The following is a 65,208-nucleotide window of genomic DNA, read 5'->3' as shown; positions in this document are numbered from 1 at the left end:
ATATTTTGTACCATTTTCCCAGCAGCCGTTACTGTTATGGAAGAAGTGCTAATTTTCCAGAAATGGTTAGAGCTTGATTATTATGTTGGTTCTTTATTTCACATGGCTTCATTATTTTGTTGGCGCTGCTCTGTCAGAGATGAAGTAGTGCTATTATTTCTACTCCCAACTCCTTTCAGTCTCTTGCAATCATTTAGGCACATGTGTGGTGACATTACTCAGATAAGCAATTCTGTTTGCCTTCAGTGAGACTGGGCATATGAATACACCCTGTAAAACAAGAAAGATGCTCACCTTCAGGAGTGACCACAGTATTTTCTGGCGTATACCTGGGGAGGTGAACAAGAAACAGTAAAAATGACGGTCATATGTCCCACCAAATCTTCTTTGTTTAAGTAAATAGCTTTCATTCATAAGAGAAGTTCTGCTGGCTGGAAGCACTAGAGCCTCTCCCAGTTTCTGGGGAGCCCGAAGTAGCCAGGTAGTTAAAGGAGGGAAAGGTAAGGTATTGAAAATTTCCAAGAAAGGTTGCAGGTGAGTGGAAACCAGAGAGGCCACTTTGGCCTCTAAAAATAGGAAGTCTGTTTCAGTCTGTGGCTGGAATATTAGAAGCTGGTACTCTCAAGTTATCCGACACAGCAGAAGTCCAACTTAGCTTTTTACATCAAATTATTCATGAAAGTCAGCAGGAGCTGGAGATAAACTATTCATTCTGTGCATATCTATGTGAAAGGAACTCTCAGGAGAGATCCTCAAAGTCCTGCCAAGAAAACAACTGGAAGCATTTTAAGAATGAGAGGAAACATTTATAATTGAAATCACCAACAGCATATTTTGATTAGTTAATTCTACCAGAATAAAGATGCCACCTTTCCTTAGATGACTGGGGGGCACAAAGGAGAGCAGAGGAGGGTATGAGGGCTGGAAATGTGACAATCACCCCTACATATTCTGCCAGCTTGCTTTTAAAGATGGCACTGTTGGACCTCTGTGGCCCTGATGCTCAAGACATCCTGACCTGACCAGAGGTACACCTGCCATCTCTCTCCTTCATTTCTTCTCTAGTTGTCAAGATAAGACTACTTTTCTTCATACCACTATCAGCTTCTTGTGGAGATGCACCTAAAACAACACCTCCTACAACCTAATACTCATCCAAAGGGTTTCCAAGACCATGTATTGAGTAGCGTCCGATTCCCTAACAGCACAGCTGCAAATGAAAGGCAGGACTGTAGACAGAAGCTGTCTCTCTTTTGCCTTTCATCACTGGAGAAATAAAAAGTTGAAATGCTGATTGAATGTTGTCTTATTTTTTCCATGGCTACTTGTTGTTGTTGTTCACATTATCATAGCAATTCTGTCCAGTCATGGATCTGAATGTGCTGCACATTGTTCCTGCCCTAAGGAGCTAACAACAACAGGATGAGAGACCACGGATGGGCAGAGCCCAACAGACCACTGGAAAGGAAACAACTAAATAAGCCAGGTTAGCATGTGTTCGGGGAGACTCAGAACACCTGCACTTTCATCTTAGAGAAAATAAGACTACAGTAATATTAAAGACAGTGCCAGTTTCAGGCCATTTAAGCCAACTTTGTTTTTTCCCCACAAAAAGAAATTTAATGCCACATAAAATGTGAATTTTCTTTAAAGCCCCTAGTTTAGCAACAGGGAAAGGGAATAAAGGATGTTTTTAAAATGAACGCTTTTGCTTTAAATACAGCATTCAAAATGAAAAGTATTAACTGTTTTTCATTCTTTATCTATAATAACATGTAAAGGGGTTTCTTAGCAGTACTTGTGACAATGGGAATAAGTCAGGGTTAACTTGGCAGAAACCCCAAACCACACTTAGCTGTTCCCTATTGTAACAGTGAACAAAGGTTTTATTAACATCTTACCCCTTGTCGGGCCCAAGAGTCCCTCTTTTCAACACAACAGGAGCTTTGAGTCTTCAATTTGCAGCTCTGTGGAGGGTGTTTATGCCTCCAGATTCAGCATGTTGTTCAGCATTTGTTTACATTTATTTCCAAATGTCCCCATCAAAAGTTATCTGTGAGAAGCAGAGACAGTTAAAAAAAGAAGTATTTTTAAAATGTATCCAATATGGGCACAAAATCAACACATGAAAAGCCTTCCAAACTCCAAGACTGTGCTGCACATAAAAGACAGGATGGAGGAGGGGCTGTAGTTCATGAAGTCCCCAGTCTGTAATAGCAGCAGAGGAAAATCAGAGCAAAAAAACCTTCATTGAGAAAATCTTGCTCCCCAGGTGCCTACTGGTTCAGGTGCCTCAGAAAATCACAGCTGTCATGCTATCGGGAGGAGAAAAGGTATCACACCGCTCGCTATGACAACCAAGTCGCATTCATCACCCCACCATGTTGGTGGGCCTCGTGGGTGCACAGGCTCTGGGTGCAATTACCTCCATGGCATGCCATAGCTTCTGCTGCTCCCCGGTCTGAACGTAAGTCCGTACCAAGCGCTCTGTGCTCAGCTAGTGTGAAGGGTACATAGGAAACAAAGAGGTTTTGGTCAAATGGACATAGCAGACTTCACAGTGGCTCTTGCTGTTGGGGAACCTGGAAGGGGCAGGAGGTCTGAAAGGACTCAGACTTTAACAAAATACAGCCAGCAATTGGCTCCTGTGCCTGTCCTCCCAAAACCCCCATACCAGCATTGAATGGGATCAGATAGAAACAGCCTGGAGCGACTCGGTAGGATCCTGTGAAAAGGTGACAGCAGAGGCTGCACAGTGAGGTTAAATATATCCTACTCAACTCTGAGGGAAACTAATAAATCAGCATGCACCCATAGCATGCTTGTCTCTCAAACAGGCTGTCCTTGCCCTCAACACTCAGCATCAACCCTATCCCAGTCCAAAACAAAAGTGATTAATTCACTGACTCTTGAGGACCCACCGTATTGCCAATCCTTGCTCCTCGTTGGATTTAAGGTGAGGCATTTTTGGAAAGACAATCTGCTGTCACCTGGAAGAGATATTTCAAGACCAAGCATCTAATGGTCACTTTTAAAGAGAAACCTACAGCTTGCAGTCCTTCACAGTAAGGTGGTGATCCCATCCCAGGCATTTGGCTTCCCCCCAGCCAGGAGGGATAGGCACCTCACGCACAGACCTTCCCCACAAGGACAGTACCCTCTCTCTGACTCGAGCCCTGAGGCCGTCCTTCCTAGTATGTCAAGGTTTCCTAGTTTGCTTTAGTATCCAAACATGTCAGCATTTCCTGATGCATTTTGTGCTAAACTTCAAGGGCACAAGAGCACGTTGTGCGAAATGTGTTCCCTTCCTGCGTGGAAACGGCCGGCCTTTTTAACCTTGCTGGCTCGCACTCCGGGGAAATGCACCTTTGTGGCCTCAGGGCACTGCCAAGAAGCATCCCCCGTGCTTTTCACGTCCTTTCTAGTGGAAAAGCTGGAGGCAAAGGGATTGGCGTGCTTTTCTAAACGGGAATCCAAAAAACATTGCCTTTGCATCGAGTTATAGCAAATTTATTTTGTTTTTCAAAGCAAACAGCAATTTCTCAGCTGCTTCACCAGGGTCAGCGTTTCCAGTTCGCGTTCCAGCCGCCGTAAAATAGCAAATAAAACAGGCTGCTCTCCTACCTCGAGAGGGCACCACGAGACAGTCAAAAAGAAGGAATAGAAGCAAACAAGCTTTACCTCAGGCACCAAATATTCCTGTCATGAGGATGTTCAATTACAGTAATTAGCAATAATCACATAAGCAACAGGAGCTTCCCTTACCTCCCTTCACCCCTCCGAAGAATGGAGTCTGCTTCATTAAAACCTCAGCTTCCTCCTTAATCCCAGCGACCCCGTTCATGGGGGCTTCCTTCAGAGACCTGAGGACCTGGATTCACCACCACGGCTTCCCAGTGCCGCTGCCAAGATGTCGGGTCAACGTGTTAACTGCAAAAGGCAAAACGTATTGCCGTGAATCATCTGACTTCAAAACGGAACTTTTAAAAGGGGGAAAAAAAGTGTTAAATGTTAACAGGACCTATTAAACAAACCAGAGCCTACCGTTAGTGTGACTACCGCTACGTTTTCTCTAACAACTCTGACCTACTTACAAGAGATGAGCTCTGTCTATGAAGCAAGATTTGTTTGCTTTTTTTTTAAAATTATGTTTTCTTCCTACTACCTGGTATCCAACCAACTTAGCCTGACAGTACCTAATTTGCAGGGGGAAAGCTGAAGTTAGCAGATTTACTGAAGCTCAGATGAAACCACATTTGTTTAAAGAAAACAATTTTCCACCTTTTTAGCCTGGAAGCATCTCAATCCAGTAACTTAAACACAAGGCCATTCTTCCACCCTCGGAATGGAAGCGTCCCAGCGGGGAGGTGCAGGGCACTGCACTTGCAGGGCGTGCGGACGGCAAGGCAGCCCCAGGCAAGGCACTGGGCTACACGTCGAGCCACGCAAGGAATGGAGCTGAGGGGTTAATATCTGCAGCCCAGATCTCTGTGAACCCAAAGAGGTTCATACTACTATGCCATGAAGACCCTATGCCCTGACCTGCTCCAACAGTGAAGTTAGGAGCGAGCAGATTAATTGTAAATACCCTAAATGAACTTTAGCAACGTTTCTACTTCCTTTCTTTGCTACATCCACTCTACAATGTTGTTATTCTGGTTGCACACCTTCTTGACAAATATAATTATTGGCGCTACTGATAGATTTGCAGCATAAAACCTGGAGGAAGCCAAAGAAATTTCAAACCAAATAAGTAAATTTTAAAAGTAAGTAAACTATGTTTATCTGTTAAAAATTACTCAGTGAGTTTGGGTAAAGAAAGGTAGCTAGAGGGTTTCGAATGTGCTTAAATTTCTCAGTGTGGGTAAAAGAACAGGCCTAGGTACTCCTGACCTCCAAATAGGATGAAAACAGAGGCTGCCTCCAGCACAAAGGCATATTCATTACTGACTCCCCAGAAACCGGGATTATACTCCTGATGTCCTTAATGCACTGTCTGAGCCATCCATTACAGACCGGAAAGTCTGGATTCAAGGTAAGGCCCAAAGTAACAAATCTTCACAGTTGGGTGTAAATCCATGTCATGATCAATGTCTGTCCAATGTGAATGGCAAAGGTAAAGGAAGAGACCATGAGCTCTATCAGACTGCTCCATGAGGCTCTAGGTCCTTTCTACCCCCAAAATAACAGGCAACACGATAAAGGCAAAAAAAAATACTGGACATATTCAGGACATTTGGCAATCTGATGGCAATTCCAGTCAGTGACATTTCACAGCCAGTATTTCGCTGTATTTTGTATACTCAGGAAACAACATGGACACTCTGCTTCCTCACCATAGGTGAGCTGAGGGCAGAGGCGGTGAGGCCTTGTTGTTGGAAAGAACAACCTTGCAGAAAAAACATAGTATACAGAGGAAACTATGAATTTCAGTTATATAAATATACAGAAAATAAGTGGTTCATTCATAACCAAGAGGATTCCATTCACACACATTTATTTTGGGGCAGAATTGCTGTCATTAAAACAGAAATGCTACAAATACAAAATTTTAGCACTCAAATTACAACATGGAGAATTAAATACCTGCAGTTCCTCTTTTCTGTATAGACTTACAAAGCTAATCATTGTATGGAGTGCTTTTGTCCTTGTTTCAGATTTTTGACAGTCGCCAGAGCTCAGGATGATGACATGGTCTTATAGATGTGAGGGTCGTGAGTTAAAAAATTAGACAACTAACAATGTGTGGATTTTATGGGAACCTCAGATACTTAAACCTCCGTCTCTCCATCTCTATCCCAAGTGGTCCTTTATAGAGACTTACAACAGGCAAACAGCAATCTCATCAAGTTCAACCAAGAGAATTGCAAAGTCCTGCACCCAGAGATGAACAACCCCAAGCACCAGTACGGGCTGAGGCCAACCAGTTGGAAAACAGCTTTGCAAGAAAGGCCCTGGGGATCCTGGTGGACAACAAGCTGACCAGAAGCCAGCAAGGTGACCTTGCAGCAAAGGCGGCCAACAGCCTCCAGGGCTGCACTAGGAAAAGTATCTCCAGCAGGTCAAGGGAAGCGATCCTTCTCCTCTCTTCAGCACTGGTGAGGTCACATCTGCAGTCCTGGGTCCAGTCCTGGGCTCTCCAGTACAAAAGAGACACGGACATACTGGAAGGAGTCTAGCAAAGGTCCACAGTGATGGTTAAGGGACTGGAGAACCTGTCGTATGAGGAGAGATTGAAGGCGCTGGGACTGCTCAGTCTTGAGAAGCTCAGGAGAATCTTATCAATGTATATAAACACCTGATGTGAAGAAGTAAGATAGAGCCAGGCTCTTTTCAGTGTTGTCCAGAGGACAAGAAGCAACGAACACATTGACATACAGGAAACTCCATTTAAACATAAAAAAGTTTTTACTGGGAGGGAGGTCATACACTGGAACAGGTCACCAGGAAGGTTGTGGAGTCTCCATCCTTGGAGATATTCAAAATCTGACAGGACACAGCCCTGAGCAACCTGCTGCAGTTGACCCCGCTCTGAGCAGCACTGGGACTAGACGACCTCCAAAGTTCCCTTCCAACCTCAACGCTTCTGTGACTCTGTGACTGCCTAGCCTGTTTTTTTCTAAGTTATTGATGTGTTTTGCAACAGGAAGAGCAACAAGCTGTATCAACAAACTCTTGCCACTGGAAAACCTGAATTAATTGCTAGAATCACACCAGCCAGCTGGCGTGAATGCGAGTTTCTGTTCGAAGGCCTGCCAACGTAAACATTATTGTTACAGAATCTGAGCTCTAGCCGTGGGCTATATGCCAGATTTCTTAATGTGCCTCAAGAACTTAGACATCGTTAGCCACAGTATCAGCACCCTGATAAGAGCTGCATGTGATAGCAATGGGAGGGGCTGGCTGGAATGGTGATTGAGCCTGTGCCGAAGGCTCCGCTGCACGAAAAGGGCTACGGATGCCTTAGGCCGGCCAGAAAATCATCCAGTGACAAACATGTGCCAGATACAGGAAAGAACTATAAAGGGTTACAGAGCACCCAACAGAGAGGCCTGGGAGAGCTGACCTTCTTGTACCCTGAGGAAAACTGTCAGCAACCCCCAGATTCTCCTGTCCATTTCTAGTCTTCCACCCAGCCCCTGGACGAGAAGCATTTCACGAACATTCATTTAAACAGAAATATTGTGCTATTTCTGTGACTGTAGGTGGAGTGGGAGTAACGGCCAGGCACCAGAGCAGAAAGAGGTAAGGGATAAGCAAAGACTGAACACTGCTGGGAAGGGGTGGGCTGGCAGCCATGTGTATATTTCTGTGGCAGGAGAGGGAGAGGACGAAGGGGGCAGCTGACTCTTGTTATCGCTGTGCGGTGCAAGGGGCAGGGAGGACTGTGTCATGGGGGACAGCCACACGGCCGTGTAGCCGTTCCCCACCACCGTTCAACCCACCACGTCCAGCCCCGCAGGCGGGTACGGGACATTGTCCCAGCCTGAATGCTGCATTCGGCTGAGCCTTGGGGTGGAACCATCCAAACCTCTCCATGCATGGAAACAGGAACGGGAGAGAATGGTCCTTCCCTTCCATTTCCTGGTTAAATGATGAGCTGCTTGGTCGAGATAAGGGAGATTTCATTGCAAACCTTGCCTATTTGGCAGAGGGCTTTTTTAAGCTCCAGTTCCTGGAATACATTTAAGCTTTCATTTTTTCAGGCCTAATGATTTCAGAAAAAGCAATGTAAATATAATTCCTAAAGACACAAAGCTGAGAAGCAATACTCCTCCCATCTCGAAATCGTTCAGCCTAGTTTTTAAGTCCTCCATGTAAGTTAGGGGACGAGGTCTGCCTAATTATTTACTGAGAATCTGCAGATGAAAATACTACTCTAAAGTATATCAATTGTATTCCAAAGCCCAGGCTTAGGCCTAATAGTATGGTCTGTTACATCAATCACAGGAAGTTATTTTAACGTGAATATGGTCGTAGGTTTTACAGACTTAATTGCAATGCTTGCCTGCCCCCTTCTATATAGATGACATGAAATGAAACAAACTGGAGATAGATACTTAGGAATGATTTATTCTGAAAAATGATTGCACATTTTTAATCAAGTTTGACATGGTTATTTAAGTAGACCTGTTCAGGAACAAAATTAATCTTTGGGCTAGCTTTATTTTTCATTTTGTAACATATTATGTCTCTAAATGTTGAACTACAATTTACTTCTAACCACACCGGTGTTTTTCTTGTACACTCAATAAATTACCATCTGAGAAAGGACATCCTCTGCGTTTTGTTAGTGCTCAAGCAATTTTCACTTCAAACCATGTTATTCTTTAATCTTTGCTTTCTTGTCCATTTCTGCACATCAGATGCCTGTAACTGCCATCCTCCAAAAGGCAAATACAGCCTGTTTATTTCTCACATCCAAAACAGGAGCACAAGAATAAGAATAAAGGTTGACTAAGACAAGTGTAATTGTTGTTCACTAGAACAATCCCCCAAGATCTAAACCTAGCAAAGTTGGTAAGCATATATTTAATTTAAAACATGTTCTTCTATTTCTAGTCTTCTGTATTTCCATTGCCTTTGAAATAATACCTTTTATGTTAAGGCTTCTACAGAAATTCTCATACTTCAATCAGGCACAGGCTAAAGAACTTCACTGCGTAGAGGTCTGAGCACCTTGCAAGCTGAGCAGACCTACTACACTAAAACGCAGCCCTCTTTGTCTTTCAGAAACTAAATTCCTTTATTGTCTTTACACTGTAATAGACTCAAACTTCAATTTAAGATTTAAAATGGATAATAGAAATATGACATACATATTAAGTGAAATTTCAGATATAAGGTTTTCTAATTTGCAAAAACAGCTTCACTGGGAAGTGGTTCGTACTTGGCAAATGACATGTCACAAGTCAGAATTTCACTGATAAGCCTCTCAAATACTCCAGCTTCTGTTCAGAGGAGTATCTAAAAACTCATCATGCCCAGTCCTTGACGAAGAACAAGAATTCAATTCAAACTGAAAACAGGCAGTGCTGGGAGAGGTTCTGACATTCAGAAAGGGTAGGAGGATAAAAGAGAGAGAAAAATGACAGACTCAGTCTGCACCATTACTAAAATTAGATCATTTCTTTTGTTCTCCTGAACCTTCTGCTCTATTTGCCAGGAATCATATTAGCAACAGAAACTGTGAGAATCTGTCCAACCTTATTAGAGAAGCTGGACACAAAGAAATTATGAAAATCTTTTTAAAATGTACTTGCACATGAAAAAAGGCAGAGTTTTAGAATTCTGCAAGATTAGATCAAAACCCATGTCAGGAAAACTGGACATCAAACTAACAAAGCTTAATTAACGGTATTGCAGTGTGCTGAGCACCAGCACAGAACAGTACTTTACCATTTGTGTCTATATATATTGTTTTACTACTTAGGACAGGCTTAAACAGAGGCATGCTCACAAGCTCTTCTCAAGAGCAACCAGTTCACCCAAGATGTTCCTCTGTTGTCTAAGCATACTATTCAACACTGCCACTCGAAAGAGGTCTGAAGGGCCAGCTCTGCTCCTGGGAAGCATTTTGATGGCTGGCAGTGAATCTCTTCTCTGTGTGGGAGGTTCATCAGCAGACCTAATAGCCTGTAATGCTGTAGGAGCAAGTGATGATTCTGGTGTATACCAAGACACCATAGCTGAACTCCTCAATATTGTGGGAATTTCACAGGAGAATCTTCACACTGAGATCTTCCCTCGCTGGTCTGCTTTTCTGAAGACATAATTAGAAGCAACAGGTAAGGACTAATTAATATTTTAAGTCAGTCACGAAAGGGAAATGCTCGTCCTTGGGTAATGGGATCAGGCTCCCTCTCTATTCTGATTTTACTAGAATAGCAGATAATGGCTCTTCCATAGTCTTATCTGTAGCCTCTTTTACAGAGTGACACCATGAGTTGGACTCTTTCAGGCTAAGAAGGTCCTTGGCCTCCTTCCTCTTGGGGCAGGCAGCCACTAGCCCAATTCATGGACCATACCACTGCCTTTTACTCCTTCTTAAGCAGGCACCAGCCGTGGCAGGGAGCATCACTGCTCCGAGTGGATCGAGGCACTTTGTGCACAACCACAAATTAGGTGCACTGAGACAGCAGCTCAGACCTGCTCCTGGAGGGATGTTTGCTAATGGCTAACATCAGCAGCTCTCCACTTAGTGAGCATGGAACTATCCTCCAGAGACACCTACTTCACTCTGTTCCCAATCTTGCGCACTCTGTTCCCAATCTTGCACAAAGTCCAAATATCTCACTTAGATCTCTGAATTAATTTTTTGGGTCAAGAATGGATTTTTAAGTCGTTGCAAAGTTGGGTGCTAGATGGCGGCAATCTGAACCTAGTCTTTAACAACTAGCGCATGTGAACGTGACCATTCTTAATTAGGTGAAATGCTTAAGGACATAGGATACACTGCCTTGCATGTAGATGATACAAACATTAATACTGTTATTAAAGTAGTAGGCAGCTACAAACTGTCCTTAAGGTCTAGCAGTAAAAGGTTGTGTGTCACTGGAGTGGAGTGTCTTGCACACGAACTGTCTCCATTTATAACCACAACATCTGTGTGGCCATGGACTGTGGTATAAATGACAACTGTGAAGTCTGCATGGCCACAGGACTGTTGCACCCTGTCAAACTAAAGATGCAGAATATCCCATAGTCAATCCTGGGTTGTCACTTATGATTCTAGTAGTACACAAATTTGCAATTTGTAATTCTTTCTCTGTCCCTTTCTCCTCAGATCAGTGATAGATTCTCGAAACACAGCAATTGAAAGAGACTTCCAAGGCAAGTGAGCCTTTCCCAAAACATAAAATATTTAACTAGATTGCTTCCATAATCAAGACATTTTTGGCATTAAATGCAAGGAGGGAAAAAAAAGGAAAACCTTGCTTTGTTAAACAACAAAAAGAATTCAGCTCACAGCTCCTGATTTCAAGAATATCCTGTACAAACTAAAAGGAAATCTTCAAACTCAGACTGTTTTATCCTTCACTGTGAGCAATATTGGAAGAATACGGTTCTCATACAATCCAAACCACATTATACACAAAACTAAATCAATAAGAAACACTTTCATATTGGTTTAATGTCATAATAAATAGCTAGATATAAATTCTGAAATTACTTGAAGCATATGCTTAGCCACCATACAGGAACGGTAGCTGAAAGGGAGCTGATACTTCAGTTGATAAAACTCATTACATGGATGAGTGTTAGCCTTGAACTCTTAATGGTAGCTCAGAAATGTAATCAAAAGCCCTTGCCTTCAGGAAAACATAGGTATCTTTCACATGTAGGAATGGAGTACTTTTTTGTAAAGTTTATTTCAGAGGGATAAAGTCATCCAGAAAGAAGCGAGCTTCTTAGTATGTTTTCCTGCCAGCCTAAGGCTATTATTGTCGAAAGGCATTACTTCCAAGGGAGCCATAGACAAGTAGTCATGGATAACATACATCCAGCATATGCAGCTTTCCAGAAAGCTACACAGATAAACACAAGATGGGTCTCCTATGGGATGCAGAACAAAAAGACTGAGTAAAATGAGGAGTCAGATTTCACTCTGACATCTTCGATTTGGGAATGCCAGCTTACAGATCTCAATATACCAATGATTAACTTTGGGCATCAGGAAAAAAAAGAATAAATAACTTCTATGATCTGATTTGAAAGTAACCTTTTTTTTTTTTTTTACCTAGCACTAATTCTTTTTAAAAGAATAATTTCCTACAACCTCTGTCTTCCTTAATAGTCAGGAAACGCAAGAAAGCATCTGTTTCTCCTGCCCTTATAGCTGCATATAAAGCTGCATTCCAGAACAAAAAATCACTGTTTTGGCTTATCTTTAAAGATGAGAAAGGTCAATAAGAAAAATATTTGCTACTGCATGCATCATTCTAAACAAAGTAAACATTAAAAATATGGAAATAGGCGAAATTATTATCTGGGGAGTCAGGACTAATAGCCCTTTCACAAACTAAAAAGAAGCACGCCAAATCCCAAGTCTGCAAATAGTTTATGTGTATCTTAATTTTAAGCAGATGAGGAGTCCTATTAATTTCAGTGGGATTCACATGCTTGCAGTTACACATTGTGCGATAATCTGTGCAAAAGACAGCTGGAGGTTGGCAGAATTTACCTAGAACAGTTTACTCTGTTAGCAGGTTTTATCTTATTTTATATGACCATGAAAATTCTTAGAACTCTTAATAGAAATAAATTAGTATGCTCCCTTCTCCAGTAGATAGCTTGGAGTTTGCACTGACTGAAATTCTGATTTATTCTTTTGAGCAATGGAGAAATCACAGGAAATGAGGACAGGCAAGAAGCCTTCTCTGAGTATTGAAACACAAGCAGCAGAGCTTGCAAGGAAATAAATCTAATGTCTGCTTCCCCCCTGCAATTGCTGTTTAAGATTTACATACTCCAGAACAGAATCATCAACTTTACAAAACCATAACTGAATTGGTTAAAGTGGGACAGGATGAACCTGCTACAGACCTTTAGTGAATTGTACAGAGATGCCATTTACCTTGGAATATCTGTAAGACATACAAATACTTAATTTTAATAGGATTGCAACAGATATATTTGAAGGACAGGGTAAATAAATCTTAAGTCAAGGATCCTGAAAAAACAAAACCCCAGGTGGTTGGGGTTTTTTTTTAGATACTTATATTTGTCTTCTAGGAGGCTGGACTCTAGTATAATTTGTACCATTGAACTTCATTTAAAAGAAATTCAGTAAAGGTAAATGAGCATTTTTCTTTGGTAGTGTTTCCAAGGTTTTACACTGGATACCACAATCTAACTGCCTTTTTATTATCTCTGAAGAATAAAGATTAACAGACCTACAAAAAGGTTATGATGCTTCTGATAAGAATTGATTACAGTGAATCCGTTAGTCTACCTAAAATTCTAAGCATATGCCTGTGTGTTAAATTAGGGATTCAGATTAAAACGGATATAACTGTTTGTAAGTATTTATATGGTGATTGTTATAACATAGATATTAAGGTAGACACCCATGCCTTGGTGTTCTAATGAGTACAGTGACTTATACATTTTAGTATTATTAGATATCAATTACGTTAAGCATGCTCACTCTATTAAATATTCTCAATGTTTAATGGGTGTAATTTGAAGTGGTAAGTAGTATTGCAGTATTTGGATTTACATTTCAATTTGCCAGTGAATACTCAAGTTTATTTAACCTAGAAGAAAACTCAGAATGCATTTTCCTCTACCTGAGGCTAGAACCAGTGTTCTCATCTTGAATAAGTTATACATAAACAGAGAAAGACCATTAACATTCAAGATTAAGGAAACTTTTTAAAGAGTATTTTAGTATCACGTCAGTATGCTGTGGATTGAGTATTTGCGCTTAATGTTTTAATATTAGAATGTTACGTGTTGAATGTTGTAATAATTAAAGAAACAGACTAATTTGGTTGGGTTTGCACTCTTGTTAATGTGGGAAGATTACGAAAACGACTAAAAAAGTGATGAAAAAAACAGCCTCTGACATTTCCATGCCAGCTCTGAGAGGGATGGAAAGAACCTTGAGGAAACCGAAGCCGCCTGGGTGACAGATTCATCTGCTAGAGAGGGACCAGCCCCTGCCTGCCTTGCCACAGCTCCTCTGCGGACTGAGGGATTTTGTTCACCTTCCTCTTCGCTTCGGGAAGCTGCTGGCAGGCCACAGCTAGCGAGATGCCTCACGCTTAATTTTACAACAGAAGGACGACGGTTATGTGTGGAAAGAGAGCTGCGAAAACCCGTACTGCTGAGGGAAGCGCGGGCGGGCGGGCGGGGAGGCAGGTAGCCGCCGGGCTCGGGGCACCAGCCCGCCGCGGGGGCAAGCCCCGCCACCGGGGAGCGGGAAGGCGATCAGCCCCCCGCCTTCGCCGTCCCTCGCAGCTCTTGTGCTGACCCCGCCAAGAAGACCCCCGTGAGAAGCCCACCCGGCGGGCCGGGGCCATTTCCCGCAGGCAGCGCGGACCCCCGCGGCGCCTCACCGCCACCGGCTGCCTCAGGCGGGCAAAATGGCGGCGGTGGCCGAGGGGAGGGAAGAGGGGGCGGGAAGGGGAGGGGGCCGCCGCGGCGAGGCCGGGCCTCACCGCCGCCGTTAGCCGCCGCCTCCGCCTTCCTCCTCCCCGCCGTCCTCAGCAGCAGCAGCAGCGGCGGCAGCAGCAACAACAGCAGCACCGCCGGCGGGGAGGAGCGCCCGGCCGCGGCCTGCGCCGTTCGCGCTCCCTCCTTCAGGACAAGCCTTGGGGCGGGAGGTGGGAGCGCTCCGCCATCCTCCCTCCTCCTCCTCCCCCCCTCCGCAAGCTCAGCCCCCGTTCCCCTTCTCCCCCCGCCCCGCAAAGCCCCTGACCTGCTCCGAGTCCGGGCCAGAGGTAGGTGCCCGCCTCGCAGAGGCTCTTTTACCGCGGCTGCCTTTCGCCGGACCCGGCCGTTCGCCGCAGGGGGGTGCAGGCACCCACCTGCCCGCTTTCCCCGGGCGCCGCGGGGCCCTTCACTGGAGCAGGCAGAGGCGCCAGGGCCTCCCCGAAGCGGGGAGGCGGCGGTGCGGGCACAGCCCGGGGGTCGGTCGGGGGAGGCCGCCCGTCCCGTCTGGCTCTGCCTGACCGGCGTTGCCCTCCCCTGGGTTTGCCCACCGGCCATCCCTCGGCGGGCCCGGTGGCTGCGTGGCTTCCTTTCCCCTCCGGAGTTGAAAACAGCAGAGGCTTTATTTTTTGGTCGTTTGGTTATTTTAATTTCCGTTCCTGCGGAAGACTTGAGGGAGAGGGGGCTGGGGAGGAAGCGCGGCGGCTCTGTGGGAGCCCGTCTGGTCAGGTGCAGAGGTGTCTCGGGAAGGAGGGGGTCTGGCCCTTCCCAAAGGTAGTCCCGGGATGCTCTTCCCATGACTGGATGGAGCGTGTTGGCCTAAAACGCTGCGTCCCTGGTCTCGCTGGGGGACGGCGTCGATGCTGTCGAGGAGAGGCCCCCAAGTCTGCTCCCTCTGGCTCCTGGGTTGGAAGCCGGCCTGCAGCACAGCCGGATCTTTAACTGTGGAGTAGAGGTGCAGGTGTCTGGGCACACAGGTGGATTTGCCTGTACAGGGGTTGCCCGGCTCCCCCTGCGCCTCCCACGCTGGCATTCCTCCCTCCTCTGGTGGTAGGGGGTTTAGAACTGTTACTTAGTCTCACATGAAAAGACCTGGAAGACCTCAGAGGTAAGTATTTTTAAGGCTTATGTGCTTCAGTGGCTTAGGTGGCTGAGAGCTGTACACGTGTTCTCCTGTAATCTGCTTGAAATAAAACCAAACCACACTGAGCTGATCCACCATTCAGTGGATGTGAAAGATGATGTTCATTTAGGCAAAAATTCCTGCCCTCCTGTGAATTTCTGCCTGAATTCAAGCAAGATTTACTTTCTTTCCTCTTGTAATAACGCCATAGAGAGGATATTGCAGGAGGAAACTTGTTAAATGACCCTATGGTGTTAAAGTTCTTTTACTATCCTTGTTACAATAATATCAAAGTCGCATGGATCCCTGCTGGTGATGACAAATTGTTGTGGTGCGGATTGTTTGGGTAACCAGGCAAGTTGTCAAAGTCAGGCCAGGCCTGTATGTTAGGAATGTATATTGAAGCCAGGTCCTGTAAACACTCACTTATGTGTGGAGTCTTGTTGCTAGGGCTTTGCACAGAAATAACGAGACACGCATGAGTGCCTCTTTGAAGTCCTAATGTGCTACCTGACTATTTGGAAGCCAGATGGATAGTTGAGGGTATCGTTTCCATAGTTCGTGAGCTTCAGTCTTGGGATTTTCATTTATAAATAAATTCACATCTTTTTATGGCTCACTTTGGAGTATAGCCAAGTAGAACTATATTGTTTATGTGTTCAGATTTTTGTGTCTCACACAAAGATGTCTATTGTTTACGCAGAAACTGTAAGAGGAATGTTTTGTTAACATTTTGTTAGCAATATAAACTGACAAACACAAATGCAGACTAGAATTTGAAACAAAAATAGCCCTTCTTAGAGCAGAAAAACATGCTGCCTGAAAACTGTTTTTCAAGGAAAACTATGCACCTTTTGGTTCTGCATTTCTTTTAAAACTCAGTTTGTATCACTTATGTGGATATAAATCTACTGCATGTAACTTTCACAGCAACTTGGTTTCATGCCTATGTAGCCTTCTAAACAGTGTTTCTTTTCTAAACAAGATTGGCTGAATTGTGATATTTTTTTTTGTTACATTTGAAATTTGTTTTTAGTTGGGTGTGTCCCTGTTACATTTTCAAATTCCTGAGCTGACTGCGATGAATTCCCCTCTCCATAGTCAACATGTGTCTTTCCCATTAAGACCTTCTCCTTTCCTTAAGAAACTTTCTATGGCTTGAAATAGTATGACCAACACCCCTCTATGCTTTCAATATTCCATGTTCAATATTCCAGCCTGGAATTACTACTTTAAAAAAAATAATAATAAAAAAAATCCACAGCCTACATGGAGAGTAGTTACAGAGCCTGTGGGGTCTTGCTTTTCATTGTGGAGTGTATTGACTTAGTGGACCCTGAACGCAAATTTCTAGTTGTGATAATGTGTATGAATGGCCTTTAATCTCTCTGATTTGCACTGTTTCTAACTTAGTCCCATGATGACCAGTATCTGCCTACAGTTAACTGATTGATATCTGTTTAAATGTAAGGAGTAAATAGTTCTTGGAAGCGACTAAAAGCATTTGGTTTGTAGAAAGAAGGGATCACAGTAGTTTGTAAACTCTATGGCAGCCAAGTGTTTCATTTTTAATATATCAGCAATGATGGCTAATGGGTATTCATCAGATTATATAGGTCCAGTAGAAAAAAATCAGAATTTCAGTCCTTGCACATCTCCTAATGCACATCAACATCTCTTTTTAAAGAATTGTTATTAATTAAGTGCTTTAGCACCGCATTTTTGTGCTGTTTTTTCACCCTATTTCTTAGCTTGAATAATCCTGCCTGACATCCATCAATTCTTGCTTTCGTGACTAGTAGCATAAAATTGTATTTGAATATCATAGTTACCATCTTACATTCATTATTTCTACGTTGCCTGATCCTCTCTAAACGAGTATTCATACCTGATTTCTGTCTGATGATTCATTGTAAATGTTACAGGTATCTTTTTTCCTTTTTTCAGCTTTCTCCATTGACATATAGAAGAATATATACTGATTCTGCTACAATTCACAAGTATTGTGTTTATTTTTCTTATTTCATGTTTTAGGAAGCAGAAAGTGAACTGTTTATTTTATGTTTTGTGTAGTGCTTACTGCAGTGAGATCTTGTTCTGCAACTAGGCTGTGTAGGGAGGACAGTAAAAATGCTGATGTGGGAAACAATTTTTAGTGCTTCTACTAATATTTTTTTATAGTTAGTTTATTTCATAAGGCTTTGATTTTTACAGGGACCTCAGTGTGACTGTATCCTTGCACTTATGTGGCTATTCACTGAAATCACTGACTGTTTGTATATGGAGATCCATAACAGGGTTAATTGGAATTAGAGGCCTGTGACAAGATGTGATTGGAATCAGATTGGATGGAAAAAAAAATCCGTTTTAGGAAGGTGTTCTGGTGTGGAGATGAGTTGGTTTTATCATCTCCCAAGAACAGACTATACATTTTATTTGTTGCCTAAGTTTCAGATTAAAGAATATGTTTACGTTTTAAAATAGATAGCTTTTTCCATTTTAGGTGTTTGCTTAGTAGTTGTATTCTAGCACATTCTTTGAGTGCTTTAGGATGATGTCTACTAATACTAACATGTCAGAATTCTGCTATAACTTGGTAAATGAAAACAGGACAAAAGAATTCCCTGGTTAAGTTCTGAGTTCCAGATTCAGTAATGTTTCCTTCTTTTTCTTTCTGTTCTCTTACAGGAAAAATGATATTCATCCAGCATTCCTGAGTAATAAGAATGGGTCCAGATGTACCTCTGCTGAATGATTACAAACAGGAGTTCTTCTTGAAGCGCTTTCCACAGACTCTGCTGGGAGGTCCCCGGTTTAAACTAGGCTATTGTGCTCCTCCTTACGTATATGTGAATCAGATTATTCTTTTCTTGATGCCATGGGTTTTGGGAGGAGTAGGAACACTTTTGTACCAGTTAGGCGTTATGAAAGACTACTATACCGCAGCACTTTCAGGAGGACTGATGTTTGTTACTGCACTTATTCTTCAGATGACAAATCTATATGCAAAGCAGAAAACAGTGACAGTAGAAAGAATGCAAATTCAGAATACCCTAACAGATGAAGATGAGTTTGAATTTTCCAGCTGTGTAGGTTCAGAGACAGTAAAATTTATTATTCCTGGCAAGAAGTATATAATCAACACTGTGTTTCATTCCCTTCTGGCAGGGGTATTGTGTGGGTTGGGAACTTGGTATTTGCTGCCAAACAGAATAACCTTGCTATATAGCAACATTGGAGGAACTGTTATGATCTTTGTATTTGGATGGGTGACTATATGTATAGGAGAGTATTCATTAATCATAAATACAGCTACCGAAACAGCTACTTTCCAAGCACTGGATGCTTACGAAATCACTGCTCTGATGAGACCTTTCTATATTTTTGTCTTTATTGCAGTGGATCTTGCACACAGGTAAACCTAATACAGCATTTAGCTAATTAAAGTAATGGTTATTCTCTGTATTTTTGATGAGAAAGGTGAAATTATTCTTCTGAGGAAATTTTATTTTTATATTTTAATCAACGGTAGGAACTCTAAAGAAAGAAGCTAGAATGGTAAAAACTGAGGCTCTACCCTGTGGATAAAAGGTTGTTCTTAAATTTTTATAGCGTTCCACATAAATTAGGAAGAGTGGTTAGAGCAGTTGCTAAGTAAGGGACAGCTAAAATTATCTTCTACCATGTCAATTTCAGTATTTTTATACAAGAGCATTTGCATCAACATCCTTTTAAAGGATGTGTTTTGAAAACACATGTTCCTGACCTGGAATCATAGATGTAAACACTGCAAACTCCAGGAGTGCTGTATTTATATCCAGATTTCATCCTGGACTATTTTCCAATTTAATGTCTGCAAAGTGATTGCAGCAGGTTTTAAACTACAGGCAAAAAAGGACTATGAATTTGGTTTTAATGAATGGATAAGCAAATGTGAACATTACTATATCTTTATTACATGGATTTTGAACTTGGATTTTTAAATGCTTTTGTAATACAAAAGAACTATGCCAGTCTACAAGTAGAAGACTTTTGTATTTCCACTTTTCAGATGAGTGTCTTAGCTAAAGTATTTGTAGAATCTCTTAAAGCAAGATGGGTTTAGATTTACTCTATGCATTCTTTCTCCCTCTTGGGTGATATTTATATCACTTTGTCACATGTACGTGTTTTATGGTTGGGCTACTTCAAATGCATTAAAAGAAAAGCATGTTTGATTTTACTAGTTTTGCACTTGGAGATGTCTTTGTTAATGATTTACCCTCTTCAGTTATGATATGAGAATTATACACGTGGTATTGGACCCCAAATTCTTCTATGTAATTTCCTGAGGAGAAAATTCAGACATTCTTTAAATTCCTGACAAAATTCCTTTGAGGCTTACTTATTTATTAAGAAGTAAAGAGAAACCAAATAGCTTAGCAGTCCACCTTTAACTTAATTAGCTAACTGGTGAACTATATATGACTTAGAATTTATGCAGATTTCTAATATTGATCTTTGTATTTTTTACAGGAAGATTTTAATACTTTTATGTAGAAAATAACATTTTATATTCCTAAAGAGAGTTTATCTCTTGGTGTACAGGCATTCTTTTGGTGTTAAGGCTTACATCTTGGGTCTTGGACTTGCATAAAGTTTTGCTTTTCTAATTCTGAGAAAATACTTAGCATTTTTTTGTTAAATGGTTGAGGTCTTAGAGCCTGTGGGCCTTTCTTTTTGCACAAGTATTTCTTGAGTGTATTATCACAACAGTATCAAAACAATTAGCATACTTATATCACCTGACTCATCTGTGTAATTTGAAGGCTTCAAATCTTTTGAATGAAAAATTAGCCTGTGTTCTGATATTCTAATTAGTGTGTTTCTGCCCCAAGCATAAATGTATGTCCTTATTTTTCCTTTTAAAAGATACTGGTTGAGGTTTTGTAGATTGAATATGTAATGTTTATACTTCGGGAATTGCTGTAGTAGTTAAACAAAAAGTCTTCCCACATATCAGTTATTTTTTTCCGTCACAGAATTCAAATACATTTCTTCTTTTATCCAGGTTTGCTGTCAACACACCCATTCTAGAACAGACAAACCAGATTTTGCACATCATATTTCTTTTTCTGCCATTCTTGTGGGCAATGGGAATTCTGCCCCCGCTTGACGCACTTTTTCTATGGGGAATGGAACAACTGTTGGAGTTTGGACTAGGAGGTTCACCTATGTCAAGTAACACAAAGTAAATGTTGTTTATATAATTGTAAAATGTATCAATATTGTTTATAACCTTTTTCTTTTCAAGCAAATCTTTTTTATTTTCTCCTTCACAGGTTATTAGTAATGTTTCTCATTTCTGCTGGAACAGCAATAGCATCGTATTTCATTCCCAGCACTCTTGGTGTGATCCTCTTCATGACTGGATTTGGGTTCATACTGAGTCTTAACCTAAGCGAGATTGGTTTTGCCTTCAAACACACCATGATCAGCCATTTAGCCTCCAGCAAATCAAAAAATATGCACAGAGGTCTTAGAATACAATTTGGGTGGAGGGAATTTATTTTTTATTTGACTGTGTTGACATTTGCTCTCATAGAAGCTAGCCTGCTGCATCAATTTGCAGGCTTTTCATCATTTTCCAAGGCCAGTCCACAGGCTATAGTGAGTTACATTCTGATCATATTACTTATAATTATGTGGATTCTTAGAGAGATTCAGAGAGTGTACTTGTTTGGAGTCTTCCGAAACCCCTTTTATCCAAAGGATGTCAGGACTGTGACTGTGTTCATGGAGAAGCAAAGAAGGCTAATGAAAGTTGGTGTTGTCAGGAGGATTTTACTAACACTAGGTAGGAATACGCACTGTCTGTTGTTTGTTAGATGATGCTTGTAGGAAGATTGAAAGAACACTAGAATTACTGTATGTGCAAGATTCCATGAATGAACCAAGAAAAAAGAAGTAGCTGGAAATATTTGTTATATTTTGCTAAACTGTGCATTGAGGTCAAAATTACTGGTTCAGAATAATTGAAAGTGATTAGTGATTTTATTTATTTCTTTTTTAGGGGTAAACCTAAAAAGTTGAGCTTTTTAAAAGTCCAGCTCAGAAAGCAAGGCCTTTTAAAGGATTTTAGTTATAACATCAGTACTCACTTTTGGAAAAAATGGCTCTTGTAGATTTTTTTAAAAGGTACTCAGAAACAAAAGTGAGTTGAGAGTCTTCAAGGTGACTAGATATTTGGTTCTTACAACCTGCTAGTGAAGGGAACAGTCTCCTTTCTGGTAGGTTAGGGACAAATGTATCTACTTTGGGGGAACCAAAATTTGATCTAAATTATTTAATTTTGTAAAGAAGCATCAGTTTGGGGAAGTGGATTGATGAGTGCTATTCCCATGTTTATTTTTTCTTATTTGAGTATTCCCATTCTTTTGGGGAAACAAACAAACAACAAAAAAGTAATAGCAAATAACAACTAAGCATCGACATAAATGTTTGCCATCTTGGGCCATTACTGCAAATACACTGGTTGATATCCTGAAAGTGTAATACAAAGAGGAGTTTGTAATAATGAAGGGAAGAGTTCTCCTTTTACTCCAAAATTTCCATTCTGCAATAAGACTGCTTACCTCTGTAGACTTTAATTATGTTTTTGAAAGGAAATCAATGTTTCTTTTATTTCAATTACAGTGTCTCCGTTTGCTATGATAGCATTCCTGTCACTAGACCGTTCACTACAAAATCTTCCTTCTGTGTCTGTTTGCATTGGATTCACAAGAATATTTAGGATGGTAATTTGAATTTTAAATATGTTAGCCTAAGAAACTATCTTCTACGTGATTTAAGTATTAAGGTGACTTGGAAGAAATATTCCAGGTCATGAAAGCAGAGATGGATAAATACATTTTTAAATGTATGTCTAACATATCTCTATTTTAGGTCTGGCAGAATACAGAAAACGCCCTACTGGACATAGTGGTTGTGTCAATAGCACAAATGTCGGTGTTTAATCCAGACCTCTGGTGGAACAGGAGCCTTGATACAGGGATCAGACTCTTGCTGGTAATTGTCATAATGTAATTTTAAGCAGATAGTTGTCACTTAAAGTCTTTGTTTCCTTGCCCTCCCCTATTAGAGAATTACAGAGTCCAAGGACCTAGCAAATAGAAGCTAAAAAACTGTGTACTAAGATATACACTCTAATACCAGTCAGTAATAATCACTTCATTTTCTTAAAATCCTTGTAGATAAGGCAGCTTTGGCAGTGCTGAATATGATATGATACGATACAGGATACAAATAAACGTGCTTGTTGTATGTATCTTGCAGGTTGGTATCCTACGTGATCGAGTGCTTCAGTTTGTCTCAAAGTTGCAGTTTGCCGTAGCTATTCTTTTGACGTCGTGGACAGAGAAAAAACAACGTCGTAAATCTACCGCCACCTTAATCACACTCAATGTTGTTTTCTTCCCAATCCTGCTGACCTTCATCGCCATCTCTGCGCTCCTTTCTTCTCCCTTGCTGCCGCTTTTCACGCTACCGGTATTTTTGATTGGGTTTCCCAGGCCTGTCCGAAGCTGGCCAGGACCTGTGGGTGCTACAGCGTGTGTTTGCTCCGATACCGTGTACTACCAGCAGATGGTTCCAAGTCTGTCTCTTGCTCTGCAGTCTGCACTAGCAGCCGGTAGCCTAGGTAGGTACGATGAAGGAATGTAGCTAAATGGTTTAGGAAACATGATTTTGCTGGAGAACAGGAGAATCATAGCATCTGATTTAAACCATCTTTCACGACGTAGGTTAAATCTGATATTCAGAGATTGTTCAGTTAAGGGAAAAGTGATTACTTTTATCCTTCTCTTGCATCTCTACTTCTTATGTTCTTGTAAGAAAATAATTCTGGTTTGTTATCTTTAAAATAAGGAGAAAATAAATGGTGATGAAACAGTATCAATCCTAATCTTTTTATACTGAACAAAAAAGGATGGTATGTATTCAGCCCACCTAACTGGAAGCAATAAGTTGAGGAGTTCTCTTGACAGTCAGTGGGGAGAAGGAGGTGTGTCAAACTGCTCTTTGTGGTTGTATATGTATGTGTCTTTCTCTGTATCAATCCCATTACTCAGGATCCAGAAGGTGAGTTTGCTAATTTAGCTATGTTAATTAGGTATGGTGAATATGGACTGGATGTTTGTAAAATACTTGATATAGCCTAACTAGCAGTAAACAGTTGAGAACAGAACCAGCTGATAAGACTTAACGGTATATCTTGTGCAGGTAGTCAGGATAGGGTTGTAACAGGGCTTGTGGTCTTAAAACCTGTGAAAGACATCATGATGGGTATTTCACAGAATTATATAAACAGAGGTGAAGAAATGCCAAGTCTTTTTCCCAGCTGGAGACAGAATAACTTAAAATTGCAAGCTTGTTTTCTTGAGAAGCGGTCTTTGTGTAACCTAAATAATCAAGACTGTCGCCCTTAGACAAGAGGCAAATATTTACATGAGCCTGTTAGAAAATGGCTTATGACTAGAAAAAATGGGCTAATATTTAAAAACAGTGGAAGTTAACCTTAATCACACTTTTCTGAAAACTATATGCAAGTGCTTTACTAGGAAACATTTGCTGCACTTTTAGTACTGGTGTAGAAAGAGGTATTAAAAAAATAAAACTAGGAAGCTTTTTTTCCGCTAAAGGAGAGACACTTCAGTTTGTCTACTGCATTCAGCCTATGTATGTTTTATATATATAATAAACATACATTATATAATATAAATATATCTATCTGATATATATCTATTGTATCTATCTCATGTATAATATGTATAGATATAAAAATGTTTCCCCATTGCCATCATGACTGTGGTGGCATGTATACCTCAGATTAAATAATTTAAAACACTAGCCTTGAGGGGGAGAAAAGTCTCCTCTTTAATGGGAAAATCTGTGAATGAATGTCTTCAAGCAAGAAAAAATGTGATGTTCTCAGATGACTTCAAAATGAAGAGGTACCACTTTGTGTGCCTCTATTTTAATTTAAAACCATACTTTTTTCTGTGTAAAGGAGTTTTAGTAGCTTTAACAGCTAGCAAGAAAAAAATTAAAATCTTTGCAAAATGTTAGCAAGAAAATGCACTTCATTAGCTCAGTGGGATAGAAAAGGTTACTTAAATTTTAACTACAGCTTAATGGTTGGTTTCACTGATTTCATCTTACAACATTCTAAAACTAAAATTCTCTGTGCGAGTAAGTAGTCACTTGGATGTGAGTGACAGCAGAAGCAGGCCATAAACTGGCAGCCAAAGTCATGCTAAAGAACAGCACCATTGTATTGGAGAAGTTGACAGTAGGCTATAACTTCAAAGAAATATAGTATAACCACCAGTTGCTAGGAAGTTTGGCATTGCACTTTTTATTGAAATAGGTAGATAAGAGAAAATGTACCCTTTTTTAGGGGAGGGAACGTGTCATTTAATTTTTACAGTGAGAGCCAGATTGTGTGATTTTTGAGCACTAATTATTTTGATGTGTGATCCGAAGTAGTTTGCGACTTGATTTTCAAATTCCAGTTTATTTTGTGTGGCTTTATTTTTGGTGATGTCAAACTTAATGCAGTGGGATCAGATTTATTCCCCCCTCACAGACACGCAGAGGTATTTCAGGAAGACTACAGATGATTTCTACTGTATCTACTGTTAATGTTTAATGCATATGATACTGATCCACAAATCTTTAAAGATGAGCAGGTGCTCTTGCTTTGCCTCTATTTATGTATCTGTAAAATGGGTGTGATTATGTCATTGGTAAGCTGACACTGGAGCAGAATCATTTACACTCTGGATTTCACATCCTAGAGGGATATTTTCTAACCATTCTGGAATACAGACAAGTCAATTTAGGAACTGGTAGCATAGGTAAAAAATCCTGTTGAGTTACATTTTTATTTCTCCCATAACAAATAAACTTTGTATTCCACAGCAAACAGGGCCATTAAGATACTCATGTGCTACATGATGATTCTTTAATGTATTTGGCAGTCATAAGAATTGTAGATCTCCAGGTGACATCAGTGGGAACTGTGCGGTTGGAAATGCAGCCAAAGATGATCTTCAATAATGAAAGTTGTCTCTACAAAGGAAATTGAGGGTGGGGTTGCTTAACCCTGGTCCAGTATGAATATTGTAGTCCTGCAGTTTTGTGAGGGTTTCCCAGTTTTCCACAATTTTTTCAAAGATAGCACTACAATTTCAATATCTAGATTTGCAGATAGTTTCTTTCAAATTCTAGGGTACTAGTTAGCCAGTTTTAACTGATTTTGATGCCAGTGCAGAAATACTTTATGTTTGCCGTTGAATTCCTCAGTTGGCATATAGAAAATGTTTTCATCAATATAATACTACAGTAATACCATCGGTTTTGGTTTGGGGTTTTTTTCATGTCTAGGTCTCTCTCTACCTGGATCACATTACTTGTGCCGTTTTCAGGACAGACTGATGTGGATATTGGTGCTAGAAAAAGGCTTCACTTACTGTGGTGTTAACATTAAGGTAACTGCATGCTGAGGACTGACATTAATGTTTTGAACTCATGCAAACATTTTGCTATGTAACATTTTGGCAATGTAACTAATTTACCTGATATTACAGTCAATTTTTTAAGATGAGTTTTATTACTATATTAACTGGTCTTGCAACTGACATGTAGCAGGTGTGAAATTTTTTATTATCTAGCTTGTGACACAACATCTTTAATAAGCTGGCTAATAAGATCTGTATGAGGTAAAGATTTTTTTGTTTGTTTGTTTTGTTTAAGACATTGATCTGTGTCTAATGTTGTAGTGTGTGCTTTGCTATTACTATTATCTCCAGTTAGATTTGTAGGTTCAGTTGTGGAATTCTTGACAATGGAACATATCTTTATTTGTTCAGAAAAATTTTGTTGCAAGAAAATAGCTTGCTAGCATTTAAGGATATGTGCTGGGGAAAACTAAACCCAAATTGTTTTCATTTATGCTTTAGGGGCTAGAATTGCAGGAAACATCCTGTCATGCTGCTGAAGCTCACAGAGTTGATGAAATTTTTGAAATGGCCTTCGAACATCAGGAGCACACAAAGATTCTCTCTCCTAATCACCATTTTGGACACATTTTGACTCCTTGTACTGTTCTACCTGTACGGCTGTATTCTGATGCCAGAAACGTGTTATCTGGAATAATTGACTCTCATGAGAATTTAAAGCATCTGAAAGATGATTTCATTAAAGTGCTTGTTTGGATGCTTGTCCAGTATTGTTATAAAAAATCAAAAACTTGGGAAAGCCCAGGCAATGCTGACATGAACAAAAAAAGATCACTTCCAGAAAATCAGCATAGCAGTGCAGTAGAAAGATCCAGGCCTCTGAGGGAAGAAGATAGCTTTAGTGTTGATACAATTGAGGACTGGACTGATGATAGTGACATTTTTGATCTTGAACCCAGTGGCAGAATGAAAGACAGAAAGGAACCTGGGCAGTTGGGAACTACACCAAAAGTACATCTCTCTATTCCAGGATCTGTAGAAACACAGAGCCAAGAAGTCCCACAAGAAATGTCACCAGAAGATAAATTATACAGGGCTGTTGTGCTTGGGCTTCCTGCAGTAGACAAAGGGAAACAGCAAGAAGGTTTACCTCGGGTTGAATTTAGTTGCTCTTACTCAGAGCTATTGAGCATCCCTGAAGAATGGAGAACAGCCCCAGTGCCTTCTTCCAAAGTCAATGAAATGAGGCAGAGGTTTCCAGAAGAATGGTACCACTTCATTTTGAGTCAACTGGACTTTTTTCATCTGAAAGAAAAGCCTTCCAACTTACTTGAAGATCTTATGAAAGATAAAGCTTTGAAAGACTTATACATCCATGGAGTATTGTCGTGTTGTTTTGGTCTTTTTGGACTGGATAACACTGTGCCTGCCCCGAGCCATGTGTTTAGAGCGTACACTGGTGGTATTCCATGGTCTGTTGGTTTGGACTGGCTAACCAGCAAACCGGAGCTATTCCAACTTGCATTAAAAGCATTCAGGTAAAAGAAAAACATTCCCTCAGATTATAAAAATGATATAGAGAGTCCTGTGCTTTGAAAGTAAGTATCACTTCACTAAGAGTAGTTCATGTTAAAACCTTACCAGTTAAATATATTTGTAGCTTCTTCCTACATAAATATTGCCTGTAACCCCAGGCAGTGAAGAGGGTGATATGAAGATTCCTTCCTTCTTCCCTTCTCCACAGCAGCTGCCTCCAGCACGGGCAATCTGCTGTGTTAAGTAGGGAAAAAACAACCCATTTTCGTCGTCCCCATAATCCAAGAGAATTGTGATGGAGTTAGATGTTTGGCACTTTCCATTAGCAGGCAGCACGAACAGTGTTTGAGGTGAATGAAGGATGTTTAAGCTAATGTGTTTTGCATCTGGGTGAGCTAAAAGCATACCTGTACTAACTTCTAGTGGCTCAGCTGACAAGCAGTAACTTACAGAGTTGCTAGTTCTTGGTAACATTTCATGGTGCCTTCCTGCCTTCTGTAGCCTGAAGAAGCTTTCTTCCTCCTGTCTTTCACTGCAGTAGTTACTGTATGGCTTTTTGTACCTTTCAGATACACTTTTAAACTTATGGTTGACAAAGCAAGCCTGGGTCCAGTTGAGAACTTCAAAGAGCTGGTTAACTACCTGGAAGAATATGAAAATGATTGGTACATTGGACTGGTATCAGATCTTGAGTGGCAGCAAGCAGTTCTTCAGGAAAAGCCATACCTTTTTTCCCTGGGGCATGACCCAAACATGGTAAGAAGAAAAATTACTAGTAAGCAAGGTCAAAGTTTGGTTTTCTTTTCCACCGCTTTTTTTTTTTTTCCTTTTAATTGTGTTCCAAAACATGAAGGCTGTGCAAACAAAGTTTACATTTATGCTAGAGAGGAGCTGACATCACTGTTGTTGAAAATCACACTGCTTCATATACAGCAGTATTTCCTAATTATCTTCCTAGAAGGAAGAATTGAACTGAGGAGACTAGTTTATACACTTTGCCATTTTTAAAGGGATGATAGTCATAGTATGTAGCCCCATTTAGTGCTTTGTAACCAAATGCTTGTGTATCTTCTTGGAGAATGTACTGAACATTTTGATCTGTTTGTTCTTAAAGGGGATTTACACTGGGCGAGTCCTCACTCTTCAGGAATTGTTAGTACAAGTGGGAAAGCTTAATGACGAAGCTGTCCGAGGTCAGTGGGCAAATCTGTCCTGGGAGCTGCTGTACGCTACAAATGATGATGAAGAACGCTACAGCATCCAGGCACACCCTGTTCTTCTGCGAAACCTTACTGTGCAAGCTGCGGACCCACCTCTTGGCTACCCTGTTTATTCATCTGAACTTCTGCATCTGCCTTTGTTCTAGAATGTTGGTAGCACTGCTTTTTGGGTTTTTTTTGTACTTTCCATCTGTATGTTTGGAATCAAATGTTCATGCTACATTTATACACTACAAATAAGATTTTACTCTCAAAATGGCATTGGATGGCAGTGCCAAGCCAGCGTACGTCATTTGCACAGAAATGGTGCTAGCCAGAACCTTCAGCAGGCAGGAAGTTTTGAACTGTTTTCTTGCTGCTGGAACATGTGGGACACCATTGCCTGTGTGGCTGATGAGCCAGAGATGCTGAAATTCTCTTCTCCAGTTTAGAGAAGAGCAGCAGAATTCTGATCATTAACTGGTTTTGGTGCATTCTGATTTTTTGGTGTTTTTTTTTTTCTTGGACAGGTGACTTGCACTGACAGTCAGGTTACAGCTCACTGTAGTACCGTCAACCGCAGAGTTGGTAACCAAAGTGTACATATGACTATTTATATGAATTTTTTTTATTCTGGCCATTTTGTATTGGACTGAGTTCGGTTATAGCATTTGTTATAATATATGACTTTCACTGATCTTCCTTAGTTGTAGTAAGTTATCAGCTATGCTTTAACAAAGTAAGTTGTAAGGGATGATTTTTACCAATACTTGTTTTGGGGGCAAAGAGCATTTACATGAAACAGTGTGCATTCTGACACATTAATAACCTGTGTGACCTCCTGGTGAAAGAAGTAAACATGTAATTAGGGGAGAGAAGGAATCTGAGTCCAAATGGATTAATTTTATCTCCTTCTTCCACTATCCATGTATTTTTTTATGTATTTATGTATGTTGTTGTTTGCAACCTATGTCCACATCGCTAACCAGTCTTCCACAAATACAGTGAGAGCCTGATGGGAGGGGGGGCAGAAATCCATCTGTCTGTGCCAGAAGTAATTTTTTTTTTAACCTTACCACAGGTTAGAACAAAATTTGGCAATTGGTTTGTAATATTACGGGTCTCCTTGAAAACAGGTCTGGGTCATCTCTCCAGTGGCTTATCTTGTTCGTTACCACCAGTCATGAGTACATAAACCTGTTTTCTCTGTAGAGCAGTAGTTACAGTGTAGTTACTGCTGGCGTATGCTGAGCAGGGTGTAGGCAGTTGTCTGTCTTTAACCTGCAGAATCAATTTAAATGAGATCTGCTCCGTAACTGAATTAGTACTGGTTTAGAACACCCAGTGCTGTATAAATTGGAGCATGTTTACTACTTTTACTCCTCTAAGGCCTTTTTGTATTAGGTAAAATTTGTCACAGGACTGCGTACTGTGTACTTGGCTATTAACTGTTTCTTTTGATCTGTGACCATAATGATTTTAAAGAAATATGCAAACCTTGTAGTGGAATTTGGAAGTGGTAAGTAAACACCTGTCAAAGTCCATGGTATAACACTCTAACACACAGGATGAAATTAACGCAGAACATTAATGGAAGCACCTTTTAAAAGGGGGTTGTTTGGTGTGCAGGAGCATAAATAACAAAGTGCGGATAACCTAAAATCGCCTTGCTTGGCCATGAACTGCATCTGGAAGTACAGAATCATGGGAACAGATCTGGAAGGGCTTTTAGAGAGCCCCTATTTCAGCTCCCTCTCAAAAGGAACCACTCCTGGCAAATGTTTAATCTGCTTTAAAACTTTCAATACCAGGAGTATCATGAACTCATCAAGTAGTTCGCTCCAGTTCTTTGCTGTTCTTGCAGCAGTTGGAAAGTTGGGGTTTTTCCTAAATCTAATTAAACCTTCCTGCCTCATTGTAAGCCTCTTACTACTTGTCTTCTGTCTACAGAAAACTTAATTACCTTTTTTTGCAGCAGCAGCAGCAGTCTTTTATTTGAAGATGGCTGTAATTTCTGCCCTCATTCTTTGTCTTCCGTAAACTGAATAAACTAGTTGAGAAAAAACAGAAGAGAGCTGTGATCCTTTTCTCTTGCTTTCCTCTGGTTCTCCATCTGGTACCCAGCTGCCTTGAAAAGGGTTGCTGGTAACTGGCCCTGGTGTTCCAGCAGAGATCCCGATTGGTACCAGATGGAGGAACAGAATTAGTGATGTGCAGAATTCCTGTTTGTGCACAGGAATGTGGAGTTGGGCTCTAACACACTGTAACATCCTGTCTCCTGCTATCCCAGGCAGCATGTCCTACACCCTCTTATTCATTCATATACAGAGCCAGTTTGCGCATTCCAGTATGTTTTGCAACAGTTATGACCCCGATTCACATTATGATTTTCTGTAACCCTCTTTAGATTCTTTTTTTGGCAGAAACATGAGTTACAGCCGCTTGTTCTGTATCACAAATTTGTGCAGCCAAGTGCCCCTGTTAAGTGTGTTGTTTTGTTGTGTGCTCTCGAACTGTGCCCTGTTTGTTCCGGAGCATTTCTCTGATTTATCAGGAATTTAGAGCACCTTCCAGCCTGGTCTTGTCTGCAGCTCTCATAAGCATGGAATACATGCTGCTATTTGGATTACTGATCGAGTACTAGTACCAGACTGAGTATCTAGGACTGAGCTTACGACAGGCCATCCCGCCATTTTCCCATGTGACCACTGAGAACAGCTGTTTTCTAACCAGGTATGTGCATCCACTTTACTTAATTCTTACCAACACCCACTTGCTTTACAGATGGCGATGTTCATCACACAAAGGTAAGCATAAGACACCTTCATTGTGGCTTTGGAGAACCTTTATTTAACAAGATCAGTTTTAAAGAGTTTTAAATCCTTACTAGAGGATTTCCATCCCCTTTTTTTGAGCATTTACCAAATATTAAGTCCTGGAGGCTGCCTCTGTCCCATTCATGTACCATACAGGAATTGGTTTAATGCAACGAGGCATTAGGGAAGTGATGTTTTCAAATGGCAAATGCTTTGTCCTTTTTGGAAAGCTTCTGCTTTTGCCATTTTTCTTGAACATCAGCTTCCTCTCTGCAAGAGGCAATTTCATCGCCACCTGGTCCTTGTCTTCTCTACTGTGACTCCTTCCATGCTGTTCCTTCTCATGCTCCCATGAAAGTGGGTCCGCATTTACATGTCTAGCAGCAACTGTCCTTAGCTCAAGCAAGAGCAGTGAACTCCTCTTTGAGCAAAGGCTTACACTTTTTTTGGTAGAGAAAAAGCAGAGAAACCTGTGTGTAAATTGAGAGCAAGCCTTCTGCTGTGTACAATACTGCTAAATCTTCTGTGGATTAGAGGATGGAAGCTAAAGCATCCTGTGAACATCATCTGCACATGTGTTGTATTACGAGTTGCTGCATTTTGTCATGCAGACTTATTGCTGCCTCTTTAGCACGTTTCACAAACCACAGGATGGGAACTGATGCGTTAGCAAGTGAAATGAACCTTTCGTTCTTCCGGGACAGCATGAGAGGAGACACTTGTCATTTGTCTTTTTTTTTTTTTTTTTTTTTGTTTTTTTCCCCCTAGACAGTAGTTTCCATCTTTGTTAAATGCCATGTTAAAAACATCACTCTTCGCAAAGAATAAGCCATGGCTGGTAAGTTTCAATAATTTGTAAATGGGTTGTTACTCTTTTATGATGTAAGATGATATAAGAATTTTTCTTACCTGGATAGTGTGGGGCCTGAAGTACATCCAAACATTTCTGAGGACTTCAGCAGCAGGAAGGTCACCAAGCTTGTAAGTGCAGGTGAGTTACCACTACAGAGGTACTTCTAGCTAACAGCTGAATTGGGTGGCAATGGGATGGTAATTAAGAAGTACAGCCCTCAGTTCCTCACAGCTGTTGCTGTCCAGTACACCACCTGTACTGTGGAGATTGGCCTCTGCTTTGTATGGAAGAGCCTGTTTCTGACAGAGCTGCAACCTCGGCTTCTATTTCATGCTTAAATTACCTATAATGCGATGTCTGCCCTAATTCAGCTCTGACACTAGCACTGGTGTCTTGGCTGTAAGCAATCTGCTGTGAAAAGGATTTCTCATTAATACTGTGCCCCCTCTTGCAGCTAGAGGCTGTTCTGCTACCGGACCTTCCCCTGCTCCTTGCTCCCTGATGCTCTATAAATTTAACATGTGCCAGGTTCAGAGCAAGACTGAGTACCGCCTGTGACAGGGGTTACAATTATACCATCACTCTCACCCTTCTCTGCTACTTCTCTATACGCTGCGCGATCCTTGGACTTCACAGAACAAGCAGAAGACTGAGGACTGCAGACTCTGCAGTGGTGCTAAGAGACCTAAAGATTAAGCGCTTCTAAATGTTGTGCCACACCATCAGGGATTTAGCCCTACATATACATTTTGCTTTCAGACCACCTGTACACCAAAGATGAAATATAATCTCCTTTTCCCAGAGGAACATTTCACAAACGCAAACTATCCATCCTTACCCTTTACATCGCAAGCTTCTACTACTTGTGGGGTTGGGGTTTTTTTGTTCAACATCCATTAGGAAGGAGAGTGAGAGAAACGGGATCCTGTGGGTATACAATTCTTACTTAGCCTGCTCACCAAGTATTTACTACTGCCATAGCAGCAGAAAAACAACATAATGCTGCCTGACCCTCTTCTGTCAATTCTTGTAAGCTTAAAAATTCAGCCTATAGGTGTTTGACATGAAACAGGTATGTTTAGAAAGAGACTTTTATTTAGTCAAGTGTGTATACCTCTTGATAGATTTGTGAAGTTACATGATGACAAAGGTACAACAGATAAAAAACAGCTTTTGTTTGCAGCCATGCAGTATGAAAAAAGTTTCTCAGCCTTAGCACAAGCAGGATTTTGTACACATTTGTCCTTATTTCTTCTTTCTTGAGTAAGAGGCATCAGCGTCCTGGAGTGAGAGTACATTAAATCAGTATTTCCCCCCCTTATTGAAGCCCTTCACCCACACTGTTATTTTGCTTGAAACAGCTTGTGACAGTGGGCAGTTACAGTCTGGAAGTAGGAAGTTTTAAGTTGCATGTGCCAGACTTACTTTTGCATTTCCTGCTTTTGGAGTACTTTGACATGGGTTTTTTTGTACCAAGTTCAACAAAAACACAATAGGAAAAATACCACCTGCCAAGCAGTATTGCAAGAACAGGACACTGCACCGCACAGCTGTCTTCGGGGATGTAACTGTGAGTGAAGAGCCCTGACAGACAGCAGTATTGCTTAAGGTACTCCTGGGAGGAGCTCAGATTATGTGCCTGATATAAAAACTAGACACAACCAAGGGAGAGATTTTCAACAGTCTTAATTCCAAGTTGCATTAAGTAATTTATGCTATTAACTTCTAGTTCAGCTCTGTGTTAATGGTGAGATCTGAATTTGCAGCCCGCGTGACAAAGATCAGAGCAAGACCTTTGGCACTACAAGACACCCTGACTTCACTGTTCTGTGATGTGGCCACACTGCAGTAATTCTAGACTACCAGGCATGCAGCGATGGAGTCTGGCCTGGCATCAGCTGCTAGGGAAGTGAGGAGAGGAAAAAAGAAACAGATCCAAAATGCAATCCCAACATTCCCATGGCTAAAGAGTCTGTCAGCAGAGTAAAAAAAGCAAGCAAGCAAGCAGAGGAGAGAGGAATAAACTTACCACTCCGCTTTTGAAGTTCTGTATCCTCCTCTTGCCCATTCTGTTCATCAGCCACCAAGCCCAAGTGGGTGCATACTGCCAGAGGTAGCAAACGGCCAGATAGGGGTGGTCGCTGATCCAAGCCTCCTTCAGGTCGTTGGCTGTGCTCACCAGGGTGAGCCGGACACAGCGGTCAGTTGGCATCTTGTGGGACTGATCACCGCTGTTCTCTATGGACTGGAAGGGAGAGTGAGCGAGGAGGGATTAGAACTGGATTTCTGTTTGTGAGCGACAGAGGGAGAGAAACGGCCAGGCTCTGTGCAACAGACGTACTCCTCCCGGTTCCTGCACTGTACACACGTAGAACAACCCAGCCAGTACAGCAGCAGCTGGGGCTGGGGAACCCATCCCTCACTATCCTCTAGTTTTCAGTGTAGGAACACTTCCCACCTTCCTTTAGCACACATGCTTAAATAAAGCACCCTTTTAATTAATGCCTTGACTGATGGGTCAAAGGTTAAAAAAGTGGATCTCCAAACTCTGTCCTGCTTCAGCATGGTTTCAGCTTTATCATGAAATAGATCTGTTGGAACAGGTGACCCATTCTGCAGCTGAGGGCTCTGAGAAAGGGGAACCTTCCTGTTCCCAGCTGCCTACCCCATTACATGCTACAAGTTACTCAGTAACCAAGTTAGTAGATGAGGCCACATTCACCATTAACTTAAATGTTCCTGCCAGCCCTGCTCTGTGGGCAGTCATCTCAAACAAGAGAAAAGCCAGAGGCTTCTTCAGTGGCAGGGATGTCTTACTTGAAATCTTGTCCACTTGTATCACTTTGTGAATGTAAGCCACAGCCCTGTGAATTTATATACATTTCACTCCAGCAATAACAGCTCTATCAATCTGTTCTTCTATTTCACAGAGCAAAAGCAATTCTGGTCTAGATTCAATCTTCCTCCTAGGACTTTTGCCATGCTGAAATCTGAGGAATTTGTTTTGCGTGCTTTCCAGATTGCTCAGAAAGTACATCTTTTCTTTCACAAAAGTATGAAGTTTTGCAAGCCAAAAATCCTTTCAGAACTCAATTCAACAACAGGAGATTCTCCACCCCCACCCATCAGTAGGTTATCCTGAGCTTTAAATTGATTGAATTTAGGATAGATTACATTTTGATGTATCATAGCAGCAATTTTTGCCAGCTACTTTGTTAGACAGCCTTTACTAAAAGCAATTGTGCAGTTGGAAGGTTTTGCTTTTTCTCCTTGAACAATCACTAACAGGAAAAGAATGCGGGCCTTGCATCAGCTGACTCTAGTGGCTTTGCCAACAACAGCGTCAACCAAACAGGGAACATCGTGACTAGGACAAACAAAAAGCTACCTGTGCAGAAAGGATAGTATTCTGCATGCAGAATAGTGTCCAGAAAATCCTGGCCTTTCCCCCAAAACTGCATCAGGGTGGCTGTACAGTAAATTTTACTAGACTTGGATTGTATGTGTTTGAACAGAGAAGGCATAACAATTATCAAACTTTATTTTCATTTGATTCGGACTTGATAGCACCAAGAATTACAAGCCTACACATAGTTCTGCACCAATCAAAGCATTTCTTGGTAAGAAGATGTTAGTGTTTGCTAGGAGGACCAAAAAAAAAAAAAAAAAAAAAAAAATCACACCAGAACTGAGTCCTTACCTTTGCAAGATTCTCCGTAAAGACATTTTGTATAATCTTGGACTGTACAGGTCCTGGGCATATGTTGATAATACTTATCTCAGGGTAGTCAGTCAGCTCAGTCCGAAGAGAATTAAAAAAACCCTAGAAGAAAAGACTATGATGTAAACTTCCTTTGCCATGTTTCCGCATGTAGCAAGGTTTAACTGACTATGTATCTTCATACTAATTGTATGTTGTAAAGATAACAGTATTCCACTAAAAGCAATTCCTACTACTTTCTTTGACTTTTCATGTTCAATGGCTAATTTAACATTTTATCTGCAATTATAGACATTAATATATACATCACTGAGGAATCTATCCTTGACTTCTCAAAACCACAGTAATTTCTCTAAACTACAGCCAGATTCTGCTGTCCCTGTACTGAGGATGAGCCTCACTGTTTCGGTAGTGGAAGTGCCACCAATCGTAAGAACTGCAATATTGTGGAAATTGTCTTTTGCAGGTGACTTGCTCTTTGTAGCCTATGCAGCCACCTTCCCTTCTTTGGGCAGTCGTGAGTTATTCCATCAACGCTGAACTGCATGAGCAGGACTAAGCAAGAGCTCTCCCAGCCCACACTCCCTTATCACTGCCTGGCAATTTGGGATGGTGAGGGACAGAATTGACTCCCATTTTGCCTGAAGGAGACAAGCTCAAGATGTACTTCCAAGAGTCAAGGAGGTAGAAGGGTGAGTGCCTATGATAAAAAGGAAGCCAGAAACATTGCTTGGTCACTTGTGACAAAGCACCTACACCTGCTCAAATGCTGGTAGGCTGCTGGGATCCAAGTTCTACCTATAAATGGGCACCTGCCCACAGTCCTGAGTAGCCACAGAGGCACATGGCAGTAGCCACCTCTGTAGGCAAATTCAGACACCTTCCTGCAGAGCGCACCAGCTCTGGCACACTCCACTCAGATTGCTGCTTCTCTCCAAGTATTATTACAAAAGGAGCCTTGCTGACCTGAGCAAGTTGCAAGATACCAAAAGCTGAGCACTGGCCCAGTGAGATTATGTTATCTTTGGAGATCCTGTCCATCCAGTAGCCAAGCGTAGGGCTGCTGAGGCTTTTTTCAGAGTGCTGTGTGAGTAGCACTGTCAACTTCATGCTATTTCATTAATGGGTTGCACAGGCTGTAAACATGAAATGCCTGTAGCCAGAAATCACAGCAAGCTCCTGTTTCTGCTCTGTGGCCACTCTGCTATGCCCCTCCATTTCAAGGGGTTTGTGTGGCCCCTCCTTCCTTTGTACTGCAGTTCCAAGTTTTTACACCATGGAAGAGGCGTAGTCTTCACCAGGAACACAGGATGGCCAGGACACTTACTCAGCTGAAATCCTGGCCAATATACACTCAGCAGAACCTCTTGAAGACCAGAATCTCACTCTCAGTCCCCTCTGGAGGCTCCATCTACAGTATATACAGGTTCTCTAATTCCAGCACTTATCTTAGATATCCAAAGGTAGGTGGCATGAAACTTCCACTTCCTCCCAGAAGAGAAGCTTAAAATTCCTAAATAAGAAAAGAAAGTGCTCTCTTTTCCTTAAATTCAGGCAGGCACAGACCCAGATTTGGGAGCAGTAAGAAACTCAAGTGCAAGAGAAAGAATCTGAGCATCTCCCGCAAGCCCAGACTGAAGCCAGCTCTGACATGGAGACACAGGATCTGGAACAGGAACTGCTTTAAGCCATCTCTGGGCATTTCCAGCTTAGTGACCAAATCCTAGAAGATGCTGAAGAAGGCAAGGCTGAACTGACTTCTACTATGACAGAAACATTTAGAAATTCCCCTAATGACCAGAGACTGCATAAAGAGAATAGCGGTTGCTGCTCAGTGCAGTACATGTGTTTATTAGACAAGTTCCTGATTAAGGAACATTTTGAAGGCCACCATTTCCGATCCACTCCAAATGCCACCGGTTACATGAATTACAACTAGATGAATGGCACATGATTTCCATGAGCCTCACAGCAGGAGAGAAACTGCATCAGTCATATGCAGACTCCCGTGGACTTGACTCATGCTCTTACAGCACTCCCAGAACTGAAATGAAGGGTAATTTCATCAGTAGAACGTTGTTATGAAGAATTCGTTGGCATGAATCAAAGTGTGATTGTTTCAAGAACAAATTTTAATTCTTAGCAGAATTCCTTCCTTCCTTCCTTCCTCCTCCAACTGCCATTTAAAAGAAATGTTAAAAAAAAAAAAAAAATAGCCCCCAACAACAAACCCAAACCAAAACACACACTCAGAACAAAAGGAAGGACTTTTTAAAAAAAGGCCTAATTAAGATTGCAGCATTAACTGTCTCAGCTGTGGTAGACTCCAAGGCATGAATTTTTTTTTAAAAAAAAGCAAACGTAATAAATTCAAGTCAGATAGGCTCACATATTTAATAACTGGTGGTCAATATGCAACCTTCATTTCAAGATCTTAGAATACAGGTCAATACACACTGGGAAAACACAACAGGAAAAGCACCACTTTATGTTCATCTCATTTTTCCCTTACCTTCTCTCTAGCTATTTCTTCTTGCTCATTGTCAGAGATGGGCTACTGGGCTATCTGAAGAGGACTGCCATTCCTACAGACTTCCTTTACCTGAACTGGGCTGGTAAGTTTGATATTTCAAAAAAGCTTTTCTAGTTTTGGGGGCTTTCATGCCCACATCTAGCCATAACTCCAGACTGATAAGAGACTCTCAGACAGAGTCTTTTCAAAATCTATATTGCAAATCTCATTTTAACATCTGCAATTACTATTTGCAGAGTTACTGTGAAAGAAACAAGAAAGGAAGTTTGGAGTCTGGCCTGGTTATTGAGCAGAGGTAGAAGCTAACAAAGATATAAGCAATTCAGCTTATTTTTAATTAATCCAGAAATTTTAGTAAACTATCTCTTTAAAGCTTCTTCCGTGTTCTTGATCTTAACATGAGATTAAGAGTTCTGAATTTTTAAAGCAACACGTGAATTCCTTATGCTCTGCAACTAATTAGCCATGCTTAGACCAACTACACCACACCCAAAAGATAACTCAACTGAAAGAACACTTAATAAAGGAGCATTAAGATTCATGCTTCTGCTCACTGCATTCTTCTGATTTAAATATCTACTAGATTTAAACCAAAAGCTGGCCTCTAATAAGCAATTTCATCACTGCCACTCAAATGAAGAGCTGCAGATGTCTCCCCATCACCAACTGAAAACTTTTTATTAGCAGAGGCCTGTTACCATCTTCTACATCTTCATTCTTTCAAGTGTATAGCAGCTATGCCGTGTCAGCCGCTTGTTACATTTTTGTTGTTGTCAGTCAAATTGTCAAAAAGATACTGATCCCATAGCTTAAACAGAGTTATTTACTCTGTTTATGTGCTTAAATCCAGCAGGTAGTAGGAAGGTGCCAGTTTTGTTTTTTAAATCAGCACTGAGCACAGCTGAAGTTTATTTTACTGAGAGCAAAATGTACATTAGCAGGAAGTCAAACAGTGGTGAAAGACAAATATGTCTAAATAAATTTACTAGTTAAATTATTCCTCAATGATACAGGCTTTCTTTTTACCCCAGATACTTTTCTGAGCTCTTCTTTTATGTTTTTCTACACAAGTAAGACTACTTTCAAAAACTCTTTCCAAGCAATATTGAAAGTTAAGTGTTATGCAGAAGATAACTTCCTAAGACACTATGAGCTGCCAGTTCTTCACACCACAGCAAGATTCAGAACTGTTGGGAAGATTTGTTCAGATGTTCCCAGCTAGAGCGGGAATTCTCATTTCTCCAAGTAGTCTGCTTTACCACTCACTGCTCTCGCTTTACTGTCCTAAAGATTTCCTGTAGTCTTAAAACTCTCACCAGTGACATTTCCTCCCTAACTGAATTAAGATGAGAACATTAGGGCTTCCATATGCAACAGAATAATCCTCTGATTTAGGTATTCTTTCAGATGAAGGCCAGCAGCTAAGGTCTTGTGTTTCACATTGGAATTTAACTACGTAGTGGTTAGGACCAACTAAGATGACATTTGAATTTTAGTCAGGAAAATAAATCTACACTGGGAGCTGAAATATTTCACATTTCAGAGCAAATTCATTCTAAAGGACTTTCAAAACCTGAGAAAGCTACATATGCTGTGTGCAACTTCAGGCAAGACTTGTGTTTTCTGCACAGAATGAAGTCCTCTGCTACAGTACTAACTGATGCTGGTCTACTACACAACAAGACTTAATTAATATCAGAAATTTAGCTTACCTGCAGAGCATGCTTGCTGGCACAGTATCCAGAGGCAAGAGGAGCTCCCATGATACCCATCACACTGCTCACAGTAACAATCTTTCCTTTTTTCCTTTGTATCATGTGATTCAGGACATGTTTTGTTAAAGAGATTGTACCTAGGTAGTTGAGTTCCATTATGGCACTGTAGACATCCAGGTTTGTATCCACAAACAGAGAGCGTTGGGAACGTCCACCATTGTTGACCAAAACATCAATCTCAGGAAAGATACATGATAAATTCATATAACACAAACATTGGCATTTCCTCAGGCAATTGCTAAGTGGCTATTTCCTCCCTCTACTGTCGTCTCTGCCATACACAATTAAGATATACCAGCTGCTGAAGAAGCTCCAGTAGTTGCTCTCACCCACTAGACTTTCCCCTTGAATTGAGGGCTGGCTAATTTTGAGCTGGGTCAACAGAACAGGACTACAGCATCTGATGCCAAACAAGGTTAACTCCTAGTACAGGAACACTGGCAGCTGGAAAGTTGTTTTCCACACAACATTTTTTAACCCTACTGCACTGCAGCAAATAATACTTAATGCTCAGGTCCTGCAACGTGACCTCTGAAAATACGTTTTGTGCAAAACCAGAAAACAACTAGAGTAAAGAACAGAAGAAACAAATCTGTTATCAATAATTTCACTGTGAAAACAAAATACCAATGGACTAAAGGCCTAGCTTGTACTTAACATTAGTTACACCTGACTGCTGTTTTCTTAACTCCATACTCTGGACTAGCAATCTAGAAAACTGCACAAAACAAGAAAAACAACTGGTGTCCAGTTTTGTCCCATATGGCTCTGAACTTGTTACATGCATTACTGAAACTACAAAATAAAGGTTCTGACTTTCATACACAATTTTAAGCCCTAAACATACAGCTGAAGAGTGTTTCAGTTAGTGCAGAAATTCAGTGACATCAAGCAAGGGAAGTTTTAGTTCTTGGTAATGACCACTGATTATTTGTTCATTGCTGCATCTCTGTAAAGCCTGCTGAAACCCAGGAGCAAGCAACAGAAGGGATGAAAATTCAGGTACTTTTGGTCAAGTTTAATATTGAAACTGAAGAAAGATGTAGACACTGATGAATTTACCACACAATAGAAAAGTGAAATACAAACATACATGCAGGGATAGAAGATAGAGAAGAAAAAGAAGTTTAACTCCCGAAGCACACCTTACCTTGCCAAAATGCTTAAGAACACTGTTGGTTGCAGCTTCATGAGAGCTTCTGTCAGTCAAGTCAAGGCGCAGAACAAGGATATCTTTGTCACTCAAGTTGCTAATCTCTAAAACCAACCATAATGTGAATGGGAACCAATAAGATTGCTGACATAACAATCATGGGAAAGGTAATCTGCTTTTAAACACCACATTTTCACTAAAAAGACATGAACAAACCATAACATTAAGTTGGAAATAAAATGCTTGCTTTTTTTCATTTTCAACTCCTCATAGAATCCATTTTTAATCTGTTCCTACCAAGTCTTTCTTTCCTCATCATTATGTTTTTGCTTGTGAAAAGCCTGACTTTAATAAACAGGCTTGTGCAGCACAACATAGACAAGTCACTTCTCCAGATAAATTGCTATAGTTGGGAGTAACATGCAACAAGATTATCTGATGTTGAAACTTTTCATTGAGTCGTTCAGAAGCACGGCATATTGGCAGCCTTGACACTTTGCTTGTATGTTAACTGGTGAAGCATGTTTATTCCTGACAGTAGGACTAGTACAATTAGACCCAAAACAGAACATATATACATGAGTAGCTATGAGGCAAAGTCTAGAGAAGCTAGATTATTGGAGGAGGTAGAAGGAGGTTTTTGTTTAACTGACAGCTTTTAATATATCCATCTCCTGAAATAAAAGTCAGCTGTCATCAAGTTCAAGCCTTCATGTTGAGTGTTTCTACCACTGCCTCTTCAGAACAACTGACCTTTTCCATAGAAAGTATTTTGTGAGCAGTGACTTGTTACCCTGGGGTTTTGGGGCAGATGAATCACAAAAATAAAATCTTCAATGTTAATCTTCCCAGGTTTTTTTAACTACATATTACATGATTTCTTTACTTTATATTAGTTTGATAGTGCTATTTTTGTTTCTACATTGATTCCTAGCCACAACTAAGTGTACCTGCTCCCCTTTAACCAGCTGCGCTCTTTGGAGGGCCTAAGGCTCTGAATTTTTATTTACTACTTTTTGCATATACAGGTAAGGTTGAACTGTCTTTACAGTGACGTACAAATAAGGAGGTTACTTAAAACCATAAGTTGTCTTAGTCCAAAGGTCACTAGCATTTAGGCTACTGGTTAAAATAAACCCATCTGTCTGGTTTAAAGCTACCAGTATTTCCATTTATTGCTCCCTTCATGTACATTTTCCCCTCCATTTCTTCCAGAAACACAGTAGTAAAAGCCATGTAGTTTAAACTACCCTCTTGGAGACACATCTCTAGCTCATGCTCCCTCCTCAAGGAGATTTGCACAGCTGAAACCTACTGGGATGTAGAGTGTTTCTGCTGTGGTTTAACAAGACCACACAGTCAACCCAGCCAAGAAAGCTACACAGCAGGGAAAAAAAAAAAGCAGAGGAAGAAACACAGACTGCTGATAAGAAAGTGCTCTTTTATATGATGTAAGAAACTTCTGACTTCAGGAAACAGCAAACCAGAAGCTTAGCTCTTATTTTGGAGCAACTGATAGTCCAGTCTGATTTTCACCCCCCAAAGCATTCAGACCATACATATCTCTACCAGCTTCCTTACTTCTTTTCTACAGTGAGGGATCCTTGCTCTAGTCACTCCTCACAGACAGCTTTTAGAAAACTTCAAACATTCTTGTTACCCTTTTTCTAAACTTCTTCTACTGTCCACTCCTTCCACTGTTTTTCTGGCAGATTACCAGAACTGTGCATGGTATTGAAGGCATGTACATGTACACGTTCCAGTTTATACACTGTCAGAATGATGTTCTCCATTCCTTTTACCAGTAACACCTAATATTCCACTTCCTTTTTTGCCTACTACCAAACTGATGTTTTTAAGGGAACAATAATGATAACCCAGAAAAACACTTGCTCCCAAGTTGGAGACCTTACTTTAGAGTTCATTGTTTTACACAAATGCTAACATACATTAGTTAACATCCTTTAGTGAAGCGTCTCCAGCTGCAAACTGAACTGCACATGGCCACCAGCTTTCAGATGCAATGTATCTGCTGAGCGCTCAAACGTCAGTCTACACAGAACAAAGGCCACTTTCACACAGCTGTGAAACTGTGCACTTCTAGTGCACAGTATTTTCTGGAGATCCTTTAAAGTCTCCTTACATAGCAGCTTTATGACTACATGGCTTCTGGTTGGGATCAAACTGTCCAACCACTAAGCAGCAGGTCTTCTGACTGACATTTTCCTATCAAGCAATCATGGGCTGCCTCTTCCCTGTTGATGGTTCATTAAGTTCTAGCTACTTTTTAACTAAAACATGGTTAGTCACCCAAAGCCAACTTGTTTTTTGAAAGACAGCAGCATAAGTAATGCTGACTTAGAACAGTATTTTGTTATGATACCATGTCACCACGGACATGGTGTCATATGACACCAAGGAGGTGTACACCTCCTTCCCCTACCATCACCTAGAGGATTTCAGATCAACAATTCTCTTTAATACACGTTAATCCAAGATAGTAGTTTCTCGTAACACAGTTAAGTGCTATTACTCAGCATAGATCCTTTATTTCCCAGCTCTTCAACTCTTCTTCTTCTCCTTTATTTCTATTTTGTATAATGTCCTTTGACAGAACATGAGCTTTTAGCAGAGGCTGAACAACATGACCTCCTGAGGTCCATTTCAACCTCAGTTACTATCTAATTCTATAGTTTATAGATTGCCTGCCATTCATTTGGCCTATCTATATTTCAATCGTGTTTGAGCTTTGTCAAACCAAGAAACACACCCCCATCTACTTTTTTTTTCTTCTCCCCCTCTTTAGGGCTTTTGAGAGAAACAGCCTCCAAAATTACTGGTGAAATTCAACTCATGTTTCAGAGAGTGGCTGGAGGAAATACAGAAGCCACTTGCAGGAACCATGCAAGTTATACAAGTTGCTTTCCCTCCCTCCTGCAGAGAAATGTTGAGTGGCATATGCATGACTCAACAGGTATTACCATAGCTTTTACGGTACTTTCCTTCTCTCTCTCTCCTTCAGCCTTTAAGCAGTGCAGAATGCATAAACGTGTATCACAGGGTGGTGTCTCTGAATTTTGAACAAGATTAAGTGTGCTTGCTTCTGACATTAATATGAAAATTATCTAGTTAGGTTGCTGCTGTGTATAGCATCTACACCTGGCATGTTAAAGCCTATTAGCTCCAATTATGCCATATAAGTCAGTCAAATTCAAGCTGCTGTTACATGTTGCAGCTCAATCTTAATCCATCCCACGCTACTCAAACCTCACAGAATACTCCTGAACTCAATTACAAAAGAAAACATGCAAAACAAGCTACCCAGGAAGCACATGGACCCACTGCCCAAGCATGCAAGGATGGAATCAGGAAGATCAACGCTCAGACGGATTTGAAACTGGTGAGGAATGTGAAAGGCAACAAGGGCTTCACGGGTACAGCACCAACAAAAGGAAGACCAAAGACAGAGTGAGCTCACTGCTGAATAGGGATGGCGACGAAGTACACAGAAAAACATGAGGTACTCATTGCCTTCTTTGCCTTAGTCTTCACTGGCAAGATCTCCTCTCAGGTCTCCCGCACTCCTTAGGCTAGAGTCTAGGGGGAAAGAAATACTACCAACATCAGAGGAAGACCAAGTTAGGGACAAACTGCACATTTAAGCAGGGCAATATATACATCCAAGATTTACAAGAGCTGACCAATGGCACTCATCTTTGGAAGGTACTTGGTTAAGTGGAGTAGCTCCACAGTGACTGCAGAAAACCAAATGCCACACAACCTAACCTCAGTCCTTGGGAAAATTACGTGGCAATTTCTCCTGAAAGCAATTTCCAAGTACATGAAGGACAAGAAAGTGACTGGGAAAAGCCAGCATAGATTTAGCATGGACATATACTGCTTGACCAACTTAATTGCTTTTTGTGATGAGATGACTGGCTCTGTGGACAAGGGAAGAGCAGTGGATGTTGTTTACCTTGACTATGTAGCTTTCTATATTGTCTTCCATAGCATCCTTGAAGTTATATTGGGGAAATATGAGGGGTCTAGATGAGTGGATTACAATGCAAGTGAAAAACAGGCTGGATCACCGGGCCCGAAGAATAGCAACCAACCGTTCAAAGTCTAACTGGTGGCCAGTTAGAAGTGGTATCCTTCCATGATCAGTATCTTTTAATATCTTCATTAATGACTCAGATGATGGGACAAAACATAGGTTTTCAGCAGTTCAGTTAACATCAAGTTCAAAGGACCAGCTGCTATGCTGGAGGGGCGGACTGCCATTCAGAGGCATCTTAACAAGCTGCAAGAATGGTCTGACAAACCTCATTAAGCTCAACAAAGTCAAATGCAGAATTTCACACCTGGGACAGAATAATGCCATAGAGTACTGCCAGCGAATGTCCAAATGGCTATGTACCAGCTCTCCAAACAAGAGCTGAGGTCCTGATGGAAGGACAATACCAAGTTGAACATAAGTCAGCAATGAGCTCTGGCAATAACAAATGCTAGTGGACTGCACTAGCAAGAACAGACTGAGGGAAGTGACTTTTAAGTGCCTACACTTAACAACTGCATCTAGAGTACTGCGTCCAATTTTGGACGCCCTTAGTTCAAGACAAATGCTGATAAACTAGAGATAGCATAGCATAGGGCCACTAAGATGGTTAGGGGGTCTAGCACACATGATTATCAAGGAAAGGGGTGGAAAGCTGGGTTTATATAGCCTTGAGAAAAGAAGAGTAAGAGGGGAAGGGGGCCCAGTTACTTCTTACACTACTTCAAGGCTGACAACAGAAAATATGGAGTAACTATACTCCTGAAGAGTTTCCAATATTCCTACTAATCTGACCTATAGTTAAAATAAAGTTCAGCAGTGTATATTTGCAAAACACATGGCTACATAAGTATATACCACAGCTAAGACATTCACAGGGTTACCTCAAGTTGGCAGAGGCAGAAATTCTTACATAAATCTATACTCTTGGTTCACGCCAATTGAAATAATCTTTCTGAATACTCCTTAGCACATCACACTCTCATGCAAGTGTTGCCTGAAAATGGACATCCAGGATTATGGCCCCTGCCAGCCTACCTAGTGTTATCAGTTTTGCAATAACAACAAACAGCCACAGACGCAAATACAGTTGCATAGTTTTACTGACTGCTAAACATTGCATCATATACCATTGGAATTTTGCCATGGCTACCACTTAACCACACTGTCATCTTACGTCCCTTGCTTCCTTTTGAAGGTATCTATTTAAGCAACTGCTTTTTTGAAGCATCAGAAAATAGAAATAAGGAGTTGTGCATTTTTGAAGCTCCTTGACAGATTTTCATAGCAGCCCACTGCAACTTTTAGATTTCTAGAAATGCTTAGGTGCTAATCCAAGACAAATGTTTCCTTATTCACCAGCACTCATTCCAAGTAAACTGTGGACATTCTGTCAACATTACCAGGAATGAACTGTCAGTGTCATAATACTTAGTATGAAATACTGTATACTGAGCTACAGAGGATATATAGTCTGAAAAGACATGTTAATCATGTTCAAAACTTCTATTTATCAACACAAATTAACTGTCTATCCTGCTTGCTGTCAAGCCAGAAAACAGGGAGGGGAAAATGAGAAACAGGAGGAATGAAGCCAGACTACTGACTCAGCAGGTGTATGAAAGATAACTGGAATAGATGAATATTCCACTTCACATTTGTTCCTCTTGATCTACAGAAGATCCTCTTTCTTCCACTTGCTCAGAACAACTTTTTCTGAACATTTCTATTCATTCCTTTTCCAAAAAGAGGAAAGTCAGTTGTTAGTCTGCCTGTATCATGCACAAACCTGAAGGAAGAAGACTTCTTGGTAGCATGCAGCTACATGGTTTGGTTCTTAATAGGATGATACCCCTCAGATTGTTTCCTCCATTCTCCACAGCATTTATTCCTTTTCTTAATCTAGTATCTTACAAGACCACTTGCAACTGATAATGAGATTTTTAAGTAACATTGGCTTATGAAGGAACTCATAATGCAAGTCTATACAAAGGCTTCTCAGTCACAAAAAGAAAATACCATCTTCAAATGTACAGTGAAGCTATATATACTTTCATAATGAAATTTATTCCTGTGATATGTGGGTTAGTATTTCTGTGGCAACTCCCATCACAGCAAGAGTGCAACTGCTCCCTTGAAGTAGCAAGTTGTACTTACGAAGGCATTTCTTTTTCACTCTTTCCAGCTCATCCTCTCTTCTTGCTGAGATGGCAAGCAAGGCTCCTATCCTTGATAGCTGGTAAGCCAATTCTTCTCCAATTCCACTGGAAGCTCCTGTCACCCAGACAACCTTGCCACGCAGTTCATTTTCTAACAAAAGAATCAAGAACATAGTTCACACATTGCCAATGCTAGGATAAGTCATTTAAGTCACTGCTGGCATATAATCTGATACTGTTTTTAAGAAATATGCTCAATTTTTTTGGCTATTATAAAATCTTGACTTCTTATTTTTTGGTCACGTGCAGTTGTGAAACTGTTCATAGCTGTTCTGTTGCCACTTGAACTTTGTTCCAAGGCTAATCTGAACACTGATTATCTATCTGATGGAAGAAATTTGATTGCATTTCTGCAAGCCATCCACACATAGCGTTTCCACTAACTTCATCAAAAAGAGCTTCAGAGGAAAGGGAGAATTCTTGGAAATTACAGGAAACAGTTACTGTATTGCAAATCCAAACAAAAGCCTAAGCAAACCTTTCCCAATAATGTTCTACCTCAAAAATGTTCCTAAGTAATTGTCTACAGAAGGGAATTCTCTGAACAAAGACAGCTAATCATAACAAACCAAATGGGTGTTCATCCACTCTGTTTTGTATCTGGTGCAGGTTAATTCCTGCATTGGCAGAGTACAGTACACAGAGCTACCTACGTGAAAGCTCACGTGTGAATTTCCCAGGTACTCATAGTTCCTGCCCAGGCATGCTTTTTAACCTGTAGTAAAAATAATAGCATCTCACTCCTTTTACTCCTCTGCTTATATGACTGTTCTCTCTTGTTTGCAATTATTCCCACTCCATGATACACCTGGGTACTGGGAAAAGGCATAGCTTTACAGACATATATCCAAAATCATCAAATACAACAGATGGATGAAAATTGCCCATTTAATTCCAGAACATGATTTAAGGACAAATGATCACCAATACCAGAGCACCTTCCAGAACATAGCATGGCCTAACGCTTGTACATGTTCTTCAAGATTAGTCTTAGTGAAAATCTGACTCAAATACTCAGAGCGCTGCTGACAGGAGCTCTTCCTTCTATTTCTCAGGTTTTTACAGAAGAGTATTCCAACAATGTCTAGCCAACCAAGAAAGATTTCATGGTATAATTCAATTAGCAGAGCCAAATGCAGTTCCCAAACCAGTTCTAGTCTGAAATAGGCCACAATAGCATTTTTCAGCTCACTGAAACTTAGCCACTCGTTTAATTTAGCAAAAGTACTTCTTTTTCACTGCAGCCAGTGGCTGGGACTGCTTTTACTTCCTGCTTACTTCAGTAATCAGTTCCTGGTTCTACACCACACTGTGCTTCAAATTTCTACTTTCAGAGTCTTAATGACAGAAATCCTATGAAGAGATCAGCACCAAAACCTTCTACCCTTCAGACAAGAGCAGCGAGCACTCAAGACTGAATATCAGAGCTCAGCTTGAGTTTGTGGGACTGGCAGTGAGTATTATTTGTCTTTTTTTAAGCTGACTGTATTTTAGCCAAAGAAAAATCCCTCCTAAAACCAAGCTTTGGTGGTTTGGGGGGTTTTGTTTGCTTTTAAAAACAGTAACAACAGCAACAACAGTCACTTTCCAAAGCAGAGATGTATTCTAAGGTTATGAACTTGGGAGGTGGAAAGAGGTGTTGCTGAAGTTGTAGGAATAACCACTGTATTAATCATTATACCAAATGGCTGCTGTCTATAAATCTTATTGACACGCTCTTCCAACAGTTTTATTCTAGTACATTACCAATTCATTGAATTAACCACAAGAAACATGGGGGTTCATCTCTCCTATTACATTGCAGGGGGAGGGGAGGGAGAAAACCCGTGCAGACAAACACTACGTGAACAAAACAACACATGGGTACACTTTCAACCCTGCTTACCACACTCTTCTCCTCTTGCTACTGAAAACAAATCTGCTTCCTCCTACTACTCAGTTTCCCTGTTCTCAACCTGTCTTGGGCAGCTTCACTGCAGTTATTCAGGATCTTGTTCTGTGAACAGAATAATTAACTGAGATAAGAAAAGTTTTCCACTGATTCCCCAGTGCTGATAGTTACCAAGCACTGAGCTACTGGGAGTTAACATAATGGAAAACCTAGCTCAAATGCCATTGTAGAACAAGTATCAAACCACCAGCTTGCTCTAGAATACATGTCCTGTTGATACTGAAAATAAGTTTAAAAATTAACCATGACAAATTAAGAAATAAAAGATTATACTATTACTAACCATTAGCTACTGTGTTACAAGGCATAACAAATGAGAGGTTGAACAAAGTAGTACTGCAAATAATCCAAGAAGTGCTTTTGTAGCTGTTTAGGGCTTTTTCCAAAATTTTATAGCTCCTGTAGCACAAGGTTGCCGTGTCATTTCATTCATGAAAAAAAAATTGGTATGGGGAGTTTTAAAGCAAAACATCCTCCCCACAGCCCTAAAGAATCATACCATTGTTCCCAGCTTTAAGAGTAGGTAGAGCTTCAGATACATAGGCTTTCATATGTAAAAGGATTCTCCTTAGCTTGATGTTATACTGCCTTTGAAAAGCACACCTTTTAGAGTGACTGCTGTTCAGCTAATGAAACACAACACATAAGGAAAGTCATCAGGTAAGCAGTAACCCTTGTCTCCTGACCACACAAATATTTAGAAGATGGGAAGCAATCCAGCACCCACCAAGGACAAAATCCAGAAGTGAACTAAACCTATAGAATTGAATCATTGACATGGAACCAGTCTTACCTATATTAAGGCCTTTCTTCATAACTATAGTTTACAGCATAAGAGAAGGAAACATACGAGATCAGTCTGCTTTCTCATATTTTTATCACCAAAAGCTTCGACATCCATAATAGTGTTGTAGAAGTGATAACACAATATAACAACTGCAAGAGTGACAGCTCCAATAACAGCTTTAAATAAAAATCAAGGGTTTTTTCCATGGGATCTACATGTTACTTACCTAGGCATGTTACATTATGTGCACAATATCGGGAGGAGGAAAAGGGAGAACATATTTAAAGAAACATCTTTTGTAGCGTTTGTCCCTTCTGTTTTCCCACGTGAACAGTTAGGATCAGCACTGTGGCACCACTATGCCACATATATATGGCTGAACTATCAGCAAAATGCCACTTAAAATGCTACCATTTCAGCTACATATTTTAGTTAATTACAAGCACTGAGGCTGGGAGACAGGGTAGGGTAAGACACAGCTCACCTCTTCGCAGAGCAAAGGGTCTAATGTTGACAAAATTCTGCCTGATTCTTCCTACATTACATGTTGAAACAACTACAGCAGAAAATGACTACATTGCTCTTTATATGGGAACTTTTAGAGACTAGTTAAAAGGTTTCCAGGCCTCCAATAAGACTGAAGGCTACATTCAAATAACACTATGTCTACCTGAGAGCTCCTACATCTTGATGCACATTGCACATAGGTCCCTCAGGACAAAGCTTCAATTCTGTTTGTATTAGTCAAGATTTGTCTTGTTTCTCTGCCCTGAGTCTTTCTGTGATCTTTGCAAAGTCCACACATGAAGCTTTTTTTGTAGTTTTCTTATAGTAAGAGAACAACCTGATGGGAGTTACTATAAAACTTTGGGCTGCATATCCAAAGAGTTACAGAAGATTGCTCACACACATTCAAGTTTAGTATTTCTTAAAGCTTTATTACTCGTGCATGCTTTTCTGTTCTCTTGTCCATTACATGGACTAGCACTTTAGCAGTAAGCTTCTACTGAAAGCAGAAGATAGAGGCGTCTCAACAAGTTTGTCCTGCTGTTCTCTCAAGCCCTTCCTAATGCCAACCTTCACCTGTGCCACCATCCCAACTGAATCGCGGTCTCAAGCCCAAACCCTTACCCCACTGTTCTCGCTCAGGCACACATTCCTGATCTGCCTTCATTCCATACAGTCTTATCTCCAGATCTCAACCTTACATCCAGTTTCATTTCACAGATGGGACAGGCTTATAGCGTCTCTTGTCCCATCTGCTTTCAGATCAGCTTCTTCTCCCAATGGATGAGGTGCAACCAGCTTCCCACTGTTGCCTCAACCACCCGTGCCCAACATGGCTCACAGCAGCCCCAAATCACCAGTGCTGGCTAAGCTGAGGGGGGATATTCAGAGATTTGTGGCTTTCCTGATCAAAAGTCTCTACTAAGCAAATAAAACCTACGATATTTAAAGGTCTTTGTCCAGAAGAAGGCAGAATTACAGTTAGATTAGAAAGGTCAACGCAAGCAAGAATTGAAAATCCTTGACAGCATTTCATTGAACTTTTGTACCCACAGGTGTCAAAAGCAGCACCTTACAAAAAAGTGGTGTAAAGCCACAGAGAGCAATCGTGTGGTGTTCCCTTACGCCCTTCAGAAGAGGAAACCCATTTAATCTGAACATTAATATTCATGTTTACTTCACTGTAAACACTTTCAGCACTACTGTGAAACCGAGATCTGCTTGAAGATGTCAAAACAAACTGAAACAGAAGCTCAGCTGACTACAGAGCAACTCATCCTGGCCACAGGCGCCAAGCATCCTCTTCTCTTACCGACCCTTCCTTCGACACTGGCCCTGAACCACGCGCTCCCCAGGCAGCCTCCGTTACTCCGCATGCCGACGCCAGAACCGGGTTATCTGCCCAGAAACAGTGCAAAACAACCGGTTTTGGGCCAAACGAGCCAGCCCTCACCACAGATCTGCTGGAGCTCTCTGTTGCTGCGAAGCTGCTTTTGGAGAGCTACGTTATTGGCGTGAGGGGCACCACACGCCTCGCTGGATAAGGGCAGGAAAGTTACGCTTTTGGGGGTTATTTTTATGGACAAACCCCTGGGGCAGCTGCCGGGGGTTGGTTCCACCGAGCTGAGGCGACTTCAGCCCCGTCCCTGGGGAGCGCTCTCCTCCCCACACATGCCGCCATCCCCTTTCCCCTCACGGAGGGCCCCGAACCCGTCCCCGGCCACACCGCGCCCACCACCACCCCCGGTCCCCTCCCGGCGGTCGACGGCCGCTGGCGGGCGGTTTTACCTGGCTTCTTCCCCCGCCACTCGGCCCACAGCAGCGTGAGGTCGCCGTCGGCCCGCAGCCAGCGCAGTAGCTGCACCAGCAGGGCCAGGAGGGCACCGCCCGCCAGCACCAGGCACAGCGCACAGCCCCACGCCATGGCCTCCCGCTGCCACCGCCGCGGCCCAGCCGTGCCCCTTTATCAAGGCCGCGACGCTGCGGGAGCCGCCCTCCGTTGCCTGAAGCCAGCGCCTGCCCCACGGCAGCGCAGCGCCGGCCTCCTCCCCGCCTCCCGTCCCCTCTTCCACCCATTTTCCCCCCACTGGGCGGCTTCGCTCCGTACCGCGGCCCGGCCCGGCCCTGAGGCGATCCCCCCCCCCCCCCCCCCGGAGGCCGGGGCCGGCGCAGTCAGCGATAAAAGCGCTGGGTTTGTGGGGGAGAGGCCGTGCATGTGACAGGGGGTGAAGGTCGGGTTCTGGGAGCGGGGGCCCTATTTTTTTTTTTAAATTATTTTGCCTTCTCGATGTGCCCCCGAGGGGAGAGGAGGGCCGCCCTGCTCGTAAACAAGGCGGCATGTCCTCGGGCGCTGGCGGGTGTCCAGGTTTGGCTTCGGTGTTTGGAGATCAAAAAATCGGTGTTTGGAGATCAAAAGGCAGCACCCGTCTAACTGAGGAGGGCCTCACGGCTGGCCCTCGGGGACACCGGCGATTCCTCTCCCCGCTGGAGCCATCCCCGGCCCTCTCACAGACCATACTGCCGCATCCCTGTTGCGGGAGGCAGCCGCCCGTCTCGCAGCGTGGAAGCCTTTCCCACCCGGGTTCCTGCAGTAACGCTGCCTTCGGACATGCCTGCCGCTGCGCTGCCTGCCAAGGCAAACCCAGTTCTCGCATATGCCCGCTCTGGCGCACGTTCCAGACCTGCTAGGTTCCAAAATTCATGGTGCTGGATACCCACAAATGCTAAAAATGCAGGGGCTGCGGCATTTCTGGACGTCGCATCACTCTCATCTATAGCTCTTCACTGTAGATTTGCTAGTGTTTATGTGCAGAGGCAAAAAAGCCTGCTCTTACTACCTTGATGTTTCTGTCTTTCACAGCAAGAGGTACAGATATGAAAGGGGAACCTGTAATAATTCCTGCTTCCCTTGCCAGACACTTGACACAACTGCAAGCAGAGCTGCATAGTTGTTCAGAAAGGGACACACAGCTTGTTCCCAAAATCTCACAGCTAAGGCCCTTCATCTCTCAGCAGACTTAGCACGGGATGGCCATGTTTACCACACGCAGGTGCCTGGTCTGTCCCAGCTCCACCAATGACCAAAGGATTCACGAATCAACTCCTGAATCGCCACAAAATTTGCATTACAGCTTTCTGAGGCAAAATACAGCCACGGTCTACCTTTAAGGCTCTGACTGACTTGCTGAAAAATCAGTCAGAACATAATTCATACAGCAAGGGAAAGGTGACAGAAAAAATAAAAATGCACCGCCAATATACTTTGTTTCTGTAAATAGCACCAGTCCTCAACTGTGTCCAAACCAGTCATTGTTAATTAAATAGTTGTGGTGTTTTAGAATAGAAACAGGCCTTTGGCGGTTATGAAGGAAGACTATCACAGGAACTATGACTGTTCACAGTTATACAGCTATAGGTTACAGCTATTCTTTATATTTCCCTGTTTTCTCCTGTTTTACTGAGTTGAGAACTATTTATTTTGTGTTAGTGCAAAAACTTAATGCCATACGAAACATATATAAATAAATAGCAAGTAATTGAAAGTATTTTCTGGGTCTTATTTCCTCCTTGTGCTAAGTGCAGGTGATGCACACATGATTGTGGAGCTTTGCACCACAACACACTGGAACAGGCAGTACAAAGTTGGAAGAGGACGTACACTGCACCTGCACAGTATATTCCCAGTGGGGATTTTCCTGGCTATCCCCAAAGAGACAGGCATGCAGCAGCTCAGGCTGAGCACAGAAAAGATGCGTAGGAGAAGCTCACAAGGTCCTAGCATCCTGTGATTGATGTGTGGTGACAATTTATTTTGTAACTCTGTGCTTCAACCCTTCTTTTACAACAAAACTGAGTAAAATAGACTTCTCCTGTTAAAAAAAAGGTTCAGTTACGGAGTTCTTGTGCATTTGTACAGCTGCACAGTCACCATCAGTGGGGATTTTACTGCCTATCCCCAAGACAACAAAGATAGGCAGAAAGTGCCTGCTCAGTGCATGTAGGCATGCTCGGTGTCAGACTGAGCATGGGAAGGAGAGCACTGGAAAAAGTTACAAGGTCCTTTACAAGGTAGTGTCCATTCTTGCTGTTTTCCAACTTATAAAAAGTAAATATGCTCATCTCATTAGTATTATCTTAATGATAGATATATATACTTAAGGAATTATCCTAATCATACACACCGGACTCTATTAAAAAGATTTCTTTTGAGATCCCCACCAGGTAAAAAGCAGTAAAGCTACCACAGGCTGCAGCTTTTACATATGGCTGCTGTAAACCATCCAAATCATGCCAGACTGTGAGATTTCTTCTCCATCCCAAAGCAATTGGCAAAAGATTGATGGGAGTCCAGGGTTGCCACTTCCAGTCCAACCTTGATGGCCAGTGGTGCTCTGACTTCCTTGCTGCAAGTACAACTTTGAGTGTTGACAGTAACATACGCTCTTTTTGTTGCTTCAGAGCCAGCAGCTACTTAGAGCTGTTTGTCAAAGTACCAAAGTAAAGTGAAACATCTCTTAAAGGATCACATAACAAAGCCCTTGGATTTGACCAACATCTGAATTCCCGAGGAAAACCAAAAATATTTCTCCTCCTAATACCTGAACTTAGTTTCCATGAGAAGCTAATTTTCACTCTCTGAAGAGGCCATTACTGCTAACAGTTTTTAAAAGTCAACCAAAGTCAACCTGAACATCAACAGAATGAACGACAGTTCTGTTGCACTTTGTCCTGTGATTGAGGCAGACTGCACTTTGGAGTTCAGCAAACATACTCTGATATCTATACTTAACTGAGGCTGTGAAATGCAAGAGCCAATGTAAAGATGAAGTGCAAGGTTCTGAAAACAACATGAGAAATAGTTCCCAACGTGGGAGGTCACAGTCTTGCTCCACACCCTGCTGTGAACCTTGCTGAGGTTCCCCTGTTGACTCTGTGGCAGCAGATAACAGATCAATTAAACTCAGCACATAACATGATAATGTGCCTTAATTCTTAAGAGTTACACAAATTATACTGACACACTTAATGTAAATAAAAGCAAGATAAGCTGCATTCTATCTCCAAGGCAATAAGGCAGAAATAAATGTTTGATTAGACTGCTGTTTCTATATTTATTTTTTTTTTCTCCAGTTGTGCAGTATTGAGGAGACCTTGTGCAAAAGTGCAATAGCACAGTGGAACTGGGGGATGAATGGATTGAGATCTGTCCTGTGGAGCAAGGTTTGGGGATACTGGTGGATGAAAAATTGGACATGAGCCAGCAATATGCGCTTGCAGCCCACATTCTCCCCCTCTACTCCGCTCTGGTGAGACCCCACCTGAAGCACTGTGTCCAGCTTTGGGGCACCCAGCACAAAAAAGACATGGACCCGTCAGAGCAGTTCAGAGGAGGGCAGTGAAAATGGTCAGAGGGCTGGAGCACGTCTCCTGTGAAGAAAGGCTGAGAGAGTTGTGATTGTTCAGCTGGGAGAAGAGAAGGTGCTGGGGAGACCTTATTATGGCCTTTTAATATATAAAGGGGGCTTATAAGAAACACAGAGACAGACTTTTTACCAGGGCCTGTAGTGACAGGACAAGGGGGAACAGTTTTAAACTGAAAGTCGGTAGATTTAGTTTGGGTATAAGGAAGAAGTTCTTCACTGTGAGGGTGGTGAAGCACTGGAACAGAGGTTCTGCCCGGAGGAGTTGTGGATGCCCCATCCCTGGGAGTGTTCAAGGCCAGGTTGGATGGGGCTTGGAGCAACCTGGGCTAGTGGAAGGTGTCCCTGCCCATGGCAGGGGCATTGGAACTAGGTGATCTTTAAGGCCCCTTCCAACCCAAACCCTTCTATGATTCTATAAAATTTTCAGATTTCTGGGTGAAGTTCTCTCTCTTTGAATGTTCACATGGGGGGGCTCAGATGACTTGATGCCAGCCCTGGTAATAAAACTGTGAGAGCACGGGTGTGAATGTTTTCCACAGTACTGTGATGCACTTTCTTTGATCCATATTAGAGTAAATAAAGCTCCAGTGCAATTATCTGAGCTTATTTCAGTGTCTGTGTAAAACATAGATTTGAAAAATGCTCTTCCTTCCCTAAATTATTTATGCAGGTACAATAACATTAAAATGAATAGCAATAAGTAGAGCAGCACTACATTCCATTTTCCTGTTTTTCCTCTTCCACTGTGAGCAAAACAGAACAGCTTCTAAGGAGAAAAGCTCTTTGCTTTGCTTAGGAAAACAAAATTTTAGGGAGAATCCACCATAAAATGAGCACAAGTGAAGTAAGGCCATGACTCCTTGCTATCTGCTTCAGAACGTTACCTATGCCATATGGTTTAGTGTTGCTAGAAAAGGAGATGAACAAACACACATCCAGGCAAAGACAGTCCCATGTAAATGTAACAGAGTGCCAAAAATACTTCTTACATAAATCTGATCAGACAGTGCATACATACCTTCTTTCTACAGTTTTTATTTATATCTGGTTTAACTGCAAATTATTATCTAAGAAAATGTTGCCTCTCTTGTAATAACATTCACTGAAAACTTAAAAATTTATCCTAGGTAAGGGACATCCATTTGAGCCTTTTAGATGTGGGAATCATTTTGATCTGACATTGATTTGAGGTATAATTCTGCTGTCGCTATGTCAGTGAAATTTTTCCTATTGCTTACAAAGACCACAAGCTGTCTGCTTTCTGCATCAGAATTATCTTCTTGAGTTCAAGCCTCTGAGTTTTAGTGCACTTAAGCCGCTGCATTCCTAGCTACCCTAATCTCTTCTCATTTCAGCTTTTAGCATGTTGTTCCATCTTCATGTTTATTCACATATAGCCCCTTCTGCCTGCCTCCTTACTCAGGCAACTTAAAGAGAGACTTAAAGGAAATAACCTCCATCTTTTCTTCCTTCAAATCTTTCCTTAATTTTACTTACACCATGCATCCATTTCATTTCAGTCTGTTTAGTTAAGGTTTTGAGCATGAGCTCCCATCAATTTAAAACTTCAAGTCTAGTTCCAATTAGGGCAAGTTGAACTACTGTGTCATCTATCCACTTTTAAAACAGTAAATGAAACTGTTGGTACTGCCTTTCTGGCCACTGCATTACAGTTTAGTACAACCTGTTCCCAAGCAATAGAAGGTAAGCCAGAGAAATTGCTTGCCAGAGTAAGCTACATCTATACCAGTAAGTCAAACAGGGCCAAGGGGTGGAGTCATACACTGGCACCTGATCATCCATACTTTTAAACTGTTATTGTGGTTCATGGTAAGGCTTTGCCCACCAACACTGTCCCAGGGAATGTGGCATATGTCTGAGGGGCATCAGCTACAGACACAAGTCAGGTCAGGCCAGTTGATCTCAGGACTAGAAAGTCCACAGATTGTTTTACTTACTAAAAAAGACATAGCAGAGATGGTTACACAAGTCTTTGCAACTGTTCAGCGAAGAAAACCCTATGTTGAAGTGGTGTAACTGTGCGTAAATCATTCTGTCCTCCTCTCCCCTCCCTACAGCTCACTGTTTCCTCCCTCAGAAAAAAAAATATATAGAAAAACATCACATAACAACAGAGCACCACAGAAGAACACAAAATAGTAATATAAAAATACACAGAGGCAAGAAAATTCTTATTCAGACAGCCAGGACAAATATAGGAAGCATCTTCAGATGCAGAAGTAGATGACTCCTGGTTGTTGGTCAGTGACTTTTTGTGGCATCCCCTGGGAAGGATTTCCTCAATATAAGAAGCGAGAGCCAATTTCTACCCTCTACCCAGTGTCACACTTGCATTGGAAGCTGCAAAACTCTGCAGTGATCCCAGCCACCTGCAGCTACATTCGGCCCTGCCCTTCTTCCAAATTTCACATCCATGACTTTTCAATTAGATTATAAACTGCTTGGCTTTGATTTTTTTTTTGCAAAGTGCTCGGCATGCTTTTACTGACACCTGCATTAACTGTATCTGTTTAAAAGGGGCATGTTACTCTTTAAAGGACAACATTTGCCTCCAGACAAAGAGCTCCTGCACATCAAGTCTCCCTGGCTGACCTAACTGGATATTTGAATGTGACTTACGTGTTCTGATGTGCCCTTCACATAAGGGTGAATTTTATTCAGGACTGCCTGCCTGAGCTCTGCTCATTCTTCTAGACCACACTACTTTGACTTTGCTTCCCATTTATTGACATTAAAAGCACGTTTACTCAGAGAAATAATAAAAAGATAAATCTAGAAAAACTCCAACCTTTTCTGCAGGAGATGGGCCATTTATATGACGGTAAGATTTGTTTAGTATCGTGGGACAGTGATGAAACCCAGAGTCCTTAATTTGTACTGTCCATTTCCTTTTCATAACACACTTTCTTTAGTTTACCTAAAGGGGTATCACTAAATCACCTGTGTTTATATAAATAACAGAAATACAGAACACCTTCAGGTGAATTGAACAAAACTCCATTTGATGATAATGCCATTTTGCTTGTATGACATTAGTACTATGGAATTCTTCATGATTATTCACATGAAATATTAGAAGAAGTCAAGATACAAATATATGAAAGACTTTTCCTCAGAAAAATAGCTATAGGTAAGGCTAGAACATATCTGAATATACAATGTCATATGAATATATCATATTTGGATAAGTGAGGGAAAGTACGTATTTCATGTTTTTCTTTAAAAAAAAAAAAGCTTTCTTGCTTTCTCAATATAGAACAAACCTCTTCTGATGGTGAAGAAGAGGCAGACATTTTCACTGATATTTACATTTTGATTCTTAGATCCCTGTTCTGCGTCTATCATCCTGGGCTGGGTTTCAAGGACACCAAAGTCAATGGAAAGATTTGCACCCCCTTTGCACATCTGGAATTTTCCATATACCTATCTAGATATATAAAACAATATTTATTTGATTTAAATCTGTTGTGATGAAGCTAGAAAGGTTTCTTTCTGCATTGGCTCTCTCATTGCACTAGTGCTGAAAAGACTATTCATGCAGGGAACTAGTGAAAACTTTCTCGCAACATTTAATATTAAGTGAGGGACAGGAGGAGGAGAAGCTGGTGTCCAAAAGGCTGATTCTGCAGAGCTTCGACTCCCTGAGCACCCACTATAGTCAGCACAAACAAACTCCTTCATGGGGGTGGCCAGGGAACATGAATTAGGAACCTGTTCTGAATCCTGTACTGAAAGATTTCCTCTTCCTCCGACTCCTTACACAGAGGTAGCTTAGGGAGTAGCTTAGGGAGGGAATGTCTCCCAAAACACATGAAAAGATACTTCAGGGAACCAGTCCTTTAGTAGCTGTTAGCCAATGACAGAATCAGGTAAATAAAATTCCTTTCCTAATCCCCAAATTATTTTTTTCCTTAATTTTAGTGCAACTTTTTTGACAGCCTGTTAATAGTGCAGTTTTCCTAAGACAGTTAGTTTCCCTTCATTTTCATTAATGTATTCCTCTTTGGTTTTAATAGAGAACTAAATTAAAGTTTATTTCTTTTTTTACACTCATATTGTTAACAATTCCAGCACAAATCTGGGATGGGGTTTGCTCTCTAGCTCAGGCACCCTCTGCTGGTCTTCCTAAAGCAAAACACAAAATAACAGAGAATTTTCATTAACAACCAACGGTTTTAAGAGAAAAATGGAGATTTCTGTTTCTAAACCTTTTACTATCAGAATATAAATTAGGAGGAAGATCAGCTTGGGGGCTCTAAACTGAGTAGGGGGGGTAGTTTTTTAATGAATTCAAGAAAATAATCGCACAATCAAGCATGTGAACCTGTGGAATTTCTCAGGCAAGAAGTCCAAAAGTGAATATGGCCTAAAAAGCTGATCACACTCTGACCTGGCTCTTAGCAGAACCCTGTGATTGGCATTTTAGTGACTATATTATGTAAGGAGCTCTAGAAGCATACGCTTATGGGGATGGGGTTTTTTTAGTGTGTATCTCAGTTAAGGAAAGTCATAAGCCGTAGTCCTGCTTAGATAGTAGGTGTTTTAAGGAGGTAAAGAGATAAGGAGATACACCAGCTAAATATTAGCTTCCATTCGAGCAACACAATAAACAGAGAGCTGATCTAATTATTCATTTGGGAAAATCCCCGGGTGTCAGAAAAGTAAGAGCGAGCATAGTGCTCTCTTAATTAGCTGATGGATAGACGTGCTAGTGTTGGGAGAGGGTAAGTTTGGTGCACCTGGTCCTCCAACAGTCCCTTTCAGGTAACCAAAACCAAGAAAAAGTAGCTCTAAGACTGCTCTAACTACTACCAACATCTAAAGAAGTTTCCTGCACTGCCAAGGATCAGGCAGATGTGGGTCTGTCATGATGGTGGCCCTGTCCCTCTTCTGAGGTGTATAGGATGGTATCCTGCAAGAAGTTTTGTTTAACGTCTACAGGAACACAGATCCAAGATGTGTACGTGGTTTCATGAGCATTTTGCCTATTCCACTTTCTGAAGTCAACTTTTACTTGACATTAAGCCTCAGTGAAAGCAACCGGGTGCTTTGTTGAGGATGCATCATCTTTCTGTGTATGGTAGCGCAGGTGTCAACCCAGAGAGGTTCAGGAGAGTTGCAAAAGGTAGTAATGTTTTATTTTGCCTAGCTGAGTTTTTAAATTGTGTTAAAAAGCATTTTATATGTCACAGCAACAGGCAAGATACTAGCCACAAGTATTTAAATCTAAGCTATGTAAGCAGCCTCCTGTCACCTTTCCTGGGTAAGTAAATTCTTCATCATACTGGAGAAAGTGTAGCAGAGGGCCACCAAGATGAAGAGGGATTTAGAGAACCATCTTTGTTCAGCAGTAAGAGGAGAAGGATAAGGGAAGTTTTTATCCCTGTCTTCAACCATAGACTCTTTTCAGAGGTATGTAGTGATAAGACAAGAGACAATGGACACAAATTGCAACACAGGAAATTCTGACTGGAAACACAGGAACAGGTGCCCAGAGAAGTGGAATTTCCATCCTCAAAGATATTCAAAACCCAGCTGGACAAAAACCTAAGCAACTCCATCTCATTGGACCTGCTTTGAGCCAGGGGTTGAACTAGATGACCTCCAGAAGTCCCTTCCAACCAAGATTATTCTATGATTTTATGGAAAATGACTACTGTATCATTAATCCAGCTTAAACTGATGAAAGTTATTTTGACAGTACTAATGCTTCCCCGAGCAAATAAGAAATTTAAACCCAATCCAGACTCTCTGAAGTCAGTGGGAATCTTGAGTTTAACTTGAAAGGCACTGGATCAACACTTTTAGGATTTGTGTTCAGAAAAGATCCCAAATTTTTTGTAGACAGCACTAGAAATTGCATTGGAATGGTGTTGGTTTTTACTGTGGGTTTCTCAGTAGGTTGCTTTTGCAGTGAGATGAGAACAAAGCATTCCACAACCGCTATGTTTGAGTATTCACATATTCTACCTAGAGAGCTAGCAGCAGAATGACATGTTTGCTCAGTGCTCTGAAGGTATGTAACTTTGCTTTTCAGTTTGCACTTGCAGGATAATTCCTGTTTGCTAACTGTTATTGGTAATGAGCTTCTTGTCTAACTTGGGTTCAGCTCAGGTCAACTGCTACTTTCATGTTGAGACACTGTCTATATTAATTGAAATTTATGTCATAGAATGGTAATCTTGTGACCTCAGTAGCGTGAGCTAATGATTCCAATCCCATTTTCAGCAGGCTGCTGTGAATCAACATCGCCAGTGCTTTCCCTTTTTTCACCTAATCGTTTTTCTCATCTTTGTAAGACAAGCTTTTTTCCTCTTCCTTATCGTGTCTCTTACAAGGGATTATATTATTATTTTGAACATAAAACAGAGTAAAACAACACAAGGGAATAATTAGAATATGACATGATAAATGTCAAGTACTAGTCAATTATTTTGATTATTCCTGTAAAGGTTAAAATGCAAAAAAGAAGCGTGTTTGTAATAATATAATGTAAAAATGTATGCCTTTACACACACAAATAAAATGGAAACATAGATTTATCCTAATAAATACATAAGTGATATACTACAATGATTGAAAACAAGCATATTTCAAATCCTTAAAACAAATCACATTCCCAAATCACTCAAGAAGTACTTGGACTCCTAATCCATTATTAACTGAAATTTCCTGAGAAGGAAGGATACCTTTCTGTTTAGGGTGGAGACTTAAATTATCTCCAAGTAGCATCCATGTTCTGAGTAACACTCTGATATTAAGCTGCACCACATTACTTGCACTTAAATGTTCTACAAAAGAACTTATGCTAATGTGGCCTGCAATATGAGATTTTCTTTTCCTGATAGGTTCCTCCTCCTGAAACTCTGAGCTTGAACTGCACAACAAGCAGTTTCTTTTCATAATGGCCCTTATTGCTTTGCTAATATTTTGTTCTGCACCATGCCCAAAGAAACACAACACTGTCAGAGGCAGGGGGAGAGTTGTCAAAAAAATGCTAAAAATTCAAATTACTACTTGTTTTGATTTCCTGAGAAAACCATCACATATGGTTTGTGATCTCGTATCCATTTTTATTGTGTCCTTTATGCCAGCAAACATGAAACAATGTCTTTACTTCTTACAGTCATACCACATCAGCACCTATGTAATGAAACTAAATTTAAAATTCAGTTATGTTGTCAACTAAAAAAGGCCTAAGTGGCAAAATCCAGCTCCAGAACAGGATTATTCTTTAAAACCTGGACACTCCAGAATCCTTGGTCCTGAGAAAACCTATTTGCAAAATACTAAGCAATGTTCAGATTTCAAATACCTCCACAGCTTGCCTATTTGATTCTGACATGTTGCTTTTAGTTTAATTGACACACAAAAATTTATGTCCTCAGCTGTATCCCAGCTAACAGGCTTGTTAAAAGAGACAACTGATTCAACAGATACATACGAATGAGTGTAGCAAAAAGTAAGTTGTATTTGGTTTTACAAGGAAGGCGACTCGATCCGGCTATTTAAAGAAGAAAAGGACTAGTAACACAAAAAACGGAGTTTACAGAATATAAATCTTATCCTCTTATCAGAACTAATCTCCTTGACATCTGGAAATTCCAGTCTTTATAAAATTTCAGAATCTCTTGCTTGAATGTTAATAATTATAAAACTCTAAGAGCATCATAAGACTCTTGATGACTCAGTATGAAGTATTCTTATGCATCAACAGTCTGACATGTAATTTTAGCTGTGATTGCTAAGCTAATTTTTAGGTTAAACAACTGACAATTGTAGGCAGGCCCATTAAAATTGGCTGGGATAACAGCCGTTTTTACAACATGCTAATGACTAAGGGTTTGATCCTGCAACGCTGAGGTCAATGGAAGCTTTGTCACCGACTTCAGTGAGGATACAGGCCTTCATGCACGGACTACTAATAGCAAATGGAAACAGCAACTTACATATACCCTGGCATTTTTAAAACAGGAGAACCATCTAATGAACGGAATCGGCTAAAGCCTAGCTGATAAAATATTCTGGTTGTTCTCTACTTCACAGTTTGTCTTATAGCAAAAAAAGATCTTGTCAAGAAAATGAAACATTCAGCAATTGAACACGAAGTCGTCGTAAGCATTCAGCACCAACAGATGAAGATTCAATAAAGTGTATATCCCCCTCAGGTTGGAAAGAACCATAGAAAGGTATCTGTCCTGGAGTCCTGTCATGTGTAAATTCGACCCAGCCTTTAGAATACTTCAAATCAACTTATGTTTTCTACATATGTTGCTTTAAGCTGATTCATGGTTCTTGCATTGCAGAGTAATGCAGATGGTCTCAATGAGACCATTTGCATTGTACCCTCATGAATCTGGTAGATAGCACAGGGGCCAGAATGAATTGGCATACCCTGGGATGCCATGCCAGCACTTCTTCAGACATCAAACAGGTCTATTTTGTCCCTTTTTATATAACAGGTTCAGGACACACAGGCTTTCTAGCAAGACTTTTCCATTTCAACTACTGAGGCAGCTGAGGTTCTAAAGGGAGGGGAAAAAGAATCAGTATTTGAATGGTTCTCTTTTTCCCCTCATTTTTCATTTTCTTTAAAATGCTCGTAGACTATACTGACGTTCTTCTTTAATTTCCCCATTTCACATGAAAAGCAAATTTTCCTGGCCACCAGGTCTTCAGTGAAATTTTGCTACAGATAGAAGGAACCATGTGAAATGCAGGTGATTTGCAGATGAGCTCTGAAAACCTTGACAAACTGCATTTATCTTCCTGAGCTGCCTGAATTTTTGTCACCTTACTTGGGATTTTGAAGAAATTGGGACGTGCCACGATTTTACCATATTTCACATACAAAAAAGTAGGAGAAAAATGGAAAGAC

General features: G+C 41.2%; 2 protein-coding genes across 7 annotated transcripts; one reads left to right on the top strand and one right to left on the bottom strand.

Moving 5' to 3' along the window:
• Positions 1-9,755: 9,755 nt before the first annotated feature.
• On the top strand, positions 9,756-30,598 carry PCNX4 (pecanex 4). Of its 5 annotated transcripts, none has more exons than XM_049828634.1 (12): positions 9,756-9,788; positions 17,228-17,280; positions 17,969-18,695; positions 20,331-20,510; positions 20,602-21,116; positions 21,956-22,056; positions 22,205-22,327; positions 22,595-22,958; positions 25,706-25,809; positions 26,281-27,317; positions 27,885-28,071; positions 28,430-30,598. In XM_049828634.1, the coding sequence occupies exons 3-12, from the start codon at positions 18,007-18,009 to the stop codon at positions 28,679-28,681; spliced, it is 3,552 nt and encodes a 1,183-aa protein (XP_049684591.1). In that variant the 5' UTR covers positions 9,756-9,788; positions 17,228-17,280; positions 17,969-18,006; the 3' UTR covers positions 28,682-30,598. The 5 variants fall into 5 exon arrangements, with proteins under 5 accessions (XP_049684591.1, XP_049684587.1, XP_049684586.1 ...); XM_049828630.1 differs by lacking the exon at positions 9,756-9,788 and adding an exon at positions 14,226-14,447; XM_049828633.1 differs by lacking the exon at positions 9,756-9,788 and adding an exon at positions 14,457-15,265.
• A 2,660-nt stretch (positions 30,599-33,258) lies between these two features.
• Positions 33,259-52,835, bottom strand: DHRS7 (dehydrogenase/reductase 7). Of its 2 annotated transcripts, none has more exons than XM_049828641.1 (7): positions 52,675-52,835; positions 47,580-47,732; positions 41,363-41,469; positions 40,150-40,389; positions 35,884-36,006; positions 34,213-34,428; positions 33,259-33,464 (listed from the first exon to the last, which is right to left on the bottom strand). In XM_049828641.1, exons 1-7 carry the CDS (start codon positions 52,808-52,810, stop codon positions 33,429-33,431), a joined length of 1,011 nt encoding a protein of 336 aa, XP_049684598.1. In that variant the 5' UTR covers positions 52,811-52,835; the 3' UTR covers positions 33,259-33,428. The 2 variants fall into 2 exon arrangements, with proteins under 2 accessions (XP_049684598.1, XP_049684599.1); XM_049828642.1 differs by lacking the exon at positions 52,675-52,835 and adding an exon at positions 52,199-52,280.
• Positions 52,836-65,208: the final 12,373 nt, after the last annotated feature.

Source organism: Accipiter gentilis, chromosome 25, assembly GCF_929443795.1.
Source record: "Accipiter gentilis chromosome 25, bAccGen1.1, whole genome shotgun sequence".
In the NCBI taxonomy this organism is placed as follows: domain Eukaryota; kingdom Metazoa; phylum Chordata; class Aves; order Accipitriformes; family Accipitridae; genus Astur; species Astur gentilis.
Note: the sequence above shows the minus strand (reverse complement) of the source record. Positions and strands in the feature narration are given on the sequence as shown.

What these genes read in the sequence shown, in the direction of transcription:
- DHRS7 (XM_049828641.1), bottom strand. Translation starts at nt 52,810, where the DNA reads ATGGCGTGGGGCTGTGCGCTGTGCCTGGTGCTGGCGGGCGGTGCCCTC. An exon ending in TTCTTAAGCATTTTGGCAAG is followed by an intron (nt 40,390 to 41,362) that starts GTAAGGTGTGCT and finishes ATCTTTCCTGAG; the next exon opens with ATTGATGTTTTGGTCAACAA. An exon ending in TTACGGAGAATCTTGCAAAG is followed by an intron (nt 34,429 to 35,883) that starts GTAAGGACTCAG and finishes TCTCCCTTCCAG; the next exon opens with TCCATAGAGAACAGCGGTGA.
- PCNX4 (XM_049828634.1), top strand. Translation starts at nt 18,007, where the DNA reads ATGGGTCCAGATGTACCTCTGCTGAATGATTACAAACAGGAGTTCTTC. An exon ending in TCACAAGAATATTTAGGATG is followed by an intron (nt 22,057 to 22,204) that starts GTAATTTGAATT and finishes TCTCTATTTTAG; the next exon opens with GTCTGGCAGAATACAGAAAA. An exon ending in TGGGGCATGACCCAAACATG is followed by an intron (nt 28,072 to 28,429) that starts GTAAGAAGAAAA and finishes TTGTTCTTAAAG; the next exon opens with GGGATTTACACTGGGCGAGT.